This window comes from Podarcis vaucheri (genome assembly GCF_965113315.1).
Source record: "Podarcis vaucheri genome assembly, chromosome: 14".
NCBI classification, from domain to species: Eukaryota; Metazoa; Chordata; class Lepidosauria; order Squamata; family Lacertidae; genus Podarcis; species Podarcis vaucheri.
Genome location: NC_138752.1, coordinates 55,395,635 through 55,466,718, shown reverse-complemented (window position 1 = coordinate 55,466,718; position 71,084 = coordinate 55,395,635). Strand labels below are relative to the sequence as shown.

General features: G+C 50.4%; 1 protein-coding gene across 1 annotated transcript; it reads right to left on the bottom strand.

Moving 5' to 3' along the window:
* Window positions 1–50,865: 50,865 nt before the first annotated feature.
* Window positions 50,866–70,167, bottom strand: LOC309518175 (uncharacterized protein). The gene is made up of 7 exons (XM_082197988.1): window positions 70,021–70,167; window positions 57,076–57,099; window positions 56,714–56,748; window positions 56,279–56,464; window positions 56,054–56,182; window positions 54,540–54,779; window positions 50,866–51,286 (listed from the first exon to the last, which is right to left on the bottom strand). Exons 1-7 carry the CDS (start codon window positions 70,050–70,052, stop codon window positions 51,111–51,113), a joined length of 822 nt encoding a protein of 273 aa, XP_082054114.1. The 5' UTR covers window positions 70,053–70,167; the 3' UTR covers window positions 50,866–51,110.
* Window positions 70,168–71,084: the final 917 nt, after the last annotated feature.

The following is a 71,084-nucleotide window of genomic DNA, read 5'->3' as shown; positions in this document are numbered from 1 at the left end:
GAAAAATGTTGGTCGGAGGTTAAAAAGGATTTAGAAATATGGTCAAATCTGAAGCTTTCCTTGTTGGGTCGAATTGCTGTTATAAAGATGAATGTATTGCCAAGAATGTTGTTTCTGTTCCAATCATTACAAATTTTAGACAAGATGGACTGTTTCAAGAAGTGGCAGAGAGACATTTCTAGATTCGTCTGGCAGGGCAAAAAGCCCAGAATAAAATTTAAAATACTAACCGATGCAAATGAAAGAGGGGGATTTGCCCTGCCAGACCTTAAACTCTATTATGAATCAGCAGCTTTCTGCTGGTTGAAAGACTGGCTGCTTCTTGAGAACACAGACATTTTGGATTTAGAAGGTTTTAATAATGTTTTTGGGTGGCATGCATACTTGTGGTACGACAAGGTTAAAGCACATAAAGCATTTAAAAACCATATTGTCAGGAAAGCATTGTTTAATGTCTGGACAAGATATAAAGACTTACTTGAAAACAAAACCCCAAGGTGGTTGTCACCGATGGAGGCAAAGGCTCAGAAAAAGCTCAATATGGAGGCCAAGTGGCCGAAATATTGGGAAATTTTGGAGCAGGAAGGAGATAATCTGAAATTGCAGAGTTTTGAGAAACTAAAAGATAAAGTGCGAGACTGGCTTCACTATTGCCAGATAAGAGAGACCTTTAATCTAGATAAAAAAATTGGCTTCCAGGTGGAAAAATCAAAGTTGGAAACAGAACTGTTAGATCCTAAAACAAAGATACTTTCAAGAATGTATAACTTGCTGTTAAAATGGAACACTCAGGATGAGACGGTAAAATCTGCTATGATTAAATGGGCACAAGATGTTGGACATAACATTATGTTTGCTGACTGGGAACAGTTGTGGACCACAGGTATAAAATTTACGGCATGTAATGCCCTAAGAGAAAATATTATGAAAATGATTTATAGGTGGTACATGACCCCAGTCAAGCTTGCAAAAATCTATCATTTGCCCGATAATAAATGTTGGAAATGTAAAGAGACTGAAGGTACATTCTTTCACCTTTGGTGGGCGTGCCCAAAGATTAAGGCTTTCTGGGAAATGATATATAATGAAATGAAAAAGGTATTTAAATATACCTTCTTGAAGAAACCAGAGGCCTTTCTCCTGGGCATTGTCGGCCAATTGGTGTCAAAGAAGGACAGAATTTTTTTTATGTATGCAACAACAGCAGCAAGAATATTGATGGCAAAGTATTGGAAGACACAAGATTTACCCACACTGGAAGAATGGCAGATGAAGGTGATGGATTACATGGAATTGGCAGAAATGACCGGCAGAATCTGAGATCAGGGAGAAGAGGCGGTGGAAGAAGACTGGAAGAAATTTAAAGACTACTTGCAGAAATACTGTAAAATTAATGAATGTTAAAGGGATGTTGGATTGAAAATAAGCGGTATTGGTAAAAAGATTAACAAGAATATGTAAATATGGATTGACAATGATTGGAAATATATAGTTATAATAGGTTAAGATATTAAGTGAAGATAAATGATAGAGGGTAAGGATTTGCTGAATTAACCATATGAACTGGAATACAAAAAAGGGGTGTGTGAGGAGGTCAGGAAACAAGTAAATGAAATATAAGACATGAAAATATGGATTTTTCTCTAACTTTTTTTTCTTTTTTTCTTTTTATGTATTTTGTCTTTGTATTTTTGTATTTCTTTTTCTCTTATTATTGTTATTCTTTTTCTATTTCCTATTTTTAATTTTGTAACTTTATATTGTCTGTAAAATTTAATAAATATCTTTTTAAAAAAAAAAAAGGAAAAGCAACTCCTGTCAAAAAAACAAAACAAAAGATGACAGAATACATTTCTCTATATGCATTTCACTACATCTTTACATATAACTAGTCAGATTAAGCTGTTGGTTCATGCAAGAAGGATTTCCTGAAGTGTCCAGAAAGAATGCTCACCTGGTATTGGCATGGTGTATTTTTGGTCGGCTCCGTGGCTTCTCCCAGAGGTTGTGGTTTCCAATTTATTTCCGACTCATTTTCCTTTCTTCCCCCTTTTTGCCATCTTAATTTAATTCATTGCCTTGCCCTCTGGGAGATTAATTAATACCCAGAAGGGGTCTGCTTCATAAGGTATGTTGGGAGTTTAATCAGGGTCAATGCCAGAGGTCGAATTGCTAATTCTCACATGAGTGTGAGAAGTGTTTGGGATCACATCTTGAATATCATGCTTTTGGGGGGCTGGGGGTTCAGTTAGCATAATTTGTGGAACCCCCAGATTATTCCCCAATCAGGCAGCAGCAGGCAACCGTAAGTAATAGGTGTAACTCCCTGGCTACCCCCATTATACTCCCTTCCCTGAAGCTCCTCCTGGATAAATAGCCAAATATGAAGGCAGCTAAGGACCTTTGGGAGGGCTTCACCCAGGGGTTTAGGATACCAGTCTCCTATTCCTCTAATTCCAAGGATCCCCCCCCCATCAGAAGTCAGTTAGGGAAATGCCGCAAGTGTCTAGGAAGAAAATTGCAAAAGAGATAGTGGCAGGACATGTGGTGGGACCATTTTCTTCCCTGCCCACACCCAACTTGCACCTCTTCCTGCTAGGCATCATTCCCAAAAAAGCTCCAGAGGAATTTCATTTGATACACAATTTGTCATACCCCAAAGGAGGTTCAGTGAATGATGCCATCCCACCAGAATCGCGCTCCATTAAATACGCTTCCTTTGATCACTGCTTTAAACCCATTAGGAGCTTTGCCCCTGGGGCTTTGCTGGCAAAATGTGACATCAAATCCGCTTTTTGCTACTTCTGGTTCACGTTCATGATTCCTGATGGTTGGGATTCAAGTTTGAATGGGGTTGGTATGTGGAAAAGGCCATGCCTATAGGTTGCTCCCTCGCATGTGCAGCCTTTGAATCTTTTAGTACATTCATTGACTGGGCCCTTCGTTTCTGAACTGGTTTAACATGGGTCATACATTACCTTGATGCTTTTCTTTTGGTAGGGCCAGCAAACAACCCTTCCTGCACTACTCTTAAAGGGCTTAGTTCCTCTGTCGGCAGAACTGGGGGTTCCCTTGGCTGTGGGTAAAACAGAGGGTCCCTTAACAGCTATCACTTATCTGGGCATCGAGGGGGACATGGTGGCCCAGTCGTCCCTCCCTTAGCTCCCCTTAAGGATATCATCAACCAGCTGCTTCCTCTGGAAAAAGTTATTCTTCGGCAGGTTCAGTCACTCCTAGGGCATCAGAACTTTGCTTGCCATGTGGTTGCCCCCAGTCGGGCCTTCTGTGCCCGTTTAGCCAGACTCACAGCAGGATTGCAGTCTCCCCATCGTTGGGTGTGCCTTTCCAAATAAGTCGAAGCGGACCTGGCTGTCTGGCTCAGGTTCCTAGCCAATTATAATGGGGTCTCCCTTTGGCGTGATAATCTGAAGGTTTTAAATTATTTCCAGGTTCATTCTGACGCGGCAGGATCCCTGGGCTTCAGGGTCTACTTCAAAGGTCGTTGGTGCGCACAACGGTGGCAAATCAACTGGCGTGGAACTTCAATCACACGCAATTTAACTTTTCTGGAGTCCCCCCCCCCATAGTGGTTGCAGTTCACCTCCAGATCTATGACTTCAAGAACTGGCAAGTTTGCTTCTGGACTGACAATCAAGCTGTGGTCAACGTCCTTACCAGGCAATCTTCACACTCTGATAGGATGTTACGTCTGCTCCACTCCTTTGTCCTTTTGTGTCTAGAATCTAATATTGTTTTTTCAGCCAGATTTATCCCTGGGGTTAACAGCAGCATTGCTGATGCATTATCCAAGTTCCAGATGGATCATTTTCCATGGTTGGCACTGGAGGCCCAGCAGTTACCGGAGCCATTCCCGGAGCATCTCTGGAAATTTGGAAGCTTGATGTGACGCACAGAGTATTAACCTCGATAGCACCATCCACACTTAAATCTTACACAAAGGCATGGTCCGATTTCATTGTTTTTCCATGCAAAATCTCTTTCCATTGGCTAACCACCCTCCCATAGAGGATCAAGTGTTGCAATACTTTGTACACTTCTGGAGGTTGGGTCGCATGCCCAAAACCTTATCCATTCAAACAGCCTTTTTTTAGCAAATGCATTTATTCTGTTGATCCTTGCGTAGCATTCATGGTGTGTCGGGTGATTGAAGGTTGGTGTAGACTTCAAATACCTAACATGGACGGTAGGAAGCCAGTCACATTTGACCTCCTGTGTGGTATCCACAGAATATTAAGAACCACCTGCTGGTGAAAATATGAAGGCCACTTGTTCTCTGCTGCATTCTCCGTTGCATTTTTTGGGACCCTTAGGGTGGGCTAATTCATCAATGAGGGTGAGCCTGGTGCCCTCTCCAGAGGGCTTCTACTTGAGGACATAAACCTTTGCCCTGATGAATTGGTTGTCTGTATTTGTCACTCAAAAACTGATCAGTCAGGTAAAGGAACCCTCATCTGGCTCCCATCGTTGGAGCACCAGGGCCCCTGTCCAGTGAAGCTCCAGGAGATATCTTTACCTCAGGCCTCCTGGCCTGGGCCCCTTCCTTATTCACCAAGACCGTTCTTGCCTGGCCAGGCATCAATCTACTCACATTATGCACAGGGCCATACAGGCTTGCAGCCTACCACCCATGCATTTTGCGGCCCATTCCTTCAGGATGGCCACCGATTGGGGTCTGCCTCTGGATAGGATTAAAAGGTGGGTCGTCGGACTTCTAATGCATTTAGGAAATATGAGAACCCACAATAACAACACAGTGTCACTCCTTCATTTTCAGGCACTTCTGAGATTAACATCTGGATTGTTGGGCACATCATCCCCCACTGGGCCTGCATGCGCGCCATCGCTACTGGCATGGGAAGCAGCTTGGGGCTTCCTCTGAATGGCAGAGTCTCCTGGTTGTATGGAGTAGTATGAGTCCATGCCCATTATGACATCTACTGCTGTGCAACATGGTCCCCTGGTGTGTTGTTCATTCAGCTGGGCGAGAACGACTTGGTTCTAAGGAAGGGCATTGACCTGAACTGGAACATCAAGGAGGACTTTGATATCCTTTGGCCCAGTACCTGGATTTAACCATAATTCGGTCTCAGCCAATGGAGAGGCGTTGCTGGCATGATGGCCCTGACATGGTGGCCATCAATAGAAGCAGAAAGAAGGCTAACTATTGAATGGTTGTGTGATACGGCATTCCACCATCATTTTCAACCAGGAGGTCTTGTTCTGTAACAACTGTGCACATCTTTCTGACATGGAAGAAGAAGAAGAAGAGTTTGGATTTGATATCCCGCTTTATCACTACCCTAAGGAGTCTCAAAGCAGCTAACATTCTCCTTTCCCTTCCTCCCCCACAACAAACACTCTGTGAGGTGAGTGGGGCTGAGAGACTTCAGAGAAGTGTGACTGGCCCAAGGTCACCCAGCAGCTGCAGGTGGAGGAGCGAGGACGCGAACCCAGTTCCCCAGATTACGAGTCTATTGCTCTTAACCACTACACCACACTGGCTCACGAGAAACGATATTTGGCTCATGGGAAACGATATTTGGCTGAAAAGCATCGTAGGGGACATTAGAGGTTGGTTGCACATGTGAGGGTGTTGGCTGTGAGCTCTTTGGGCTTGAGTGGCAGCTGGCCATTGGGCAAGCATTTGTTTAAGGGAGGGAAGGCTGTAGCCTCCGCATGCCCCTCCTCAATAAGGCTATCCTGTTAAAGGGATCTGGCGTGTGGATCCTGTCCCAGGCGTTGGCTAGGGCCATGCCACGACCCCAACAGGGACTCCTTGGGGTGCCCCTATTTGATGTAAGTCATGGGGCTCCCCCTTCTGGTGGTTTACCCATAGTGCAACTCCCTGCAAAAGGCAGGAGTCAAGATACAGTGGTGCCTCGCAAGACGAAATTAATTCGTTCCGCAAGTTTTTTCTTCTTGCGAGTTTTTCGTCTTGCGAAGCACGGTTTCCCATAGGAATGCATTGAAAATCAATCAATGCGTTCCTATGGAAACCGCCTTCAGACCAGGTCCGGGGACAGTCTGTCCCCCGACCTCTTCTGAAGGCTGGGGACAAGGGCTTTTCTTCCCACTGCCAGCCTTCAGAAGGCTGTTCTGAAGGCTGGCGGTGGGAAGAAAAGCCCTTCTCCCCACCTCCCGCACCACAAGCTCCGGGGACAGGAGGGCTTTGCTGCCGACCGCCAGCATTTTAAAAGCCTCCGCTGTCCCGGGGAGATTTTAAAATGCTGGCGGGCCCGCCAGCATTTTAAGATCGCCCGGGACAGCGGAGAAGTCTCCACTGTCCCGGGAAGGCAGGCGGGGGAGGAGCAAAGACTTTTGCCCCCCGCCAGCCTTCAGAAGAGGTCCAGGACCTCTTCTGAAGGCCGGTGGTGGGCGAAAGTCTTTGCTCCCGACCGCCAGCATTTTAAAAGAGGTCCCCGGAGATTTCCCTATGGGCTTTCTTCTTGCGCAGCAAGCCCATAGGGGAATTCGTCTTGCGGAACGACTCAAAAACGGAAAACTCTTTCGTCTTGCGAGTTTTTCGTTTTGCGAGGCGTTCGTCTTGCGAGGCACCACTGTATAGCCTGGTGCAACCCACTGCCTTAGCCAAACTACTCACATTTGGAACCAATAAAGTTGTGGCCAGTTTTAGCCCATACTCGGGTTGTGGTGTTTATTAATCATTGGAACTGGGGTGTGTGGGACCTTGGCATGCAACACAAATGTCAGGCAAATATAAACCATTACTCTTTTTTGTGAGGAAATGTAACACCCTGTATTGCACCTGCAACTGGAGTCTGCACTATTTTAACTTTTTCTGCCTCTCCTTAACTGGTGTACAAGGATACACCAGTTGCTGCTGCTGCTCTTGTTGGTACACCCCTGAGGTCCAAAATCCTGAAAATCACGTCTCCATTGGTGACACTCCCTTCAGATTACCAGTTTGCAGATGGGCTGCTTGCTTTCCTGTGACTCGCCATTCCCAGTGCACCACTCAACAATAAATATGTATGATTATTTTGCTCTTATTATTTTGTCTCACAGAACACAATGCTCAAAGGAGATAACTTTGGAAACTGTAATTATCTCAAACTGATGGGTTTCATCATCCATCTTGCCAAATCCCATGTCAGACCAAGAACATAGTCAGAGGGTAAAAGCTTATATTAAATAAACCCTGTGATATTCAGAGCCCCAATGAGAAATTCTGAACACACAGGCACTTTCCCTTAATCAAAGTAATCCAGGGCTATTAAATTAAAGTTCTCGTAATGCAATTTATAATGGATGAGAGAGAAATCTGCCTTTCTGCATAAGTGTTGGCTAAGATGAGAGGAGCATTTCTGCTGCTGATTCTTCTCTTCCTGTGGCTCCAGATGCCTCCAACTGAGTGCAAGGAAGACTCTGAAAGATGCACCATGACAGATCCTTTCCAGCTTCCATTCCAGTATTATCAGAGAGGGGACCTAACCATTGGAGGAATTATTAATACTTTTGGCTATGCATCTGATGAATTCGATTTCCAGCACCACCCAAACACAAGATTTACAGATGAAGTTTTGTAAGGAAATCACTCTCTCCTTCATAGTGTACACTTCTATCTGCTACTATAGGCTACAATTACACCATTTACCTTTTTTCTTTACACCATACAAACCTTGGCATGATCAGAAAACATTTGACTTTTTTCCATGTATGAAGGTTTAAAATACAGTTTATTCTCTTTATATTGTGATAATATCATCTTCTCCTATGTTGCTTTATTCCTCATCTGGAGGTTTCTGTCTTCTGCCTCTTCTGCTTTCTCCTCACCTGATCTCATGTTTCTCACCTGATCTCATGCTTGATCCTCTTCCTCCCTCTGTGTTTCCTTCCACACCAAGGATGGATGGTTTTACTTTGCAGCAAAACTTGGTCCCCACATTCACAATCACCACCATTCAATCTGTAAGTCACAGATGCTGTGGGAGAGGAATATCATAGATTCTGGATTATATTCACACCTGGACCATTTAAACAATATTTTAAAATATTGGATAAAGATGACGGAAGTGTTGCAAATGGTTTTTTTTTTCTAAACAAAGTATGTAAGGTATATGCAGAGTAAACAAACTGAAATCAATACCTCTAAGTTTGTCTAATCTATTAATCATAAGTGTCAGAGCTGCTACCAGGTCCCAGCTCACATAGGACCACGCCACACAGCGTCCACTTTAAAAGAGTCTTTATTGAGTTACAGGTTTCATTTCCGAACTGCAGCGTGCAGCTCTACACCTTCTGCTCTAGGTCGGCGAAGACCCGTCTGAGTCCCCGCCTCTTGCACACCAGCTTAATACCCTAGCCTTGCTCCACCTCCTTCGCCTCTCCCTACGTCTCTGGGTCCTTCTGCCCCCCTGGGCCTCCTCCCTTCTACTCTCCTCTGACGCTGACCCCCCTGATCCTTCTGCCTCCTTGCGGCGGGCTTTAGGACCTGGCTCACTCTCCGGGCTGCTTACTGCTCCAGCTTCCGCTGCATTTGAACTTGGCGCGCGCGCCCAACTCTCTACTTTCCTCTTAACCGTTGCCTCGCTCTCTGAGGAGGGCGTGACCACCCCTGACTCGTGCCCTCCCTCCTGCTGACAGCCTCCGGAACCCGATGCCTGGCTACCTTCCTCCCTGCTGCTCTCAGTCTTGAGCGTGGGTCCCGACTTCCAGCTGCTGCCGCCCTCAGTTATGAGCGTGGGTCCCGACTTCCAGCTGCTGCTCTCTGAATCTCCTCTGTTCCCTTCCTCCTGGGGTGTCCCCCCGGATCCCCCCCTTGCTCTGCTCACTGGGGCTCCCTTTTGGGAGTCCTCTGACTCACTGCTTAGGCTTGGAGATCTCGGGTCGTCATCATCACTCATTCTCCCTTCGGCTTCCTCCCCCTCGCTCTCTGTTTCCACCCTTCTCTGCGTCTCTGCTTCTGAACCCCTGACATCCATCCCCCCCTCGAAGCCCCCCCTTCCCCCCTCCCCGCTGTCAGGTGTGGGTGCTGGGCGCTCCATCATCATGGGAGGGAATGCTGGATACAGGTCGCTCCCCGTGGGTGGCCGCCAACTGAAGACCTCCGAGTCTTCCCCCTCGCGGTCGTCGACGTTGACTTGTTGCTCTTCCATCTCTGTACCGCCGTGCTCGAACCCGAGGTCCTCCCCGAACACGTCCATGTCAGTCTCTGCGTCGGTCGCTCGACCTGGCATCTCCAGCCACTTCCTGCGCCATCGCTCCTCTGGTCGATCGTCCCACCAATACGAGTTGCCTGATGCCGAACCTGCCGGTGAACCTTCTGGGGAACGGGTGCTCCGTGCGGGTTCCCCTTCTGAGTCGAATCCATGGAACGTGCTGGAAGAAAGTGTGGGTGTGAACAACCAGTCGTCGAAGAAGCTCGCTGGCATGGGTTTGTGTGGGAAGAGGGCATGAAACTCGTCCTTGAGCAGGGGTTCCTCCAAAGCGTAGTCTGGTACCCAGCTATTGGCGCTGGCCCGGGTGCCCTCTCTGGCTAAGAGGTATTCGACTCCCTCTTCCCCCCATCTGGAGTCCAAAATCTCCGTGACCTCGTTGATGTGGTCCTGGTGCTTCACCTCCCGCGTCTCCGTCCGTTCCCGGAGCGGACTTGGCGTCGTCCCTGGCTCCTGGAACCTGTGAGGTGCCTTGTAGGGAGTGAGCACCGACCTGTGGAACACCGGATGCATTCTGGAACCCTCCGGCAGCGCCAGTCGGAAGGCTACCGGGTTGATCTGCGCTTCGACTTGGTACGGACCGATCTGCTTGTGCCCCAACTTCTTCTTGGCAAGCGACCTGGTCGGCACTGCGTGGGCTGCCAACCAGACCCAGTCTCCCACTTGGATCACTTCGCCAACCCGCCTGTGCTTGTCAGCTTGCACCTTGTAGGCGTGCTTAGCTAGCTCCAGCTGCCGTCTGAGTTGATCGTGGACCGCCTGCAGCTCTGACGCGAACGCGTCCGCCGTCTGTGGTTCTCCTTCCCCCACTCTCTCCAGTCCCGGGAAGGTTCTGGGATTCCTCCCATTGTTGGCAAAGAACGGCGTCACTCCTGTGGACACGTGCTTCGTGTTGTTGTAAGCGAACTCGGCTAGCGGCAGGTAATCCACCCACGTCGCAGGCTGTTGATTGGCATAGCATCTCAGGTACTGCTGCATGATGGCATTGACCCTCTCTGCTTGCCCGTTGGTCTGCGGGTGTCTTGCTGATGCCAGATTGACCTTGACATTTAGAAAACCCATCAGCTTCTGCCAGAAAGACGAGATGAACTGGCGTCCGCGGTCGGACAGGATAGACCGTGGCAGGCCATGCACTTTGAACACGTGATCTATGAACAGTTTGGCGGTTTGTTCCGCCGTGGCCACCTTCGCACACGGAATGAAATGTGCCATCTTGGTGAACAAGTCCACCACCACTAGCACAGCTGTCTTGCCTCTCGAGTTGGGTAAATCCGTCACAAAGTCCAGGGCCACCCTCTCCCACGGTTCAAACGGTGTTTGCAGCGGTTCTAACAGTCCCGCCGGTGGTCTGTGTACCGGCTTGGCCCTCTGGCAGGTGTCGCACCTCGCGACGTAGTCCGCGACCTCTCCTCTCAGCCTGGGCCACCAGAAGTCTCTCGCGACTAATTCCATCGTTTTCTCTGTGCCAAAGTGACCGGCCGTGGGTGCGTCGTGCAACTGTTGCAGTACCTTGGCGCGAAGGTCGTCTCCTGGTACATAGACAGCCCCTTTGCGTAGGAGCAAGCCGTCCCGCACCTGGAACTCGTCCGTGGTAGCCGTGCCTCTGAGCAGTTCCGCCATCTTGTCTTGCGCGAATGAGTCGTCCCGCAATGCACGTCGCACCGCATCCAGGTCTACTGTAGCTGAGGCACACGCCCACGCCGTCGGTGCGAAGATGTGCATGGCCGCCGCTGGCGTCACCTCTTCTAGGTATTGCGGTTTTCGGGACAGTGCATCCGCCATGATGTTGGTGTCGCCTGGGACGTACTCTATTCGGAAATTGAAGTCAGCAAAGAACTCCGCCCAACGTATCTGCCTCTGGTTCAGGAACTGAGCCGTGCGCCAGTGCTCCAGATTCTTGTGGTCCGTGCAGACCTGCACCGTGTGCTTGGCGCCGATTAGGAAGTGCCTCCACGCCTTGAAAGCTGCATGAATGGCCAGCAACTCCCTGTCCCAGATGGTGTAGTTCTGCTCCGACTTGCTGAGCTTTCTGGAGTAGAACGCTCCCGGCCGCCACACCCCCTGCGGGTCTCGCTGCAGCAGGACAGCTCCCACGGCTCTGTCTGACGCGTCTGTCTCTACCCTCAACGGTTTACTGGGGTCGATATGCAGCAGTTGCTTCTCCGATGCGAAGAGATGCTTGAGCGCTTGAAAGGACTGTTCCGCCTGCTCCGTCCAGATGAATTTCTTTTTTTTGGAGCTGAGCGTGTCCGTAATTGCTGCCGTCTGCATCGCGAACCCCTTGATAAACTTGCGATAGAAGTTGGCGAAGCCGACAAACCGCTGGACCTCCTTCCGGTTGCGCGGGCTTTTCCAATCCAATACCGCACGAACCTTGGTGCTGTCCATGGCTATCCCCTTGTCCGACAACTTGTATCCCAGGAAATCCACCTCCGTCGTGTCGAACTGGCACTTCTCCAGCTTGGCGTACAGTCTATGTTGTTGCAACCTGCTGAGCACCTCCCTCACGTCTCGGTCGTGAGCTTGCTGCGAGTCAGAGAAAATCAGGATGTCATCCAGGAAGCAGACGCATGTCTTGTAGAGGAGTCCCTCCAACACGTGATGCATAAAAGCTTGAAAACAGTGAGAGCCATTTTGTAATCCAAAGGGCATAACTCTGTATTCGTAGGTGCCCAGCGGTGTGAACATGGCCGTCTTCCACTCATCGCCCTCCCGCATGCGGATGAGATTGTACGCCCCTCTCAGGTCCAACTTGGTGAACACGCGTCCCTTGCGCACCGTCGCGAGGAGGTCGTCAATCCTGGGCATGGGGTAATCAGACGGTTTGGTCATCTGGTTCAAAAGGCGGTAGTCCACAACTAGTCTTTTTTGGGGCGTGTCTTTCTTTTTCACGAAGAAAACGGGACTGCCCCCCACTGCCTTGGACTCTCTGATGAAGCCACGCTCCAGATTATGCTCGATGAACTGTTTGAGTTCCCGCATTTCATCTTCAGACATGGAGTATAGCCGCCCCTTCGGCAGCGTCGCCCCCGGTAGGAGGTCAATCTTGCAGTCATATGGCCGGTGAGGGGGTAGCTTGTCCGCCTCCTTCTCGCAGAAGACCTCCAAAAAGCTCGCGTATTTGTGGGGGACCGCTTGCAACGTTCCCAACTGCAGTTGTGATTCCTCCTCCTCTCCCTCCCGTCGGGGCAGGATGCAGTGTTCTGCGCAATAAGAGGAGCCGAAGATCAGTTGTCTCTGGTACCAAGCCAGTGTCGGACTGTGCCTGTCCAGCCAACTCATGCCCAACACAATGGGCGTGTCCGACAGTTGGGTGACATTAAAACTGATGACTTCCCTGTGGTTGCCAAGGCGCATCACCATCGGTGGCGTCTGCTTCACCACCTGCCCCCCTAGCAACTCTCTGCCATCCACTGTGACGACTTGCAGGGGCAGAGTGGCCGGCAATAGCTGTATAGCGTGCTGCTCCACAAAGCTCTGCGCTATAAAGTCTGCGTTGCTTCCAGAATCCACAGAAAGCGGCACTTCGATAGTGACGCCGTCGGGTAGCTGGAGAGATGCTGTGAGCTGCACTACTGGTTTGGGTGGGAGGGGATCCGTGGGTTGCAAGATTGCTGGGGACTGCTTCACAGATGCGTCTGGCTGGGCCCCAGTGCCTCCGTCTCCAGCCAGACATCGTCGTTTCCCTGCTGTGGTTCTCCTTGCTGCGTTGCTGCAGTCACCATTGCTGAGGCTGCAGTGTGCTTGTGGAGCCTCCGGGGACACTCCTTCGCCAAATGGCCTGGATCCTCGCAGATGTAACACTTCCTGTTCCCTCTAGGAGGCTTCGCTTTCACTGCTGCCGGTGCTAGGGCTCTGGCTGCTGACTGAGCCCTTGCACCTCCAACCTCCATCGGTTCCCCTCCCCCTCCTGGCGGAGGTGTGGATTGCGCACGCGCTGCTTCCCTCGGAACGAAAGAGAAACTTCTCGCTGCTTCGCGCCCTCCACGTCCTTCATCTCTGCACCATGGACGTTCTTCCAGCCTCACCCCCACAGTCAGCGCCCTTTGGACCACCTCCTGCGTGCTTCGGGGCCTCTCCCCCCTTGCAATTTCATCCTTAACCGCTGAACTTAGACCCTCCCAGAAGAGGTCTCTGACAGGGGGCGAATCCCGATCCCATTCTAAAGCACTGACCAGCGCAAAAAATCGGGCGTGATACTGCCGGACGCTCGCCCTCCCTTGTTTTAGTCCATGAATCTCCCGTCTGGCAAGATCCACATCAATAGTAGACAAAAAACACGCATCCATCGCTTTGATAAAGGCATCTGCATTCTGAAGCGCCGGATCTTTATCCCTCCACAAATTGCGCAGCCAGGCTTTGGCATCCCCATGCAAATGGGACAATATGAACCCCACCTTCTCTTCCTCATCTCTAAAGTCTTTTGCCAGCAGTTGCAGTGCGCACATTACGTCTGCTCTAAAATTAGGGTACTGTTGCAAAGTCCCATCGAAGTGAGCCACAAGCCCTCCTGCTCTCCGTGCCAATCCCACGCCCTCCGGTCTGGGTCCCGGTTGCCCTTGCTTAACAAGCATTTCAAACCTGGCGTGTAGGTCTCTGTAGGCGGCTGTAGTCTCCTCCTCCCGTTTCTTGGAAGCCAATACCTCTGAGGACAACTGGGTCACTGCCTCTTGCAGCGCGGAGATCCTCTGTTCTTCCGTCATCTTGCTCGCTTACAGACACCCCTCTTCCTCCCCTAGCGGCTTCTGCTCCCGCTGCGAGGTTTCAGGTTTCTGAAGCTTTGATGAGACGGGTCTTACTGTCAGAGCTGCTACCAGGTCCCAGCTCACATAGGACCACGCCACACAGCGTCCACTTTAAAAGAGTCTTTATTGAGTTACAGGTTTCATTTCCGAACTGCAGCGTGCAGCTCTACACCTTCTGCTCTAGGTCGGCGAAGACCCGTCTGAGTCCCCGCCTCTTGCACACCAGCTTAATACCCTAGCCTTGCTCCACCTCCTTCGCCTCTCCCTACGTCTCTGGGTCCTTCTGCCCCCCTGGGCCTCCTCCCTTCTACTCTCCTCTGACGCTGACCCCCCTGATCCTTCTGCCTCCTTGCGGCGGGCTTTAGGACCTGGCTCACTCTCCGGGCTGCTTACTGCTCCAGCTTCCGCTGCATTTGAACTTGGCGCGCGCGCCCAACTCTCTACTTTCCTCTTAACCGTTGCCTCGCTCTCTGAGGAGGGCGTGACCACCCCTGACTCGTGCCCTCCCTCCTGCTGACAGCCTCCGGAACCCGATGCCTGGCTACCTTCCTCCCTGCTGCTCTCAGTCTTGAGCGTGGGTCCCGACTTCCAGCTGCTGCCGCCCTCAGTTATGAGCGTGGGTCCCGACTTCCAGCTGCTGCTCTCTGAATCTCCTCTGTTCCCTTCCTCCTGGGGTGTCCCCCCGGATCCCCCCCTTGCTCTGCTCACTGGGGCTCCCTTTTGGGAGTCCTCTGACTCACTGCTTAGGCTTGGAGATCTCGGGTCGTCATCATCACTCATTCTCCCTTCGGCTTCCTCCCCCTCGCTCTCTGTTTCCACCCTTCTCTGCGTCTCTGCTTCTGAACCCCTGACAATAAGAGATAAGCGAATAACGTTTATATGTGTGTATTGCAGGATGTGAATGTTCTGCACAAAATGAAATGCTTTTTACCGTCCATACTTTTTATTTATTTTCTTCCACAATAAAAATTATAAATACAAAACCCAAATTAGAAACCAAAATAAACATAAAAATACAAAAATCCTTAAACTAAAAGAAAGTTATATTACTTATGTTTCTTCTTAATTCGCAATACCTTAATTTTCTCCCTTAGACTTCCCTCCTCCTCATTGATGGTTTGTCTTTATTTTTCTTTTAGTACCACTGCTTCAAAACTCATTATCTTTATTATCTATAACCTGTATTCTTTTTTAGCTTATATTTTGCGAAGTTTAATCAAAGCAAGTCCAGGTTTTTACTTGTGGACAATGATTAATTAAATATTCCTTATAAATAGTCCTTATAAATTCCCCATTCTTTTTGTAGCTTTGCATTGATTGTCTCTGTCATTTTTGCTAGTTCTAAGTTTTCAAACAATTTCTCCTGCCATTCCTCTCTTGATGGTATCGATTCTCCCTTCCATCTTCTTGCGACCAGTATTCTGGCAGCTGCCATAGCATATAAGAATATTCTTTCTCCTTAGAAATTTATGGACCCAGTATTCCCAGGAGGAAGACTTCTGACTCTTGTAAACGTTTGTTTGAACATTTTTTTAAATTTCATTGTAAATCATATCCCCTTTTTTTCCCTTAAAACCCCACCACATGTGAATCATTGTCCTTTCAGCCTATTTACGCCTCCAGCATGTCTTGGAACCCATTCTATACATCCTTGCCAATTTGCTGGGGGTTATAGACACCTATAGAACATTTTCATGTAATTTTCCCTTAATGTATAACAGGTTGTAAATTTCCATTCTCTCTTCCATTGTCTTTCCCATGCCGACATTTGACCGTTTTTTCCAAAACCGATTCCCCATTTAGTCATAACTTCCTTGACCTCCTTGTCTTTAACTTCTCATTCTAATAGGAGTCTATACATTTTGGATATTACTTTTGTCTTACTTTGTGTTAGATTCTTAGCCAGTTTAGATTCTTCTGTTGCAAATGGTTTTTTCTTATCAACCTTAAACACCTCATTTTATTGATGGAATTGCAACCAATCCATTGCTCAATTTCTGATATCCTCAAATTTTTTTATTCTTAATTGATTATCTCCCATTTTTAATAATTCTTTGTAAGTAGCCCAATTTGTCTTCATATTCTTTCTTTTTACTGATATAACCTCCAGGGGGAGATCTGACATGGTGTTTTTGGCTGTAGAAGATCTTTGAAAATGGGTTTCCTTAGGATATGATTTAAGAAGCCTCTATGGACTTGAACCTTTTCATATCCCAAGTAAGCTTCTTCTTTGGTGATCCCTTGTAGCTGCATAAGATTTTCTTCCATAAACTCTGTCTTAGCAGTGAGTTTGTAAGTGTCTGTGGAGTCCAATTCTGGATCCACACATCCTTCCACTGTGGGGACATTGGTTTCCGGGCGAGAGTTGATCACGGTGAGGGTTTGCCAAGCGTGCCTTCCTCTTAGCACATTTCTCCCTTGCATCCTGAGTTCAAGTGTCTTCAAAGCCCACGACACCTTTGGTCAAGGCTGTTCTCCAATTGGAGCGCTGTCAGGCAAGTGAGTCCCAATTGTTGGTGTTTATACTACAGTTTTTTAAAATTTGCCTTGAGACAGTCTTTAAACCTCTTTTGTTGATGACCAGCATTACGCTTTCCATTTTTAAGTTCGGAATAGAGCAGTTGCTTTGGAGGGCGATAATCTGGCATCCGAACATGACCAGTCCAACGAAGTTGATGTTGAAGAATCATCGCTTCAACGCTGGTGATCTTTGCTTCTTCCAGTACACTGATATTAGTTTGCTTGTCTTCCCAAGTCATATGTAAAAATTTTCAGAGAAACCATTGATGGAATCTTTCGAGGAGTTGGAGATGGCGTTTATAAGTGATCCATGTTTCACAAGCATACAGTAAGGTTGGTAGTACAATAGCTTTGTAAACAAGCATTTTGGCTTGCCTGCCAATGTCCCGGTCCTCAAACACTCTGCACTTCAATTGGGAGAAAGCCGCACTTGCATAGCTCAGGCGATGCTGGATTTCGGCATCAGTGTCAGCCCTTGTAAAAAGATAACTGCCCATGTAGGAGAAGCGATCAACATTTTCCAATGTTACACCATTGAGTTGGATTTGTGGCACTGCAGAGGGGTTATTTTGTACTTGTTGGTGCAGCACTTTGGTTTTTTGGATGTTGAGCAATAGGCCCAATTTTCATAAGCTTCTGAGAAGATATTTACAATGGTTTGGAGGTCATCCTCTGAGCGTGCACACACTACGTTGTCATCTGCATACTGCCACCCATAACAATTGTCGAAACCCTCCAAATCTAGTAAATCAGAGTTCTACAATAACATCCATTCCATTAACCGACTTAAACAGGCAGCATCATTTCGGATCCAGCAATGCAAATCCCCCTCTTTCCTTACTATCTATTTTATCCTGGGTTTTTCGCATTGCAAGATAAATCTCAATAAATCTTTCTGCCACCTCTTAAAGCATTCTGTTCCCCTTACCACCGGTATCATTTGAAGGGAGAACATTTATCTTTACCATGGATATTCTTCCCCAGAGAGACAATTTTAGTCTGTTCCATATTTCCAGGTCTTTTTAAATTTCCTTCCAGGTTTTAGAGTAGTTGGCATTAAATAAATTGGCGTTATTATTTGTAATCCAAATTCCTAAATATTTAATCTTATTTACTATTGTTAATCCCAAAATTTTTTGAAGTTCTTTCTCTTGGATTTACATGTTTTTGGTCATCAGCTTTGTTTTATTTATATTCAATTTAAATCCTGCCACTTTCGCAAATTCATATATTCTTTCCAGAGGTTTTTTTTTAGGCTCTCTACCGGATTCTCTGTTGTTCTCATAAAATCATCGGCAAATGCCTTTATTTTAAAAGATTTACATCCCACTACTTTTTCTTTTATTTCTTGATCTTTCCTTATTGTGATTGCTAGTGTTTCTAACACCATAATAAACAAGAGTGGTGACAGAGGGCAGCCTTGCCTTGTCCCTTTACTTCTTCTACAGCCTTCAGTTATTTCATTATTTATACTGAGTCTCGCACTCTGATTCTGGTGTACTGTCTCTATACTCTGACTGAATAGCTTTCCAAATCCCATAATTTCTATATATATTTTCATATAACTCAATGATATGTTGTCAAAGGCTTTTTCTGCATCCACACACATAAAAACTGTCCTCTTATCTGTTCTTGTGTCCAAATATTCTAAGATGTCAATTATATTTCTTACGTTACTACACATCTGTCTTCCTGTTAGGAAGCCTGTCTGATCTTTGTTTATTGTGTCATTGAGAACTCTTCTTGCCATGTTTCTGGAATTTTCCTTTATTCAATATCTCATCGATTGTTGTTTTCTTTTCTTTTTTTAAATTTCTCTTTATTGATTTTCATACACACATATGTACAGAAAATAAATTCTTCACGGGGGAAAAAACAATAATAAGAACAACATAACTTAATTATAAGAAAACAAAAACAACAAAAAAACAAAACAAAGACAAACATGTAAATTATTGACTTCCCTCCACCTCAGTTTTGGGTTATGTAATACATTTCCCCCCGCAGTTTTTCTTTAAAACTTTTGTATGTCGAAGGGTTATATTAAGCCTACTGTGATCTTTGGATTTTTAAAATCTACTTCAATATAGGTTATTGTCAGGGTTGCTTCCAGATCCTAGCTCACAGAGGATCACGCCAGCCAGCGATCATTAAATAAAAGTCTTTATTGAGTTACAGTCTCCATTCTCAAGCTGCTGCGCGCAACTCTACGTCTTATGCTTAGATCGGCGAAGCTCCGTCTGAGTCTCCGCCCCTTGTGCACCAACTTAATATCCTAGCCCTGCTCCACCTTTTCCGCCTGACAGCTCTCCTCTGGGTCCCTCTGCCCCCCTGGATCTCTTCCTTCCGGGATTCTTCTGACGCTGACTCCCCGGACCCTCCTGTCTCCTTGCGCCGGGCTTTAGGACCTGGCTCCCTTTCCGGGCTGCCTATTACGCCACCTTCCTGTGCATTTGAACTTGGCGCGCGCGCTCAACCTTCCACCTTCCGTCTAACCGTCTCTTCGCTCCCCGATGGAGGTGTGGCCACTCCTGACTCGTGCCCTCCCTCCTGTTGTGAGCTGCCAGCGCTTGATCCCTGGCGCCCTTCCTCTTCCCTGCTCTCTGGCGGTGACGCTGGTCCCGATTTCCAACTGCTCCCCTCTGAGTCCCCTCTGGCTCTATCTTCCTGGGGTGTCCCCCTAGTCTCCCCCCTTGCCCTGACCACTGGTGCTCCCTTTTGTGAATCTTCTGATTCACTGGAAAGACTCGGAGATCTCGGGTCGTCGTCATCACTCATCTTTTCTTCTGCCTCCTCCCCCTCGCTCTCTGTTTCCTCCCTTGCCCTCGCCTCTGCTCCTGAACCCCTGACATCCATCCCCCCCTCGAAGCCCCCTCTTCCCCCCTCCCCTCCTTCCGGTGCGGGAGCTGGGTGCTGCCGTGTCAAGGGGACGAATGTCGGGTACAGTTCGCTTCCCGTGGCGGGCCTCCATCTGAATTTTTCCGGTTCTTCCTCCCTGCTCTCGTCGACTACGGTCACCTCTGCTTCCATCTCTGTGCCGCCGTGCTCGAAACCCGGGTCGTCCCCGAAAACGTCCATGTCCGTCTCTCCCTCGCTTCCTTCTGGAGACGTTGCTCGTCCTGGACCCTCCAGCCACTTTCTGCGCCACTGCTCCTCTAGTCGATCATCCCACCAATACGAGGGTTCTGAAGCAGATCCCGAGGGTGACCCCTCCGGGGAACGGGCGTCTCGTGGCAGTTCCTCATCCGAGTCGAACCCCCGGAACGTGCTGGCTGAAAGCGTGGGCGTGAAAAGCCAGTCGTCGAAAAAGTCCGCTGGCATCGGCCTATGTGGGAAGAGGGCATGAAACTCTTCCTTGAGCAGAGGTTCGTCTAAAGAGTAGCCCGGCACCCAGCTGTTGGCACTGGCCGGGGTGCCCTCCTTAGCGAGAAGGTATTCTACCCCCTCTTCCCCCCATCTGGAGTCCAAAATCTCCGTGACTTCGTTGATGCTCACCTCCTGTGCCACTCCCCTTTGCCCGGTTTCCTCTCGGAGCGGACTCGGCGCCGTTCCTGGTTCTTGAAACCTGTGTGGTGCCTTGTAGGGAGTGAGCACCGATCTGTGGAACACCGGATGCATCCTGGAACCTTCCGGAAGCGCCAGCCTGAAAGCCACCGGGTTGACCTGCTCGTCGACTTGGTAGGGCCCCAGTTGTTTATGCCCTAGTTTCTTCTTCGCCAACGACCTGGCCGGCACTGCTTGGGCTGCTAACCAGACCCAGTCTCCCACCTGGATCTCTTCGCCAACCCTTCTGTGTTTGTCCGCCTGTACCTTGTATGCGTGTTTAGCCAGCTCCAGGTGCCGCCGCAGCTGATCGTGGATCTCCTGCAACTCCGACGCGAACGCATCTGCTGTCTGCGGCTCCTCCTCCCCCCGTCTTTCCAGTCCCGGGAAGGTTCTGGGGTGCCTCCCGTTGTTGGCGAAGAACGGCGTGACCCCCGTGGACACGTGCTTCGTGTTGTTGTAGGCGAACTCGGCGAGAGGCAGGTAATCCACCCACGTCGCCGGCTGTTGATTTGCATAGCATCTCAGGTACTGCTGCATGATGGCATTGACGCGCTCCGCTTGCCCGTTGGTCTGCGGGTGTCTGGCCGACGCCAGGTTGATCTTGACGTTGAGGAAGCCCATCAGCTTCTGCCAGAAGTTCGAGATGAATTGCCGCCCTCGGTCGGACAGAATAGACCGCGGCAGACCGTGAACCTTGAACACGTGATCTATGAACAGTTTGGCGGTTTGTTCCGCCGTGGCCACCTTGGCACACGGAATGAAATGTGCCATCTTGGAGAACAAGTCCACCACCACCAGCACAGCCGTCTTGCCCCTCGAACTGGGCAGATCCGTGACAAAGTCCAGGGCCACTCTCTCCCATGGTTCGCACGGAGTTTGCAGCGGTTCCAGCAGTCCGGCCGGCGGTTTGTGTACTGGTTTGGCCCTCTGGCAGGTGTCACACCTCGCCACGTAGTCCGCGACTTCCCCTCTCATTCCGGGCCACCAGAAGTCCCTGGCGACTAATTCCACTGTCTTCTCCTTGCCAAAGTGCCCGGCAGTGGGCGCGTCGTGCAGCTGCTGCAGTACCTTGGCACGAAGTTCGTCTCCCGGCACGTAGACGGCCCCTTTATGGAGGAGCAATCCATCTCGCAGTTGGAACTCGTCGGTCGCTGCCGTGCCCCTGTGCACGTCTGCCATCTTAGCTTGCGCGAAAGAGTCATCCTGCAAAGCTCGTCGCACCGCCTCCAGGTCAACTGTCGCCGCAGCGCACGCCCACACTGTCGGTGCGAAGATGTGCATGGCGGTCGCTGGCGTTGCCTCCTCCAGATACTGTGGCTTCCGGGAGAGCGCATCCGCCATGACGTTGGTGTCCCCCGGGACATACTCAATTCGGAAGTCGAAGTTCGCAAAGAACTCAGCCCAACGTATCTGCCTCTGGTTCAGGAACTGTGCCGTGCGCCAGTGCTCCAGATTCTTGTGGTCTGTGCAGACCTGCACCGTGTGCTTGGCTCCGATCAGGAAGTGCCTCCATGCTTTGAATGCTGCATGAATAGCCAGCAACTCCCTGTCCCAGATGGTGTAGTTCTGTTCGGACTTGCTGAGCTTCCTGGAGTAAAACGCTCCCGGCCTCCAAACCCCCTGCGGGTCCTTCTGCAGCAGGACGGCTCCGACGGCCCTGTCTGAGGCGTCTGTTTCAACCCTCATCGGCCTGCTGGGGTTGACATGAAGCAGCTGTTCTTCCGACGCGAAGAGACGCTTGAGTGCCTGAAAGGACTGCTCCGCCTGCGCTGTCCAGATGAACTTCTTTTTCTTGGAGCTGAGCGTGTCCGTGATGGCCGCTGTCTGCATAGCAAAGCCTTTGATAAACTTGCGATAGAAGTTCGCGAAGCCGACAAACCGTTGGACCTCCTTCCGGTTGCGTGGGCTCTTCCAATCCAACACCGCTCGAACCTTGGCGCTGTCCATGGCGAGCCCCTTGTCAGACAACTTGTAGCCCAGGAAATCCACCTCCGTTACGTCGAATTGGCACTTCTCCAGCTTGGCGTACAGCCTATGTTGCTGCAGAATCCCGGAAGGAAGAGATCCAGGGGGGCAGAGGGACCCAGAGGAGAGCTGTCAGGCGGAAAAGGTGGAGCAGGGCTAGGATATTAAGTTGGTGCACAAGGGGCGGAGACTCAGACGGAGCTTCGCCGATCTAAGCATAAGACGTAGAGGCGGGGGGCAGTCCGGTATTCTTTGTTAAGAAGCGAGACACGCCCCAAAAAAGACTCGTAGTGGACTACCGCATTTTGAACAGTGTGACCAAGCCATCGGACTTCCCCATGCCCCGAATCGACGACCTCCTCGCGAAAGTACGCAAGGGCAGCGTGTTCACCAAGTTGGACCTGCGAGGGGCGTACAACCTCATTCGCATGCGGGAAGGAGATGAGTGGAAGACAGCCATGTTCACGCCCCTGGGCACCTACGAATATAGAGTTATGCCTTTTGGATTGCAAAATGGCTCCCACGTTTTTCAAGCTTTCATGCATCACGTGTTGGAGGGGCTCCTCTACAAGACGTGCGTCTGTTTCTTGGATGACATCCTGATCTTTTCGGAATCGCAGCAGGAGCATGACAGACACGTCAGGGAAGTGCTGAGCAGGCTGCAGCAACATAGGCTGTACGCCAAGCTGGAGAAGTGCCAATTCGACGTAACGGAGGTGGATTTCCTGGGCTACAAGTTGTCTGACAAGGGGCTCGCCATGGACAGCGCCAAGGTTCGAGCGGTGTTGGATTGGAAGAGCCCACGCAACCGGAAGGAGGTCCAACGGTTTGTCGGCTTCGCGAACTTCTATCGCAAGTTTATCAAAGGCTTTGCTATGCAGACAGCGGCCATCACGGACACGCTCAGCTCCAAGAAAAAGAAGTTCATCTGGACAGCGCAGGCGGAGCAGTCCTTTCAGGCACTCAAGCGTCTCTTCGCGTCGGAAGAACAGCTGCTTCATGTCAACCCCAGCAGGCCGATGAGGGTTGAAACAGACGCCTCAGATAGGGCCGTCGGAGCCGTCCTGCTGCAGAAGGACCCGCAGGGGGTTTGGAGGCCGGGAGCGTTTTACTCCAGGAAGCTCAGCAAGTTCGAACAGAACTACACCATCTGGGACAGGGAGTTGCTGGCTATTCATGCAGCATTCAAAGCATGGAGGCACTTCCTGATCGGAGCCAAGCACACGGTGCAGGTCTGCACAGACCACAAGAATCTGGAGCACTGGCGCACGGCACAGTTCCTGAACCAGAGGCAAATACGTTGGGCTGAGTTCTTTGCTAACTTCGACTTCCGAATTGAGTATGTCCCGGGGGACACCAACGTCATGGCGGATGCGCTCTCCCGGAAGCCACAGTATCTGGAGGAGGCAACGCCAGCGACCGCCATGCACATCTTTGCACCGACAGTGTGGGCGTGCGCTGCGGCGACAGTTGACCTGGAGGCGGTGCGACGAGCTTTGCAGGATGACTCTTTCGCGCAAGCTAAGATGGCAGACGTGCACAGGGGCACGGCAGCGACCGACGAGTTCCAACTGCGAGATGGATTGCTCCTCCATAAAGGGGCCGTCTACGTGCCGGGAGACGAACTTCGTGCCAAGGTACTGCAGCAGCTGCACGACGCGCCCACTGCCGGGCACTTTGGCAAGGAGAAGACAGTGGAATTAGTCGCCAGGGACTTCTGGTGGCCCGGAATGAGAGGGGAAGTCGCGGACTACGTGGCGAGGTGTGACACCTGCCAGAGGGCCAAACCAGTACACAAACCGCCGGCCGGACTGCTGGAACCGCTGCAAACTCCGTGCGAACCATGGGAGAGAGTGGCCCTGGACTTTGTCACGGATCTGCCCAGTTCGAGGGGCAAGACGGCTGTGCTGGTGGTGGTGGACTTGTTCTCCAAGATGGCACATTTCATTCCGTGTGCCAAGGTGGCCACGGCGGAACAAACCGCCAAACTGTTCATAGATCACGTGTTCAAGGTTCACGGTCTGCCGCGGTCTATTCTGTCCGACCGAGGGCGGCAGTTCATCTCGAACTTCTGGCAGAAGCTGATGGGCTTCCTCAACGTCAAGATCAACCTGGCGTCGGCCAGACACCCGCAGACCAACGGGCAAGAGGAGCGCGTCAATGCCATCATGCAGCAGTACCTGAGATGCTATGCAAATCAACAGCCGGCGACGTGGGTGGATTACCTGCCTCTCGCCGAGTTCGCCTACAACAACACGAAGCACGTGTCCACGGGGGTCACGCCGTTCTTCGCCAACAACGGGAGGCACCCCAGAACCTTCCCGGGACTGGAAAGACGGGGGGAGGAGGAGCCGCAGACAGCAGATGCGTTCGCGTCGGAGTTGCAGGAGATCCACGATCAGCTGCGGCGGCACCTGGAGCTGGCTAAACACGCATACAAGGTACAGGCGGACAAACACAGAAGGGTTGGCGAAGAGATCCAGGTGGGAGACTGGGTCTGGTTAGCAGCCCAAGCAGTGCCAGCCAGGTCGTTGGCGAAGAAGAAACTAGGGCATAAACAACTGGGGCCCTACCAAGTCGACGAGCAGGTCAACCCGGTGGCTTTCAGGCTGGCGCTTCCGGAAGGTTCCAGGATGCATCCGGTGTTCCACAGATCGGTGCTCACTCCCTACAAGGCACCGCACAGGTTTCAAGAACCAGGAACGGCGCCGAGTCCGCTCCGAGAGGAAACCGGGCAAAGGGGAGTGGCACAGGAGGTGAGCATCAACGAAGTCACGGAGATTTTGGACTCCAGATGGGGGGAAGAGGGGGTAGAATACCTTCTCGCTAAGGAGGGCACCCCGGCCAGTGCCAACAGCTGGGTGCCGGGCTACGCTTTAGATGAACCTCTGCTCAAGGAAGAGTTTCATGCCCTCTTCCCACATAGGCCGATGCCAGCGGACTTTTTCGACGACTGGCTTTTCACGCCCACGCTTTCAGCCAGCACGTTCCGGGGGTTCGACTCGGATGAGGAACCGCCACGAGACGCCCGTTCTTCTGATTCACTGGAAAGACTCGGAGATCTCGGGTCGTCGTCATCACTCATCTTTTCTTCTGCCTCCTCCCCCTCGCTCTCTGTTTCCTCCCTTGCCCTCGCCTCTGCTCCTGAACCCCTGACAGTTATGAATTTATTCCATTCTTTAATAAACTTTGTTTCTTTCTGGTCTCTAATTTTTTGTGTTAATTTTGCCAATTCTGAATATTCAAATAATTTACTTTGCCAATCTCTTACTGTTGGGATATTGATTGATTTCCAATTTTGGGCGAATAAAATTCTAGCAGCTGTTATTGCGTACTGGAATAAGGTCTGGTCCTCTTTCTTAATTTCATTGCCAATCATTCCCAGAAGAAAATTTTCAGGTTTTTTAACAAAAGTATATTCAAACATTTTTTTTAGTTCATTATAAATGAGCTTCCAGAAGTTCTTGATTTTTTCACAAGTCCACCGCATGTGGTAAAAATACCTTCCTTGTTTTTACACCTCCAGCACATTTTATCTCCATTCTTATAGATTTTTCCTAATTTTACAGGGGTGATGTACCATCTGTACATCATTTTTTCCACGTTTTCTCTTAAGGCAACATAAGCAGTGAACTTCATATCTTTATTCCAGAGCTTAATCCAACTATCGTATTCCAAAATATATCCCAGATCTATCGCCCATTTCACCATAACTTCTTTTATTTCCTCATCCTTAGTATCCCATTCTAACAGTTGATTATACATTTTTGATAAGAGTTTTGAATTTCCTTCCAGTATTTCTATCTGGAACCTTGATATTTTTTCATTTATCCCTATCTTTTTATCTTCTGTCCACAGTGCATTAATTTGATGGAATTGTAACCAACTTGTTAATTTATCTCCTAGTTCTTCATACGTTTTGATCTGCCAACCTTTTTCTGTTCTCACCAATAAATCTTCATATGTCCATCTCTTACCTTCTATGTTTGTTTTTTTAATTGTTAAGATATCTATTGGTGATAACCACCAGGGAGTTTTCCTTTCAAGAAGATTTTTATTTCTTTCCCAAACCTCTAGCAGAGGTCCTCTAATGATGTGACTGGAGAATTCTTTATGTACTTTTGCTTTATTATGCCACAAATATGCGTGCCAACCGAATCTGGTGTTAAAGCCTTCTAAATCTAGTAGGTCAGTGTTTTTTATTACAATCCATTCTTTAATCCAACAGAGGCATGAGGCCTCATAATACAATTTCAAATTTGGTACCGCAAAGCCTCCTCTTTCTCTTCTATCTGTAAGCAATTTAAATTTAATTCTAGGCCTTTTTCCCTGCCAAATGAATTTAGATAAAATTTTCTGCCAATCTTTAAATACTTTGTTTCCTCTTATCACCGGAATATTTTGAAATAGAAATAACAACTTTGGAAGTATATTCATCTTAATTGCAGCCATTCTTCCTGACCATGATAATTTTATTCTGTTCCATATGTCTAAATCTTTTAAAATTTCTTTCCAGGTTGTTTCATAATTGTCCGTCATTAAATTTATGTTCTTCATAGCCAAATTCCCAGGTATTTTACTTTTTTTACCGCTTTAATTCCAATTTTAGCCTCCACCTGGTTTTTCATAACTTCTTCCATGTTCTTCGTCATCATTTTAGTTTTTGATTTGTTTAACTTAAAACCCGATAACTTTCCAAATTCTTCTAACAATTCTATTACCTTATGGACACTTTTTTGTGGATCTTCTAATGATACCATCAGATCATCAGCGTATGCTTTCAGTTTGTATTATTTTTTCCAATTTTAATTCCACTCTTCTTGCCATGTTTCTGGAATTTTCCTTTATTCAATATCTCATTGATTGTTGTTTTCAATATGTTTGAAAGCACCTCTTCTAATTTCTTGTAGTAAACCGCACTCAAACCCTCTGGACCCGGTGACTTTCCTAGCTTTGCTTTGGAAATTGATTGCTGTCCTTCCATCATTGTTATAGGGAGATTTAGTTCTTCAAAATTTTCCTTTGCGATCTTTGGGAGTCTGTTTTGCATAATATAATTTTAAATTTCCTTTTGGTTCCCAATTTCTTCCTTATATAAATTCTTGAAGTAGTTTGTAGATTTTTGACTTATTTCCTTTGGGTCATCTAAGACTTTTCCTCCCTCTATTAGTTTTTCTATCACCTTTTCCTTTTGTTTTTTCTTTAGTTGCCACACTAGCATTCTTCCTGGATTGTTAGCAAATTCATAGCTCTTTTGTTTGAATGTCTTTATCTTTTATTTAATTTCATAATTTAAAATCATGGAAAATTGGGTTTGAAGTATTCTTATATTTTGTTTTGGTATTTCATTTTTTTGATTTATTTTTTTTTTTGGCTAACTTTTTCATTCATGCTTATCTCTTTCCTAATTAATTCCATTTTTCTTTCTCTCTCTCTTCTTTGAAATGCATTTTGTTGGACAAGGAAACCTTGCATGACTGCTTTGCTAGCATCCCATACACTATAATCTAACTTTTCCTCCTCTAATTTACAGTAAAATTCATCTTTCACAGTTGGATTTCTGCTTCTTTATATTTCAGAACAAACTAATTGATACCCAAAATGCATCAATTCCTCCCCCTGAATATTTTTTTTACTCCAAATAATGAGAAAATTATTTCCCATTCTGGTGTTTAGCTCTCCACATATCCTTTAGATTAAAATTTTCTACCATTTGGAAGAAGGTATATAGTAATCTTCCTCCTTTATTTTCCTTTTCTCTTGCTGTTCTCCTCTAATTTATTCTAAACTTCAGCTTTCCTTTCATTCGGTCCGTAGATTCCTATGATTACAATTTTTTCTAGTGATGTTAATTGCTTACAGTGATCTTTCAAATGCCATATATATTTCCTCCAGTCTTTTTGGAATACTTGATCTTGCTGGTTCCAGATTTTCCCTGTCAGCTTCATCAGTTCAGCAAAGTCCATCATTTTTGACTGCCACTCTTCTTTCATCGGTACTTCTCGTTGTTTCCATTTGGGGGCTAAAAGAATTCTTGCTGCAGTTGTTGCATACATCAAAAGTCTCTTATCTTCCCTCAGTTTCTTTTACCTACTATACCTAATAAAAAGGCTTCTGGTTTTTTAACAAAAGTACTTTTAAACATTTTCTTTAACTCATTATATATCATTTCCCAGAAAGCCTTTACCACTATACAAGTCCACCACATGTGGTGAAAAGTACCTTCCTTCTCTTTACATTTACAGCATCTATACATCATTTTCATAAAAATTGAATGCTTTTTAGATGCTATATTTCTAAAGCTAAATTAATACTGACCACGGATTTCCATTATCAAGTGTTAGGAAGCACAACGCATTTGAGTATTTTTGCTTATTTGTGGAATAAGACAGGAAATCACCAACAACTCTTTTAATAGTTCAACACTGAAGGACTACCAGAATACCCTCTCCCTGGTGTTTGCTGTGAAAGAAATCAATGAGAATCCTAACATCGTACCGAATATGAGCTTTGGGTTCAACCTCTTTGATAGCTTCGTAAATACAAGGATGACTTATCAGAATACTCTGAAACTTCTGTCCACCACAGAAAGGATTGTCCCCAACTTCAAATGTGACAAGAAAAGAAATATGATGGCTGTTATTGGAGCACTTGACTCTGACATCTCTCTTCACATGACTACAATCTTAGGCATCTACAAGATTCCACAGGTATGATGATGATGATGATAATGATGATATGCCATCCATCTGCCTGCATTTATCCAGCCACTCTGGGTAGCTTCAACCAAGTTATAAAAACCACAGTAAAGCATCAAACATTAGAAACTTCCCGATAAAGGGCTGCCTTCAGATGCCTTCTAAAAGTCAGATGGTTGTTTATTTGCTTGACAACTGATGGGAGGGCGTTTCACAGGAAGGGCGCCACCACTGAGAAGGCCCTCTGCCTGCTTTCCTGTAACCTCACTTTTTGCAGGGAGGGAACTGCCAGAAGGCCCTCGGAGCTGGACCTCAGTGTCTGGTCTGAATGATGGGGAAGGAGGCATCCCTTCAGGTCTACTGGGCCGAGGCTGTTTAGGGCTTTAAAGGTCAGCAACAACACTTGGAATTGTGCTCAGAAATGTACTAGCAGCCAGTGAAGAGGTCTGGTTTTATATGGTCTTGGCGGCCACTCCCTGTCACCAGGTTAGCTGCCGCATTCTGGATTAGTTGCAGTTTCCACACCACCTTCCAAGGTAGCCCCACGTAGAGTGTGTTGCAGTAGTCCAAGCAGGAGATACTGAGTGTGTAAGCTGTGAAGCTTTCCTGCCTCTGGTACAATAATTATCTTCTGGTTCTTCGTACTACTTTTTACCATTTGGGGCAGGGAGCTCTGTAGTCATTTTTGGAAGGGTTAGGGTTGCACAACTCCAGTTGCGAGAGGGCAGAGAAAGGATGCTAGCCAACTACTGCTGGAGATACGCACTAGGTTATGGTGAGATTGACATGCATCCATAAATGGATTCTTCCCTCTTTTTGCCTTTTTCTATTCCACAAGGATGTTGAAGGAATGACCATGGTGGTCCCTCCACACCAGCTGGTTTGATCTATACAGGCATTAATTAATCTGTGTAATTAATCTGTGAATGTCTGTTTCCCTCAGTTCCTCCTGTTTCCAATCTCAAGGAATGACCACAAAAATTTGTCCATTTCTCCCCTTTTTGCCTAATCCACATATTTTCCAGCAATTTATTCAAGGTAGTATATTTTTGGATTTTATTTTCACTAAGAATTGCCCTTTTATGACAAGTGTCGCTTAATAAAACCATTTATTTTGGGTTGGAGAAGGGAAATGCAAAATATAGAAAAGTACAAAGGTCAAAGGACAGTTGCATTTTGGTTCACAAATTCGTTTCTGGAATTCTGAGTAAGGTAAATTTGCATTAAAATGTGAACCCAACTGAATTTCTCTCCTGCTGCTTGTTGTGTCTCATCTGAAAGGGATGTTGCTTCTCCATCTATTGCCCACTAGCCCCAGCCTCTTTAAGTCAATGGTCAAGGATGACCACTTGGGGTCCAGGAGGTTCGGGGGGGAGGCATAGCTTCCTCACTCAGGAAGTGAACCATGATGTCCAGGTATAAAGGAGTTTCTGGGCAGGCAAGCCATCCACACTTTTGTTGAGCTTTACTTTTTTCCTTCCAAAGAAGCAGAACTTGTAGGAAAATGTCCAGAGCTTGCACAAGTTTAGAAGAAGAAGAAGAAGAGTTTGGATTTGATATCCCGCCTTTCACTCCCCTTCAGGAGTCTCAAAGCGGCTAACATTCTCCTTTCCCTTCCTCCCCCACAACAAACACTTTGTGAGTTGAGTGGGGCTGAGAGACTTCAGAGAAGTGTGACTGGCCCAAGGTCACCCAGCAGCTGCATGTGGAGGAGCGGAGACGCGAACCCGGTTCACCAGATTACGAGTCCACCGCTCTGAACCACTACACCACACTGGCTTTAGTGGTGTATTTCACCACAAACTATAGGAAAATGTGAAGTCTTTATTTTGTTGCCTTCCCAAGTGGTTGCAATCAAGCTAAACAAAATACTCTGTGGGGAGGGGGGATGCAAAATAATCCACCAATGAAGAAGAAAAATAAGAAAATAAATATCTAGTACCTTACTGCAAAACTGAAGTAGTTAATCAAAAACCTAATTCAGGGAAGAAAATGACAGTATTGTTGGCATTAGAGAACTAAAGATTTGAGCATTTCATCCTCATAGATCTAATATCACTTAAGAAATAGTTCACTTTCTACATACTTCATTGTAAACGATAAACCTGACCAAGATGTTGTGATTGATGAGTAATGGATTCAGGGTTTTATGTCCTAACACTTGCTTAGAAGACATCTGAGGAAGATTTTAATGTTTGATGTTTTACCATGTTCTTAATATTCTGTTGGGAAACACCCAGAGTGGGCAGGGTATAAATAATAAATATTTAATACTATTATTACTAATATTAATTCCCCCAATATATAAAACTAAAGAATATATCCTTACATTCAATGAATTCTCATAGGTTCCACTTCAGGCAGTTATGTGGGATGAATCCTAACCCTTTGCTATAACTCTCCCATTATTGTGAGATTGATTTCTTCCTTAGATTGCTTACTGTGCATTAGCTCCAGTGAGGAGGAGCGAGTTGCAGCTCCAAACCTTCTTCCGGACGGTGCCCAATGAGAAATATCAATATGCAGGGATTGTCAAGCTACTTCTTCATTTCCAATGGATGTGGGTCGGACTTGTTGCATCAAATGATGAAAATGGAGAGAGGTTTATACAAATCTTAGGGCCAATGCTTTCCCAGCATGGAGTCTGCACAGCCTTCATTAAAAAATTACGAGGCTTGTCTCAAGGGATGGGTAGTTTCAGACCAACGGAAGTCGATCGGATTATGGCCAATATAAAAATGGTCTCAAAAGTCAATATATTAGTTCTATATGCAGAACCTCAGACCATTTCAGCTGTGAGATGGATGGTTTATTTTGCTTCATTTTATGAAGATATTGCAAAGATTTCTATAGGCAAAGTGTGGATTTTGACAGCCCAATGGGCCTTCTCAGCAGAAATATTGCAAATGTATAGTGATATTCAACTCTTTGATGGTGCCCTATCTTTAGCAATTCACACAGAAGAAGTTCAGGGATTTAAAGAATTCCTTCAGACCCTAGACCCGAACTCTCCAAATGGAGATGGGTTCCTCCAGGCTTTTTGGGAAAAGACATTCAACTGCTTAGTTTCTGTTTCCAATGACCCCAATGAAGACAGAGACACATGCACTGGAAAAGAGAGTCTGGAGAGCCTTCCTGGGCCCATTTTTGAAATGACCATGACTGGTCAAAGTTACAGCACCTATAATGCGGTTTATGCCATTGCACATACTTTGCACAAGGTTCTCTCATCCAGACCAAAACTCAGAAGGATGGCAGGCAGAGGTGGACTCCATCCTCCCAAACTGCAACCTTGGCAGGTAAGATTTCATATTCGGAATAAATCTTTGCTTGGGGCTGATCTAATGGATGATGACACACAGTCCATAGAATGAATACACAGGGAAGGAAAACACCTCCTACAACATTTACCTCTCCTGCACAAAACAAATGTTCTTTTCGGTGCTTGCCAGCTTCCCTTGCCTTCAAGTTGGAGCCAGAATCAATATATTTCCTGTTCTTCCCCTTCAAGTTGCAGAGGTGGAAGTATCTCCTCCTGCTCTTCCCCACTCAGAAATGTCACCTCTTTGTAGAACTCAACAATGTTGTGGAAGGAGCTGCATGTTCTGCTGTCCTATGTGTTTGTGATGCTGATATGTCAGGAGTGGTGAAGAAGGAGGCAGGTTAAATTGGGCTACATGGTGTGTTAATATCAGAAAGATGGGAAGTTTTTATCCAAGAAGAACCTCTCCAGTACTTTCCTTGGGCAGCATTTAGGTTTGTTTCTACCCATGACTGCCAAACTATTAAGTCCAACAACAACAACGATCTTCTAGAGCCAGCACTTGTTTCTGCACCAATTAACTTATATGCTACCTTCAAAAGTCTGGTCAGTTTATTAACAAGCTCCGAGAATGTTCCTTATTTACAGGAGGCCCACAATTTACGCTCACTTTTCATAAGGGATTGCAACCTCATGTTTGTGGGGAAAAGTAAATAAAGAATGGAGAACAGGGAAAACTCACCATTACCTGCTCTCTATTTATTTACCCCCTTCCTCCTGCCCTCCCAGAAGATCTCCCTTTCTTACCAGGCTCTCAGAAGGCCCATGGAGGGCCCTGGGTGTGCAGCCCTCCCCCTCACTTGCTGGGCTCTGGGAAGGAGGCATGAGGGCGCTTCCCTCCCAAGGCCAGGTGAGCAAGGCAGTGCACTCCATACCAGCCTCAGGGAAGGAGGCACAAGGCCACTGGGTGCCTCCATGGGGCCAGGAAAGAAGGTGCCCCCTTGCTTCCCAGGCTGTGGGGAGGTCATGACAGGGCTCTGGGAGCATCCCTGGGTCCTCCTGCAACCTTCCCAGAGCCTAGGATGCCCCTCCCCACCTTGTGGAGGGCAGTTCCAGGGGTTGCTGACTTTGCATGATTTTGCCTTTGCTCATGGACCCCCAGAGCTGAAACCTCAAATACTTAAGTGCCTGGCCAAGTGTACTTCCCAGAAATCCATATGTGCTCCAGTGTCAGACCACACCATTTTTGACTCCTTTCCATTGTGTGACATAAATTGATTGATACTTTTTCCTTTATAAAACCAATTAAGCTTCTCCCTTCTTTACTTTTTAATCTATGCCTTGTTTTCTTCTGTCCAGCTTCCCTCTTTCCTGAGGAGCATCTCCTTCAACAACAGTGCTGGGGACTTTGTGTCTTTTGATGAGAATGGGGAATTGGCAGCTGGATTTGACGTTATTAACTGGGTTACTTTCCCCAACCAAACCTTCCTGCGAGTGAAAGTAGGAAAGACAGAACTTCAGGAATCGCACTATTCGGACTTCAGCATGGATGAAGAAGCCATCACATGGCACAAAGCATTCAATCAGGTGGGAGTGCACTCTTGTTTTTTTTTTAAGGGAGCACTTTTATTAATATTAAGACTAAAAATACAAGAATAAAGTCCAATATTCATAACATTCATAAGCCCAGTTAATGCATGAAGTTCTCCTGTCATGCTTAGCTAGGTCACATTAATGTTGGAGTACAGTGGTGCCCCGCAAGACGAATGCCTCGCCAGACAGAAAACTCGCTAGACGAAAGAGTTTTCCGTTCTGGAGGTGCTTCGCAAAACGAATTTCCTATGGGCTTGCTTCACAAGACGACAATGTCTTGTGAGTTCCTGCTGGTTTTTTCCCCCTCCCCCCCTTTTTCTAAGCCGCTAAGCCGCTTATCAGCTGATCCGATCAGCAGATAAGCCGCTAAAAGCCGCTAATAGCGCTAATCCGTCAATGGGCTTGCTTTGCAAGACGAAAAAACCGCTAGACGAAGAGAATCGCGGAACGGATTCTTTTCGTCTTGCGAGGCACCCCTGTAAAGGGAAAGGGAAGGTCAAGGACCCCTGGGCGGTTAGGTCCAGCCAAAGGTGACTATGGAGTGCAGCGCTCATCTCGCTTTTCAGGCTGAGGGAGCCACATTTATTCGCAGACAGCTTTCCAGGTCATGTGGCCAACAGGACTAAACTGCTACTGGCACAAAGGAACACCGTAACAGCAACTAGTGTGCACGAAACACCATTTACCATCCCACCATTTACCTAATTATCGACTTGCACTGGGATGCTTCCGAACTGCTAAGTTGGCAGAATCTGGGAGCTCACCCCATTGAGCCAAATCAAACCACCACCCCAATTTCTCAGAAGACAGGAGGAAGATCAGTTACCCATTGGTGCTGAAGGAAGAATTTTTGTCTTGTAGTGTTTCTCTGAGCCTAATGTATATGTTTCCTATTTTGCCTGCCCTGCCAACTCCCGTTATTTCAGAATTGGTGGTTTTTCACTGTCCTCTTTCTATTTCCCTTCTGCTTCACTCCCAATATTAATATTACAATTTATTCACACATACACCACCTTTCTGCAATAACATGAATCTGCCCAATGATCTCGTCTCCTTGGTTCAAACTGTGTTCTTTGTCAGTGTTTGTAAAAAGCAAAAAAAGAAGAAAAGGGTTCTGACCTCCCTTTGTCTCCTCAGCCTGGTCCTCGGACCCTTGTCGGCATAAAAGAGTCCACGAGAAAAGTCCTTGCAGAGTTTTATTCTTAAAAGTCTTTGTGCAAAACACGACTGAATAACTATACACACCAGCACTAACCAACCAACCAACCCAAACACCAGCCACAGCCCAAACTAACATTTCTCACTTATATGTACAACTTGGTGCAGACCGCTGAGTTATGCTGACCCAGCTTTATTCGCATTAAAGAAACAGCGGCCATTTTAGCCGTGACATTCTTTACCATGCAAAAGGGAGCTTCCTCTTCTCCTCTCTTTCTGTCTAGGTGCTGCCCCTTGGTTTGTGCAATGATCGGTGCCAGCCAGGCTACAGCTGGAAAAAGAAGGAGGGGCTGCCATTTTGTTGCTATGACTGTGCTTCATGTCCAGATGGGATGATTTCAAATCAAACGGGTAGGAGACATTGTCTGCTCTTTTATAAAATGCTTACTAAACTATTTCAACAGTTTCCCCTTATTAGCAGTTCAGTGCTCCTAAACAGAACAGCAGTTGCACTCAGATCTGGAAGAAAGAAGACGGACACAGAGAGTTGGGCAAACGAGAGCCACAACTTTAACCTTTCCAAAGTAGACCTGTGGAAATTGGCATGTTCTCTGCCTGCTCCCCACCTGTCACAGCTTGTGTAGTCAGGGCAGACTTGCCTAACCCTCCATCCCCATAGTTTTAGGGGTGAGAGCCAGAAACACAAAATCAAATTCTGCTGCTCCAAGATATCATAGCGGGCTTCTCACTTTTCAGAAGAGACTACAGTTTGTTCTTTCAATGGTGCCATATTAACAGTCTATATTAATATGACTATATTAACAGTCGTCAGTATGTTGCATCTGAGATTCCTGGTGATTTGATTGATACCACCTATATGGTTTATGAAGAAAAACTACCCGTTGCATTTTACTGGTTTTCACTTATCTCTAATTCTTGTTTCCAAATAATTAATGGCTTAGAATTGTGTGTTAGGAGCAGAAGCAATATTTCTTTCAAAGGAAAGTTGAAATGTCATTGGAGATGGAGGAATCTATTTCATTACAAAAAAAAAGGTTGACTTGTTTATTCAAACTCATATATCATTTATTTGACTTTTTTAGATTCGGATTATTGTTTCAAATGCCAAGAAGGTCAATTTCCAAACAAGGACAGAGATCACTGCATTCCCAAGAGCCACAATTTCCTTTCCTACTCAGAGCCTTTGGGAATCACATTAGCGGCCTTAGCTCTGCTCTTCGCTCTGGTCACAGCCTTGGTCCTTGGCGTCTTCTCTAAGAACGGGGACACTCCCATTGTCAAAGCCAACAACCGGGACCTCACCTACACTCTGCTCCTTGCCCTCTTGCTCTGCTTCCTCTGCTCCTTGCTCTTCATTGGCCAGCCTCACCCAGTCAGCTGCTCTTTACGACAAACGGCCTTTGGCATCATCTTCTCCATTGCGGTGTCTTGTGTCTTGGCCAAAACCATCACGGTGGTTCTGGCCTTCATGGCCACCAAACCAGGATCCAGGGTGAGGAAATGGGTGGGGAAATCTCTGGCCAACTCTGTTCTTCTGGGTTGCTGCTCACTTCAAGCCAGTATTTGTGCTGTTTGGCTCTGTACGGCTCCTCCCTTCCCAGATGTGGACATGAACTCTCTGGCAGAGGAAATCATCCTGGAATGCAACGAAGGCTCTGCCCCCATGTTTTATTGTGTCCTGGGGTACCTGGGATTCCTGGCCAGTGTCAGCTTCACGGTGGCTTTCCTGGCCAGGAAGTTGCCCGACAGTTTCAACGAAGCCAAGTTCATCACTTTCAGCATGTTGGTCTTCTGCAGCGTTTGGCTGTCCTTTGTTCCCTCTTATCTGAGCACCAAAGGAAAGCAGATGGTGGCTGTGGAGATCTTCTGCATCTTGGCCTCCAGTGCAGGCTTGCTTGCTTGCATCTTCTTCCCCAAATTGTATATAATCCTTCTGAGGCCAGACTTGAACAGCAAAGACCACTTGATTCTGAGGAGCAAATAAGAGTCAACCTTAATTGATGCATTTAATTGTTGCATTATTAGAAAATGCAGACATTTGTTGGAATAAAACCAGCCAAGGAAATCCCTTGTGTGTCCCAATTCTTATCTTTTCCATACTTATCATACATACATTATTTCCATTCTTATCTTTTTCACCCCCTCTCGTCATTGTCGATTTATATACAGCATTTTTCACAAACTCTGTTGAAAGTGGTTGACACAAGATCTAAGACTAAACACAGTAATACATAAGAACATTGGGAGAACTTGCTGGATCCGGCACAACAAGATGAACTAGATGCAGCAATGGAAAACCCACAAGCCCTCTCCTCTCCTGTGGGTGCAAAGCAACTGGTGTTTTCAGGCATTGCTGCCCTCCAACACAGCAGAGACATCATTTTTTGAAATATTTATATTTTATTAAGGTGATTTCAGTTAAATGAAATAAAGTGATACAGAAAAAAAGAAGCAAAAGTGAGAGGGAGAGGAACAACAACAAAGATACGTATAAAAGCAAGAATTTGCAAAATAAAAATTAAAAATACGATATTCCCATACGTTCTTCTATGAATCGGTATAGTGTTATGATCCTAGTGCTTATGCAATTGTTAATTTAGAATCATAGAATCCTAGAGTTGGAAGAGACCACAAGGGCCATCAAGTCCAACCCCCTGCCAAGCAGGAAACACCATCAGAGCACTCCTGACATATGGTTGTCAAGCCTCTGCTTAAAGACCTCCAAAGAAGGAGACTCCACCACACTCCTTGGCAGCAAATTCCACTGTCAAACAGCTCTTACTGTCAGGAAGTTCTTCCTAATGTTTAGGTGGAATCTTCTTTCTTGTAGTTTGGATCCATTGCTCCGTGTCCCCTTCTCTGGAGCAGCAGAAAACAACCTTTCTCCCTCCTCTATGTGACATCCTTTTATATGACTGCAGACAGGGAGCAGGAATCCGAACAAGTATATCGTCTGCAAATAAAACTAACTTATGTTCAACTGAATTATGAACTGTTCTGTGAATCTAGTCAGGTGCTCTTAAATATTTAAATAACAAAGGTGAAAGTAGACATCCATGTCTGGCAGCAGACATGCCATTCCCGTTGACTCTAGATGTGGGTGTCTCGTACACTACTTTGATCCATTTCATAAACTCCAAGGGAAATCCAAATTTAATCCAAAGCTAACTCCATATAGTTTTTATAATTGTTATCAAAGGCTTTTTCGGCATCTAATGATATGATTACAAACTGATCTTTATTTTTATTTCAGTCAGCCAAATCTACCACTGATCTTAATCTAATGTTATCTGCAGCCTGTCTTGTTTCTGGAAAGCCAGTCTGATCCCTCATGATTACTGCCACAATTAGCTGTTAGATTCTGTTTCCTGGTGTTTTTGGGGTGGCTGAAACTGCCAGGGTCCCAAGGGAAGAGACCGATCCCTAGGATCAGGGTGGGGGTTGCGGGAGAGGAGGACCACCTCCCACCTCTGCATTGGGCCATTGCAGTGAGACGAGCTGGATCCCACCGTAGGCCCTGGCCCCAGCGGAGAGGGCAGCTGCTGATGCAGAAGTCCTTTGGGTCCGGCTCAAGCAGCTGCTTCCCCTAGTGGAAACAGTGCCATCATGGGGGGGGGGGGCAAGAACATCTGAGGCCAAGCTGTGCCAAGCCAGGACATTGGGGGGGGGGTCAACCATGTGGGAGAGGGGAGAGCAGAATGGGAAGGAACTACCCCAGAACTGTGGAGACCAGGCATCGAAGGTTCGGTCCAGCTGGTCTGCTTTAGCAAGATGTTTCCTGCAGGACTGAACTCCCTGCTCTCTGCAGCAAGCTCAGGGGAAGGAGGGAAGGAGTTGCTGTGTTCCTCACACCTTCCCAGCAACAGGTAAAGGTAAAGGACCCCTGAATGGTTAAGTCCAGTCAAAGGCGGCTCTGGGGTTGCAGCGCTCATCTTGCTTTCAGGCCGGCATTTGTCCACAGACAGCTTTCCGGGTCATGTGGCCAGCATGACTAAACCGCTACTGGCACACAGAGGACAGTGACGAGTGCCAGAGTGCATGGAAACACTGTTTACCTTCCCGCCACAGCCGTACCTACCGTATTTTTCGCCCCATAGGACGCACCGCCCTATAGGACGCACCTAGTTTTTTTGGGGGGGAAATAAAGGGGGGGAAATTATTTTTCCCCCCCAGGCACAGGGCTGGCGCGGGGGAAGCCTGAGCTTCCCCCGACCCCAGCCCCCAGAACAGCCTGCTATCCGCAAGCCTAGGGAGCCGCGCCGGTCTCCCCAGGCTGGTGGACAGCTGCGCGAAGCCCGGGCACGCTGAAGAGGCTTTGTAATGCAGGCAGCTCTGCGCGACAGCCTGTATTCGCCCCATAGGACGCACACACATGTCCCCTTCATTTTTGGAGGGGGAAAAGTGCGTCCTATAGGGCGAAAAATACGGTATTTATCTACTTGCACTGGTGTGCTTTCGAACTGCTAGGTTGGCAGAAGCTGGGACAGAGCAATGGGAGCTCACCCCCAGATTCAAACCACCGACCTTCTGATTGGCAAGCCCAAGAGGCTCAGTGGTTTAGACCACAGCAATAAAAAAGTTTTAAAAGCCTAGAGTTAAACATTGGCTCCACGCCCCAAATAGATTTTGGAGCAGATCTGGGTCCGGTGTTCGCCGGAACGAATCCGTAGGCATGCCACCCGTAGGCATTCCCTCCATAACATGCACAGACATTTCCCCTTACTTTTTAGGAGGAAAAAAGTGAGTGTTATGGTGCAAAAAATATGGTATTTATCTACTTGCACTTTGACGTGCTTTTGAACTGCTAGGTGGGCAGGAGCTGGGACCGAACAACCAAGAGCCTCAGTGGTTTAGACCACAGCGCCACCTGTGTCCTGCCAACCAGAGAATATTGAGAAGCAAAGCTGCTAGTAAGCCTGATCTTTATTAAACTGTTGCAACAGGGTCCTCACTCACCACGCACAGGAGGGAGGGGGGAAACCCAGAACATTGGTGCACAAGCTCCTACATAGACATTTGAAATTGCCCCCCATAGCCCAAGACCACCCCCCAAAACATCATACATACATCGCAGAAGGGGGCATTTGCAGCAGAAATCCTATTGGCCAGGATAAGTGATAACGGCCACTTTTAGAAGACATCTGAAGGCAGCCCTGTTTAGGGAAGTTTAAAATGTTTGATAGTTTATTGTGCTCATGCAAAAACATGCTGATTCCCGGACTGCTGGATTTAGAAGGCAATTGGGCCGTATCCAGCCCTCGGGCCTTAGGTTGCCTACTCATGCATATGTATTTCTGAAATAGCACAGGAGAGCAATCCTGAAGCCCTTTTGACTCTTTCAGTCTTTCAGTGACCTCAAATATTTCTGTGCAGTAAGGGAGGCAAATGGGGAAAACCTCCCCATTGTCTCTTTGCACACAACTCCGAGTAGTAAAGCTTTTAATGTTTAATAGATTACTGTATTTTCATATTCTGTTGGAAGCCACCCAGAGTGGCCGGGGAAACCCAGTTAGATGGGCGGGGTATAAATAATAAATTATTATTATTATTATTATTATTATTATTATTATTATTATTATTATTATTATTGTCAGGGTTACTTCCAGATCCTAGCTCACAGAGGATCACGCTAGCCAGCGGTTGTTGATTAAAAGTCTTTATTGAGTTACAGTCTCCATTCTTGAGCTGCTGCGTGCAACCCTACGCCTTATGCTTAGGTCGGCGAAGCTCCTTCTGAGTCTCCGCCCCTTGCGCACCAACTTAATATCCTAGCCCTGCTCCACCTTTTCCGCCTGACAGTTCTCCTCTGGGTCCCTCTGCCCCCCTGGGTCTCTCCCTTCCGGGATTCTTCTGACGCTGACCCCCCTGACTCCCCTGTCTCCTTGCGCCGGGCTTTAGGACCTGGCTCTCTTTCCGGGCTGCCTACTGCGCCACCTTCCTGTGCATTTGAACTTGGCGCGCGCGCCCAACCTTCCACTTTCCGTCTAACCGTCACTTCGCTCCCCGATGAAGGTGTGGCCACTCCTGACTCGTGCCCTCCCTCCTGTTGTGAGCTGCCAGCGCTAGTTCCCAGGCACTCTTCCTCTTCCCTACTCTCTGGCGGTGACGTAGGTCCCGATCTCCAACTGCTCCCCTCTGAGTCCCCTCTGGCTCTTTCTTCCTGGGGTGTCCCCCTAGTCTCCCCCCTTGCCCTTGCCACTGGTGCTCCTCTTTGTGAATCTTCTGATTCACTGGACAGACTCGGAGATCTCGGGTCGTCGTCGTCACTCATCCTTTCTTCTGCCTCCTCCCCCTCGCTCTCTGTTTCCTCCCTTGCCCTCGCCTCTGCTCCTGAACCCCTGACATCCATCCCCCCCTCAAAGCCCCCCCTTCCCCCCTCCCCTCCCTCCGGTGCGGGAACTGGGTGCTGCAGTGCCAAAGGGACGAATGTCGGGTACAGTTCGCTTCCCGTGGCCGGCCTCCATCCGCAGACTCCCGGTTCTTCCTCCCTGCTCTCGTCAACGACGGTCACCTCTGCTTCCATCTCCGTGCCGCCGTGCTCGAGACCCTGGTTGTCCCCGAAAAAGTCCATGTCGGTCTCTCCCTCGCTTCCTTCTGTAGGCGTAGCTCGTCCTGGACCCTCCAGCCACTTCCTGCGCCACTGCTCCTCTGGTCGATCATCCCACCAATACGAGGGTTCTGAGGCAGATCCCGAGGGTGACCCCTCCGGGGAACGGGCGTCTCGTGTCGGTTCCTCATCCGAGTCGAACCCCCGGAACGTGCTGGCTGAAAGCGTGGGCGTGAAAAGCCAGTCGTCGAAAAAGTCCGCCGGCATTGGCCTATGGGGAAAGAGGGCATGAGCAGAGGTTCATCTAGAGCGTAGCCCGGCACCCAGCTGTTGGCATTGGCCGGGGTGCCCTCCTTAGCGAGAAGGTATTCTACCCCCTCTTCCCCCCATCTGGAGTCCAAAATCTCCGTGACTTCGTTGAGGCGCACCTCCTGTGCCACTCCCCGTTGCCTGGTTCCCTCTCGGAGCGGACTCGGCGCCGTGCCGGGTTCCTGAAACCTGTGCGGTGCCTTGTAGGGAGTGAGCACCGATCTGTGGAACACCGGATGCATTCTGGAACCCTCCGGAAGCGCCAGCCTGAAAGCCACCGGGTTGACCTGCTCTTCGACTTGGTAGGGCCCCAGTTGCTTATGCCCTAGTTTCTTCTTGGCCAACGACCTGGCCGGCACTGCGTGGGCTGCTAACCAGACCCAGTCTCCCACCTGGATCTCTTCGCCAACCCTTCTGTGTTTGTCTGCCTGCACCTTGTATGCGTGTTTGGCCAGCTCCAGGTGCCGCCGCAGCTGATCGTGAACCTCTTGCAACTCCGACGCGAACGCATCTGCTGTCTGCGGCTCCCCCTCCACCAGTCTTTCCAGTCCCGGGAAGGTTCTGGGGTGCCTCCCGTTGTTGGCGAAGAACGGCGTGACCCCCGTGGACACGTGCTTCGTGTTGTTGTAGGCGAACTCGGCGAGCGGCAGGTAATCCACCCACGTCGCAGGCTGTTGATTCGCATAGCATCTCAGGTACTGCTGCATGATGGCATTGACCCGCTCCGCTTGCCCGTTGGTCTGCGGGTGTCTCGCCGACGCCAGGTTGATCTTGACGTTTAGGAAGCCCATCAGCTTCTGCCAGAAGTTCGAGATGAACTGCCGCCCTCGGTCGGACAGAATAGACCGTGGCAGACCGTGAACCTTGAACACGTGGTCTATGAACAGTTTGGCGGTTTGTTCCGCCGTGGCCACCTTCGCACACGGGATGAAATGCGCCATCTTGGAGAACAAGTCCACCACCACCAGCACGGCCGTCTTGCCCCTCGAGCTGGGCAGATCCGTGACGAAGTCCAGGGCGACTCTCTCCCATGGCTCGACCGGAGTTTGCAGCGGTTCCAACAGTCCGGCCGGCGGTCTGTGCACTGGTTTGGCCCTCTGGCAGGTGTCGCACCTCGCCACGTAGTCCGCGACCTCCCCTCTCATTCCGGGCCACCAGAAATCCCTGGCGACTAATTCCACCGTCTTCTCCTTGCCAAAGTGCCCGGCAGTGGGCGCGTCGTGCAGCTGATGCAGTACCTTGGCGCGAAGTTCGTCTCCCGGCACGTAGATGGCCCCTTTGCGGATGAGCAATCCATCTCTCAGCTGGAACCCGTTGGTCGCTGCCGTGCCCCTTCGCATCTCAGCCATCTTTGCTTGCGCGAAAGAGTCATTCTGCAACGCTTGTCGCACCGCCTCCAGGTCCACTGTCGCCGCAGCGCACGCCCACACTGTTGGCGCGAAGATGTGCATGGCGGCCGCTGGCGTGGCGTCCTCCAGATACTGTGGCTTACGGGATAGCGCGTCCGCCATGATGTTGGTGTCCCCCGGGACATACTCTATTCGGAAGTCGAAATTCGCAAAGAACTCAGCCCAACGTATCTGCCTCTGGTTCAGGAACTGTGCCGTGCGCCAGTGCTCCAGATTCTTGTGGTCCGTGCAGACCTGCACCGTGTGCTTGGCTCCAATCAGGAAGTGCCTCCATGCTTTGAACGCTGCATGAATAGCCAGCAACTCCCTGTCCCAGATGGTGTAATTCTGTTCGGACTTGCTGAGCTTCCTGGAGTAAAACGCTCCGGGCCTCCAAACCCCCTGCGGGTCCTTCTGCAGCAGGACTGCTCCGACGGCCCTGTCCGAGGCGTCTGTTTCAACTCTCATCGGCCTGCTAGGATCGACATGAAGCAGCTGTTCCTCCGAGGCGAAAAGACGCTTGAGTGCCTGAAAGGACTGCTCCGCCTGCGCTGTCCAGATGAACTTCTTTTTCTTGGAACTGAGCGTGTCTGTAATGGCTGCAGTCTGCATAGCGAAGCCTTTGATGAACTTGCGATAGAAGTTCGCGAAGCCGACAAATCGTTGGACCTCCTTCCGGTTGCGTGGGCTTTTCCAATCCAACACCGCTCGAACCTTGGCGCTGTCCATGGCGAGCCCCTTGTCAGACAACCTGTATCCCAGGAAATCCACCTCCGTCACGTCGAATTGGCACTTCTCCAGCTTGGCGTAAAGCCTATGTTGCTGGAGCCTGCTCAGCACTTCCCTGACGTGTCTGTCATGCTCCTGCTGCGATTCCGAAAAGATCAGGATGTCATCCAAGAAACAGACGCACGTCTTGTAGAGGAGCCCCGCCAACACGTGATGCATGAAAGCTTGAAAAACGTGGGAGCCATTTTGCAATCCAAAAGGCATAACTCTATATTCGTAGGTGCCCAGGGGTGTGAACATGGCTGTCTTCCACTCATCTCCTTCCCGCATGCGAATCAGGTTGTACGCCCCTCGCAGGTCCAACTTGGTGAACACGCTGCCCTTGCGTACTTTCGCGAGGAGGTCGTCGATTCGGGGCATGGGGAAGTCCGACGGCTTGGTGACACTGTTCAAAATGCGGTAGTCCACCACGAGCCTTTTCTGGGGCGTGTCTCGCTTCTTCACAAAGAATACAGGACTGCCCCCCGCTGCCTGGGACTCTCGGATGAAACCGCGTTTCAAATTATGATCAATGAACTCCTTGAGTTCCTGCAGTTCGTCTTCAGACATGGAATACAGCTTCCCTTTGGGCAGCGCCGCCCCCGGCAGCAGGTCAATCTTGCAGTCATATGGTCTGTGGGGGGGTAGCTTGTCTGCCTCCTTCTCGCAGAAAACCTCCAAAAATTCTGCGTACTTGTGGGGAATCGCTTGCAGCGTGCCGAGCAGCAGCTGTGACTCCTCTTGCTCCCCTTCTTGCTGGGGCATGATGCAGTGTTCAGCACAAAAGGAAGAGCCGAAGGTCAGCTGCCTCTGGTACCAAGCCAGCGTCGGGCTGTGCTTGTCCAGCCAACTCATGCCCAATACGATAGGCGTGTCTGAGAGTTGAGTGACGTTGAAGCTGATAATCTCCTTGTGATTTCCAAGCCGCAGCACCATAGGTGGCGTCTGCTTCACCACTTGCCCCCCTAACAGCTCCCTGCCATCCACCGTGACAACCTGCAGGGGCAGCGTGGCAGGCAGCAACTGTATAGCGTGCCGGTCGACAAAGTCCTGCCCTATGAAGTCTGCATTGCTTCCCGAGTCGACGGTGATTGGCACGTCCATGGTGATTCCATTGGGTAGCTGGAGCGATGCGGTGAGCCTCACTACTGGCTTGGGCGGGAGGGGGTCCATGGGCGGTAAAATCTCTGGGGACTGCTTCACTGACACGTCTGGCTGGGCCCCAGTGCCTCCTCTTCCAGCCAGACATCGTCGTTTCCCTGCTGTGGTTCTCCTTGCTGCGTTGCTGCAGTCACCATTGCTGAGGCTGCAGTGTGCTTGTGGAGCCTCCGGGGACACTCTTTCGCCAAATGGCCTGGATCCTCGCAGATGTAACACTTCCTGTTCCCTCTAGGAGGCTTCGCTTTCACTGCTGCCGGTGCTAGGGCTCTGGCTGCTGACTGAGCCCTTGCACTCCCAACCTCCATCGGTTCCACCCCTCCCCCTGTTGGGGGCGTGGATTGCGCACGCGCTGCTTCTCTGGGAAGGAAGGAGGAGCCCCTGGCTGGTTCGCGCCCGCTGCGCCCTTCGTCCCTGCTCCACGGACGTTCTTCCAGCCGCACTCCCACCGCCAGCGCCCTCTGAACGATCTCCTGCGTGGTCCGGGGTCTCTCCCCCCTCGCAATCTCATCTTTCACCGAGCTGTTCAAGCCCTCCCAAAAAAGGTCTCTGACGGGAGCCGAATCTCTGTCCCATTCCAGGGCACTGACCAAAGCGAAAAAGCGGGCATGATATTGCCGTACGCTGGCCCTCCCTTGTCTTAGTCCGTGCACCTCCCTTCGGGCAAGATCCACGTCAATGCTTGATAAAAAACAGCCATCCATCGCTTTAATAAAGGCGTCCGCATTTTGGAGCGCAGGATCCTTATCCCTCCACAAATTGCGCAGCCATGCTTTAGCGTCTCCATGCAAATGGGACATGATGAACCCCACTTTCTCTTGTTCATCTCTAAAGTCTTTGTGCAGTAGTTGTAGTGCACACATTACGTCTGCTCTAAAATTGGGGTACTGTTGCAAATTCCCATCGAAGTGCGAGACCAGACTGCCTGTGCGTCTCCCCAACCCAATCCCCTCTGATTTGGGTGTCTGTTGCCCCTGCTTCGTAAGCACGTCCAACCTGACCTGGAGATCCCTGTAGGCGGCCGCTGCGTCCTCCTCTCTCTTCCTGGACGCCACCGCCTCGGCAGTCAGTCGTGAAACCGCGTCTCTGAGTTCCGTTATTTGCTGTTCGGCCGTCATATTGTCTACCGTTCGTGAGCTTTCTTGTAGGCACCCGCTTTCCCTCCTCTCCGCGAGGTCGTGGATGTCCACAATTTGAAGAGAAGGAGCTTACTGTCAGGGTTACTTCCAGATCCTAGCTCACAGAGGATCACGCTAGCCAGCGGTTGTTGATTAAAAGTCTTTATTGAGTTACAGTCTCCATTCTTGAGCTGCTGCGTGCAACCCTACGCCTTATGCTTAGGTCGGCGAAGCTCCTTCTGAGTCTCCGCCCCTTGCGCACCAACTTAATATCCTAGCCCTGCTCCACCTTTTCCGCCTGACAGTTCTCCTCTGGGTCCCTCTGCCCCCCTGGGTCTCTCCCTTCCGGGATTCTTCTGACGCTGACCCCCCTGACTCCCCTGTCTCCTTGCGCCGGGCTTTAGGACCTGGCTCTCTTTCCGGGCTGCCTACTGCGCCACCTTCCTGTGCATTTGAACTTGGCGCGCGCGCCCAACCTTCCACTTTCCGTCTAACCGTCACTTCGCTCCCCGATGAAGGTGTGGCCACTCCTGACTCGTGCCCTCCCTCCTGTTGTGAGCTGCCAGCGCTAGTTCCCAGGCACTCTTCCTCTTCCCTACTCTCTGGCGGTGACGTAGGTCCCGATCTCCAACTGCTCCCCTCTGAGTCCCCTCTGGCTCTTTCTTCCTGGGGTGTCCCCCTAGTCTCCCCCCTTGCCCTGGCCACTGGTGCTCCTCTTTGTGAATCTTCTGATTCACTGGACAGACTCGGAGATCTCGGGTCGTCGTCGTCACTCATCCTTTCTTCTGCCTCCTCCCCCTCGCTCTCTGTTTCCTCCCTTGCCCTCGCCTCTGCTCCTGAACCCCTGACAATTATTATTATTATTATTACTATTACTATTTCGTGACAGCGGCCACGAAATTAAAAGACGCCTGCTTCTTGGGAGAAAAGCAATGACAGCATCTTAAAAAGTAGAGACATCACCTTGCCAACAAAGGTCCGTATAGTAAAAGCTCTGGTTTTCCCAGTAGTGATGTATGGAAGTGAGAGCTGGACCATAAAGAAGGCTGATCGCCGAAGAACTGATTGATGCTTTTGAATTCTGGTGCTGGAGGAGACTCTTGAGAGTCCCATGGACTGCAAGAAGATCAAACGTATCCATTCTTAAGGAACTTAGCCCTGAGCGCTCACTGGAAGGACAGATCCTGAAGCTGAGGCTCCAAGACTTTGGCCACCTCCTGAGAAGAGAAGACTCCCTGGAAAAGACCCTGATGCTGGGAAAGATGGAGGGCGCAAGGAGAAGGGGACGACAGAGGACGAGATGGTGGGACAGTGTTCTCGAAGCGACCAGCATGAGTTTGACCAAACTGCGGGAGGCAGCAGTGGCGTAGCGTGGGGGGTGCCAGGGGTGCCGGCCGCACCGGGCGCAACATTGGGGGGGGCGCGAGTCCAGAGGGAAGGGACAAGCAATTGAGGCTTGGTTGGGGTGGGGGTCGTCGTCTCCGCCACTGCTTCTGTTTCCCACGCGCCGCGCTGAGGCAAGCTGGGCGCGGCCAGCCATGCAAGCGCGGCGCCTGGCCAAGCGCTCCAGCCTGGGGAGTCGGCGCCTTAGCGCCTCGCCGTCAGCCACGCAGCCGTTGCCCAAGCTCGACAACTCGTGGAGGCCGCCCTGGCGGGAGGGCTCGGCGGCCGCCCTGGAGGAGGAGGACGAAGAGGAAGACGTGGTAGTCGACGTGGAGGAGGACGACGACGCCGACGAGGCGGAGGCGGGCGGCGGAGGAGCGGGAGGCAGCGGTAGCCCGCCGCCGCCGGCGGAGCACGCCGGGCCGGGCAAGGGCCACGTGGCCGCCCGGGGGAGCCTCAAGGTGCGTCGGCATCGCTGGGCGGGAAAAGCGCCGTCGAAGCCGCCGCCTGCCTGGGCCGGTGGGGTCGTCGTTCGTTGCTCTAGTCTCCAGGCTGCATTCCGGAGGGGCTTCGTAGGGTGACCTCTTGGAAGTTTCGCGAGAGGCAGGCCTCGCTTGCGCCCCCACTTGCTTGCAACCCCGAATTCCAGCTCTGGGTAGGAAGAGAATGGGCGGTTAAGAAAGGGGAAGGGGGCATCGGGGCATACGCAGAGTGCCTTCCCAGCACGAGGCTGGAGGGACGGGGCACCGACTCCATTGCAAGGCAGGCTTGCACATCTGACTGCCCTGCCAAACTGGACGGGAGAACCGCCGCATAGCACCCCCGCTGCATAACTGTCCCCCCCCCACCTACCTACCCACCCACGTTTATTGCGAGGGAAATCTAGCTGTCTGCAGGGAAGGGGTTGGGTGCATGTAATGTGTGACAAAGGCATCAGGTGTACGTCTACCGTATTGGGTGGAAAGGGTATAAGGGTGGGGAGGTAGAGTGCATTTTAAAAAACCAAAACATTGTGGATTTAAACAAAGAAAATGTAGCATAATCTACTGTTTGTAAGGGCCCTTTGGGATTGGTTTTACCCATCTCAGACAGTTAGCTCATAGTGTAAATAAAGATGGCTGTTGTTTACATTTTTTTAATAAAAGCATCAACAACGATCCTTTTGCACGGTCTGTTGTGCTGTGTTGCAGAACTTTTTGCAGTTGCAGGATTAGGGATGGTGTTCTGTGCTACAGTGGCGTAGCGTGGGGGGTGCAGGGGGGGCGGCCACACCGGGCACAACATCTGGGAGGGGGCGCTCCACGGGTTAGGGGGCGCAAAATCCACAGGTTAGGGGGCGCAAATTACTTGCCTTGCCCCGGGTGCTGACAACCCACGCTACGCCACTGGGAGGCAGTGGAAGACAGGGGTGCCTGGTGTGCTCTGGTCCATGGGGTCACAAAGAGTCGGACACAACTAAACGACTAAACTACAACAACAACATTACTAGAACACTTCCATCGGGAGGAGCTCCACATAAGAACCTCAGGCGAGCCCAGCAGGATCAGGCCACAGGGGGGTCCCTACTGAATACAGTCTCCTCTTCTCATGGGGGTGGGGGCCACCAGGGGCCTCTTCTGTATGTAGGCTTTATTTTATTTGTGTTATATATATTCTTTAAAAAAATGGGGGGGCCAAGAGAGGGGGGGGCTAAGCTATAGCTTGTTTAGCTTATAGGTAAATCCAGCACTGCATTATTGCCTGGGTCAGGCTTTGGTTTTGTGTATACAGTATTTCATCGCAAAAGGACTTATTCCTCAATCTGAAGCGGGTTCCTTTGCGCGCCCCTTTCCCCTCCCCACAAGGCCGTCCTAGGCAAACGCAGCCCCCCCCCCAGATGCTTTGGGGACTACAACTCCCATGATCCCTAGCTAACAGGACCAGGCGTCACTGGGATGATGGGAATGGTAGTCCGAAAACATCTGGAGGGCCGAGTTGGCAGCTGGAGCCGTGAGCTGCAGAGAAAAAGGGGTGGGGGGCCCTCTGGGTTCTGCTTTGGGGGTCCCCCATGCAGGAACCGAGCAGCCCCCCCTGCAGCCCTGGGACTCCCCCTTCCCCCCTCTGGCACCCCGATCCCGGGACCTGGCTGCCAACGTTTCCCTTTTGCAAAGGGAAATCCCCTTATTCCGAAGAGGATTCCTCGCCGCCCCGCCCAGGCAGAAAGGGGCGGGGAGGAGGGCGGGGCTTTGGCTCTGGAGGACCCGCCCCCTCCCGGAGTCCAGCCCGGCTCCTGTGAACCCTTGACAAGCCAGGCGCGCCCCCTTCAGCCCCTCGGAGGCTCCCAAGCAGCCGGAGTCACGTGTCTCGCGCCCCCCAGAGAAGGTTGGGGGGGGGGACGACCCTCCCTTGCCCAAAAGCAGGAGTGGCAAAAGGGAGCCCCGTCCTAGAATCCCAGCAGGGTCCCCCCCCCGGGGCCATCTAGTCCAGCCCCCTCCTGGGAAGCATCGTAGGCAACCTTCCTCTGAGCATACGCAGAGCGCGCCTCGAGCCTCCTGGGCCGGAGGATGGCCGGCAGGCAGCCCGGCAGCCCTTCTCCCGCCCCAAGAGCGCGCCGGCGCCACTCCTCCGCTCGCCGAGATGCGCGTGCGCGGCGGGGATCGGCGCGCTCCCGACTCCGCCGCGGGCACACCAGGAGCGCCCCCCCCCGCCCCGTGGGAAGGGCGCCCCTTCGCCCCCCAGGACATGCCCGAGAGCCGAATTAGAACTCAGCGCCCGATCAGAACTCGGAAGGCATCCCGGTGGCCCCTCGCCGGCTGCAGCCTTCGCCTCGGCCAGGAATGGGTCTGCAGGGCCTGGCCAGCGGGGGCCCCTCGAGTCCAGCCTCCTGGTCCCACAGGGGTCAGCAGCACACACACACACACCCCGCCTCACGAGTGGGGGGAGCTGGAAAGAAGGCCCCTCTGCTTCACATCTGGCCACCCATGTGCCCCTTCACGGCCCTCTAGCGCAGGCGTGTCCAAAGTCCAGTAGCCTAATGCGGCCCACCAGTCGGTTTAATCTGGCCCCCGTGGCAGTTTCTTTCCTGGGGTAAAATCCTAAAAAAACCTAAACAACTTCAATCCTAAAAAAAGCTCAACACCTTTGGTCGGCCCCCATGGCCCTTCACTTCATCAAATCTGGCCCTCTTTGGACACCATTGCTCATTGGTGGCTCATTGACCAGAAGGAATGTATTGAGCGATAACCCTGGAAGTGTGGACTCCGTTCTGGCCACAGCCTCCTGGCGCATATTGTGCTCACAAGGGAGCCAAGAAAGTGCCTGGAGAGCTGGGTCAGTGCGCACAGCTTGCGCTGGAGGCTCTACTGGGCGGAGCGGCCTCTGGTTGTGGGAACAATCATAGAATGGTGGCGTTGGAAGGAGCCCAAAGGCCATCTAGTCCGACCCCCTTGCAAGCCAGGAAGCTCAACTCAAGCATCCATGGCCATGTCTATGAATAAGGACACACATAACATTCTGATGTTTCCTTTATTGCGTGCTGATTTGAAAATTTAATTTAAAACATCCTTAAATAGTGCCTAAGAAAACATTCAACAAAGGCCGTCCCACATTCCGTCATTAATCCTTGGTCTAAAATGTTGTCTGAAAAGATTAGTTACTTGTAAGGGGTGCGAAGAAGACAATAAACAGCAGATCCCTCGCCCAACATCTTCAGAGGAGGGAGGGAATTTGGCTGTTTGGGGGCGCCTGCGAGGGGCTCATTCTTCCTCCTCCTCCTCCTCCTCTTGCTCTCCCCCCTCCAGCTCCCTGGGGGGCACCCGGATGCCCAGGAGGGCCTCCACCCGCCAGAGTCTGCTCCGCACTTTCTGCAGCTGCGCCCTCAGCTCCCGGAGGGACCTCAGGCACTCCTGGCACGTCCGAACGTCCCTTTTCCCTGCAGGGGGAAAGAAAAAAAATGAAGGTCTTAGATATAGAAGAAATGTTCATCAATGTACCAAGCAAACATGTACGTAAATATATAAACCACATGTCTGAAGCAGCCCTGAAACCATTCTGACTCCCAAACTGACCGAGTGTTTTCTCTGGAAGGAGGGAGGGGGTCAGGGTGGCTTCCCATTGTCTCGGGAATTGGGAAAACACCATCTCAAAGGAATGGCCGGACTACCAGGAAAGGCAATCAGACAAGGCATTATCAGATAACCTGGCAGACAGGAAAAACAACAACGTTCAAATTTCTGTTGTAGACCACCTTTTCCTGTGATGTAGGTATGATGTTTGGGGGGGTCTTGGGTTACACCCCTTCTGTGATGTATGTATGATAGATGGAGGGGTGGTCTTGAGCTCCAGGGCAGGGAATTTAAAATGTCCATATAAGGGCAGGCACACCTTTGTTCTGGATCCTCCTCCTCCTCCTGCGTGTGAGGGGATCACCCTGTTGCAACAGATCAATAAAGATCAGGCTTACCAGCTGCTTTGCTTCTCAATATTCTCTGGTTGGCCTCCGACCGATGGAGAACCTGCAAAGGACTCTATAAGGGCTCTTGTGTCCGCCATAAGGGAATAAGGGCAGATTTTTCTTTATTACAAGGGGAAGGAGAAGGTGATGGGCTGGTGGATGAGGGCCCCTCCTTGTCCCGGGTGCTCCTGGCCCAGGTTGGGAGGCCAGTTGCTGTGCCTTTGCAATTGCTGTGGGTCGCTGTGATTTCAGTGGGTTTTGGGGAATCCGTGGGCATTGAACTTTGAATAACGGAATGTCTGGGAGGAGATGGGTTTCTGGGGGCTGCACCTCTGGCTGAAGGGGTGTCTGCATGCTCGAGGGAGGAAATCAGGCAGTTTGGGGACTGGCTCTGGAAAAGACACAGAGGCTGGACTTGCTCTTTGTGCAAATCCAAAACGAATCGTTTTGGTGATGCACCTGGAACCCGAAAGGGAGGAAGGCGGATCTGTTGGAGCAGGGGTAGGCAAACTAATGCCCAGGGGCCAGATGCAGCCCAATTGCCTTCTCAATCCAGCCCACGGACAAGTCCGGGAATCAGCGTGTTTTTACATGAGCAGAATGTGTCCTTTTATTTAAAATGCATCTCTGGGTTATTTGTGGGGCATAGGAATTTGTTCTTTTTTTCCAAAATATAGTGCCCCCCCCACAAGGTCTGAGGGACAGTGGAGCGGCCCCTGCTGAAAAAGTTTGCTGACCCCTGCGGAGTGTTAATGCTAACGTCTTCTTCTCAGCCTGAATATACATGCAAAATAAGCCTTAGACCACAGAACACACTGCCAGTTTCTAGTAGAACTTCATCCCAAGCAGGGCAGGATTTAGGTTTGATGAGGCCCTAAGCTACGGAAGGTAATGTGGCCCTTTATATGTCCAACTGTCCTTGCTCAACAACAAATTGTCACTGTTTTTTTGTGTTGAATATATGCTATATGGTAATTTATGGTCCCATCACCTCCTGCCAAATAGAAGGGGAAGAAATGGAGGCAGTGAGAGATTTTGCTTTCTTGGGCTCCATGATCACTGCAGATGGTGACAGCAGCCACGAAATTAAAAGACGCCTGCTTCTTGGGAGAAAAGCAGTGACAAACCTAGACAGCATCTTAAAAAGCAGAGACATCACCTTGCCAGCAAAGGTCCGTATAGTTAATGCCATGGTTTTCCCAGTAGTGATGTATGGAAGTGAGAGCTGGACCATCAAGAAGGCTGATCGCCGAAGAATTGATACTTTTGAATTATGGTGCTGGAGGAGACTCTTGAGAGTCCCATGGACTGCAAGAAGATCAAACGTATCCATTCTTAAGGAGATCAGCCCTGAGTGCTCAGTGGAAGGACAGATCGTGAAGCTGAGGCTCAAGTACTTTGGCCACCTCATGAGAAGAGAAGACTCCCTGGAAAAGACCCTGATGTTGGGAAAGATGGAGGGCACAAGGAGAAGGGGACAACAGAGGACGAGATGGTTGGACGGTGTTCTCAAAGCTACAAACATGAGTCTGACCAAACTGCGGGAGGCAGTGGAAGACAGGAGTGCCTGGCGTGCTCTGGTCCAGGGGGTCACGAGGAGTCGGACACGACTAAATGACTGAACAATTTATGGACCTCATAGGTATCTAAAACCATTTGCACATAACAAAATATGTATATCATAGGAGCCTATACAACACAAAACACTGTTGTTGTATGTAGGTTTTTTTTATTTTTTATCTTATATTTTGGAAATGTACAGTCAGGTGTGTGTTTTTTTCTTTAAATGTTTTTAGGGCCCCCAAGAGAGTAGGGCCCTAAGCTATAGCTTGTTTATCTTATACATAAATCTGGCACTGATCCCAAGGAAGCCCAAGAAATGCCCTGCTCAGAGACTGGGGTATTGGCAGTGACAGGATAGTTAGAAAAACGAGCTATGACAAAGCTATTAATGATAAATTAACATGTGCCATTAAGGTAAGGCGTGGAATATGCAGGAGAAATGATTTTCAGGCAATATGTAGGGTGTTTGTAGAATTTGTACTGTCAAAATGGAAAGGGGTCAAACCATCGCAAGAGGTGTTGAAATTTTGGGAGGTTGGATAGTTACAACGGAATGGCCTTGGCAGTGCGGTGCACATTTTTATTCTTATTTATGTATGATCATTACTTTGTCAAAGTAAAGAAAAAAGAAAAATGTGCTATAGGGACTATGAGTCTAGTGAGATAGCTTGCCAAGGAAGGTGTCAATGATCTGAAAGACCATCTCCATTACTAGGACCTCCTTGGGAGCAAAGTTCTGCAGGGGTGAGGCCGCCTTCCATGGTAGTTCCATTGACCCTCAGAAGTATGGGGGACTGTGGCCCAGAGGGCAAGAGAGAGTGGGGAGGCAGGGCCTTCTCTGTGGCAGCCCCCACATTGTGGGGCTCCCTCCCTATGGAGATGCACCTGGCACCTTCGTTGTGGGAGGTTTAATCTCTTTCACCTTAGCCTTTGCCATTTCTGTGGGACTCCTTTGGCTGAAATGTATGCTGTTCTCCACTGGGAACAGTTTGATCTGCATGGCAGGAGTTGGCCTGGATGAGCCTCTGGGTTCCTTTCTGACTCTATACCTGTTCTTTTATAACTTTATATTACGGGACTGTCACCGACCCTGGGGCTGGTTTATAAGGAATCTTGTACGCAGGACCAGAAGGAAGAGCCACGGAGGGAGCTTCTGTCTGGTACTTACGCTCCTGCAGCTGGTGGGCCTCAATTTCCAGCAAGGTCTCCAATGCTTCTTGCAGGACCCTGAGATCTGGCTGGAGGAGGGGCGGGGAGGGGGGAGGCGGGGAAAGCGGGTGGGGCGGGAGGGAGAAGCTGGAGGTGGTGGGGGTGATGGAGACCACCTCCCCAGAGCTGGAGGTGGATGTCGACTCCAAAGTGGGCTTCGAAGAAGACAGGCTTGGGCCTGGGGGGCTTTGGCAGACACCTGCAAGAAACGGGAGGGTGGGGGTGGAAAGCATAAATTTGGCAGGCATGGAAGGCCAGCAGCCCCCAGCATCCACCTGCTTAACCCCCCCCCCCCCCCCGTTTACCATTTTAAGCTGATTTCACGCCACAAGAGGAACTTGGAGGCCAGCAAGACAGAAAGGAATGGGGGCAGTTTGTCAGAGCCTGGCAACGGATGTGTTAAGTATTGTTTAATTGTACATTAAAATGGAAAATGGCTCTGTATGTGTATTGCTAAAGGTTTAACATTGGAAAATTCCATTCAAGGTCAACTAGAGCTCTCAGAATGTGTAACAGGTTAATGGTTAGCTGCTGATGTATCTCTGCTGCTCTGACATGAGGTGTTTAACATAGATCACCTGAGAAAGGCATTCAGTTACAAATCTCCATTTCAGGTGTGTGAGTTAGTCTTTGTTCTCAGGCCACCGGAGGAAAAGGGTGTGTTTCATTTCTCTCCAGGAACACAGCCTCCTGCTAAGGTAGTCCGTGTGTTGGAAACACAGAGCGTCGTTTTCAGTTCCAGGTGATTTCCTATTTCTAAGATGTTTTTCCTATGCTTGGACAAGCACATGATATTATGCAACTATCTGATGTAACATTATTTGCTTTTTTGTCTGTTTTGAACAAGTTCTGCTAGTAAAGCTTTGGAACCATATTTTTGGGACTGGACAGTTTTTATTTCAATAAGTCTGTTTTGTTCATCCTATTTATTTGAGGGACGCAGGTGGCGCTGTGGGTAAAACCTCAGCGCCTAGGACTTGCCGATCGCATGGTCGGTGGTTCGAATCCCCGCGGCGGGGTGCGCTCCCATCGTTCGGTCCCAGCGCCTGCCAACCTAGCAGTTCGAAAGCACCTCCGGGTGCAAGTAGATAAATAGGGACCGCTTACCAGCGGGAAGGTAAACGGCGTTCCGTGTGCTGCGCTGGCTCGCCAGATGCAGCTTCGTCACGTTGGCCACGTGACCCGGAAGTGTCTGCGGACAGCGCTGGCTCCCGGCCTCTAGAGTGAGATGAGCGCACAACCCTAGAGTCTGGCAAGACTGGCCCGTACGGACAGGGGTACCTTTACCTTTACCTATTTATTTGAGTGTCAAAATGTGTGCACCACTTGGATTGTAATAAACCTTCTAAGTGATTTGCAAAAAAAAAAAAAAGACCCCAAAAATGAAGTTACAATGTTAACATTATAAATCAAGATGGTTAAAATCCATTTGGCAGAAAATTGAAACCCGCAGCAACTTCCGAAGAGGCGCACCAGGGCTGCTGGCTTGACGCTGCAGGCGGACCTCCGTACGGATGAGCCTCCGCCGGGTGCGGCAGATCTGGAGGCTGGTGGCCCGCAGGGAGCGCGGGAACTGGTGGCAAGCGCTGCGGATCTTCACTTCTGAAATTGGGGAGCGGGAAGGAGAGGAAAGGGATCAGGCCCTGGCAAGAGGGTTCCCCGGCTGGAGGCCAGGAGGTGCCCCTCGCCAAGACTTACCTGCCTGAAGGTACTGGCTCTGCATCTCCTTGAGGACCTGCAGATGCTTCTGCAGAAGCAACATGGAACCCCCGGTGGGGTCCAGGAGGGTCTCCGCAGGGGGGCTGGCCAGGAGCGGCTTGACCTCCTGCTCTTGGGGCTCTGGATCTGGGGCAGGAGGAGTCGCAGGAGCAGCAGGGAGGGTTTCTGCAGGAGGCAAGAAAGGTGACTGGCAAGAAAGAGCAGGTGACAGCTCAGGCCCAGTTGGCTCAAGCCCTGCCCTGCCTCCGCTGCAGGAGGGGTCAGGCTGGTGAGGGACAGGGAGCAGGTTTCCTTGGCAGCCCCCCGTGGGGCAAACATCCCCAAGCAGAGTCCAGCATGCTGTTGGTGGGGTGGGGTATGAATTTGGGTAGTGACCTGGGTTGCTGGACTAGACACCCCCAGATCCCCACTCACCCCCTTCCTGTGGCTCCTCTTGCGTCTTAGGCAGCCTGGAAAGAGAGAGACGCAAGGAATGCTCTTTGCAGCAGGGGGGCACTGGGGATGCCCCCCAGGATGCCAAGGGGAACGAGGCACCCCCTTCCCAATTCCTTGTGGCTGCGGGACACACACAGCACCCTCCCCAAACGACCCCGGCGGCCCTGGCGAGCTGTGGGTGCCGGTCAGTCTGCCCTTGACCTTCCAAGCGTGGGCAAGATGAGCAGGATCTCTCTGCTGAAGAAACATCCGCCGCTTCCGTCCGGGGTCAAACCCTCCTAAATTGGAAGCTGATACTTTCTTATCAGAGGGACATTCAAGGGCACAAAAGAGCCACTCACTTTGTATTGTTTTCAGATCTGCTCCTGTGGAAGGAGAAAGAGGAGGAAAACATGGAGGCGAATTTCTTGGAAGTAACCGTAGGAAATTTAATGCCGACAGGCTAGCCAAAGTAGCCAAACTAACAGCAAAAATTAGACATCAGGGTGATGAAACATATCAGAAGGAATGGGGAAATTTTATGTTATATATACAGAACACGATGTGAAATAGGGAAACCAGTAGAACTGAAATAAACCTCATAACGAGAAAACACAAAAATGTATTGGATAATAATATCAAAATGAATTAAAAATGTATGTTAGGACTATTGTTGAACAATATTTGTAAATGAATATAGACAGACAATAAGAATTGTATATATAGAAAGATTTGTTTACAGACATTTTATGGGGAAAAAATTGAAGAACAATTATATATAAAATGGACAAAGACAATGCAAAAAGTTAAAGACGACATAAAAAAGCTGGAAGAAGGAAGGAGGGAAGTCAGCTCGGGAGAGCAAGAACAAACGTGAAATATAATGTATGTGTATGTAGAGTATGTAACTAAAAATTCAATGAAGATCATCTAAAAAAACAACAATGGAAATTTAATGCAGACAAATGCAACTGTGCATTGGCTCAGGGCCGGATTTTGGTTTGATGAGGCCCTCAGGTACCAAAGGTAAAGAGGCACTTTATATGTCCAGCTGTCCTTTGTCAGCAACAAATTGTCACTATTTTTTGTGTTGAATATATGCTGTCAGGGGTTCAGGAGCAGAGGCGAGGGCAAGGGAGGAAACAGAGAGCGAGGGGGAGGAGGCAGAAGAAAGGATGAGTGACGACGACGACCCGAGATCTCCGAGTCTGTCCAGTGAATCAGAAGATTCACAAAGAGGAGCACCAGTGGCAAGGGCAAGGGGGGAGACTAGGGGGACACCCCAGGAAGAAAGAGCCAGAGGGGACTCAGAGGGGAGCAGTTGGAGATCGGGACCTACGTCACCGCCAGAGAGTAGGGAAGAGGAAGAGCGCCTGGGAACTAGCGCTGGCAGCTCACAACAGGAGGGAGGGCACGAGTCAGGAGTGGCCACACCTTCATCGGGGAGCGAAGTGACGGTTAGACGGAAAGTGGAAGGTTGGGCGCGCGCGCCAAGTTCAAATGCACAGGAAGGTGGCGCAGTAGGCAGCCCGGAAAGAGAGCCAGGTCCTAAAGCCCGGCGCAAGGAGACAGGGGAGTCAGGGGGGTCAGCGTCAGAAGAATCCCGGAAGGGAGAGACCCAGGGGGGCAGAGGGACCCAGAGGAGAACTGTCAGGCGGAAAAGGTGGAGCAGGGCTAGGATATTAAGTTGGTGCGCAAGGGGCGGAGACTCAGAAGGAGCTTCGCCGACCTAAGCATAAGGCGTAGGGTTGCACGCAGCAGCTCAAGAATGGAGACTGTAACTCAATAAAGACTTTTAATCAACAACCGCTGGCTAGCGTGATCCTCTGTGAGCTAGGATCTGGAAGTAACCCTGACAGTAAGCTCCTTCTGCTCAAATTGTGGACATCCACGACCTCGCGGAGAGGAGGGAAAGCGGGTGCCTACAAGAAAGCTCACGAACGGTAGACAATATGACGGCCGAACAGCAAATAACGGAACTCAGAGACGCGGTTTCACGACTGACTGCCGAGGCGGTGGCGTCCAGGAAGAGAGAGGAGGACGCAGCGGCCGCCTACAGGGATCTCCAGGTCAGGTTGGACGTGCTTACGAAGCAGGGGCAACAGACACCCAAATCAGAGGGGATTGGGTTGGGGAGACGCACAGGCAGTCTGGTCTCGCACTTCGATGGGAATTTGCAACAGTACCCCAATTTTAGAGCAGACGTAATGTGTGCACTACAACTACTGCACAAAGACTTTAGAGATGAACAAGAGAAAGTGGGGTTCATCATGTCCCATTTGCATGGAGACGCTAAAGCATGGCTGCGCAATTTGTGGAGGGATAAGGATCCTGCGCTCCAAAATGCGGACGCCTTTATTAAAGCGATGGATGGCTGTTTTTTATCAAGCATTGACGTGGATCTTGCCCGAAGGGAGGTGCACGGACTAAGACAAGGGAGGGCCAGCGTACGGCAATATCATGCCCGCTTTTTCGCTTTGGTCAGTGCCCTGGAATGGGACAGAGATTCGGCTCCCGTCAGAGACCTTTTTTGGGAGGGCTTGAACAGCTCGGTGAAAGATGAGATTGCGAGGGGGGAGAGACCCCGGACCACGCAGGAGATCGTTCAGAGGGCGCTGGCGGTGGGAGTGCGGCTGGAAGAACGTCCGTGGAGCAGGGACGAAGGGCGCAGCGGGCGCGAACCAGCCAGGGGCTCCTCCTTCCTTCCCAGAGAAGCAGCGCGTGCGCAATCCACGCCCCCAACAGGGGGAGGGGTGGAACCGATGGAGGTTGGGAGTGCAAGGGCTCAGTCAGCAGCCAGAGCCCTAGCACCGGCAGCAGTGAAAGCGAAGCCTCCTAGAGGGAACAGGAAGTGTTACATCTGCGAGGATCCAGGCCATTTGGCGAAAGAGTGTCCCCGGAGGCTCCACAAGCACACTGCAGCCTCAGCAATGGTGACTGCAGCAACGCAGCAAGGAGAACCACAGCAGGGAAACGACGATGTCTGGCTGGAAGAGGAGGCACTGGGGCCCAGCCAGACGTGTCAGTGAAGCAGTCCCCAGAGATTTTACCGCCCATGGACCCCCTCCCGCCCAAGCCAGTAGTGAGGCTCACTGCATCGCTCCAGCTACCCAATGGAATCACCATGGACGTGCCAATCACCGTCGACTCGGGAAGCAATGCAGACTTCATAGGGCAGGACTTTGTCGACCGGCACGCTATACAGTTGCTACCTGCCACGCTGCCCCTGCAGGTTGTCACGGTGGATGGCAGGGAGCTGTTAGGGGGGCAAGTGGTGAAGCAGACGCCACCTATGGTGCTGCGGCTTGGAAATCACAAGGAGATTATCAGCTTCAACGTCACTCAACTGTCGGACACGCCTATTGTATTGGGCATGAGTTGGCTGGACAAGCACAGCCCGGCGCTGGCTTGGTACCAGAGGCAGCTGACCTTCGGCTCTTCCTTTTGTGCTGAACACTGCATCATGCCCCAGCAAGAAGGGGAGCAAGAGGAGTCACAGCTGCTGCTCGGCACGCTGCAAGCGATTCCCCACAAGTACGCAGAATTTTTGGAGGTTTTCTGCGAGAAGGAGGCAGACAAGCTACCCCCCCACAGACCATATGACTGCAAGATTGACCTGCTGCCGGGGGCGGCGCTGCCCAAAGGGAAGCTGGATTCCATGTCTGAAGACGAACTGCAGGAACTCAAGGAGTTCATTGATCATAATTTGAAACGCGGTTTCATCCGAGAGTCCCAGGCAGCGGGGGGCAGTCCTGTATTCTTTGTGAAGAAGCGAGACACGCCCCAGAAAAGGCTCGTGGTGGACTACCGCATTTTGAACAGTGTCACCAAGCCGTCGGACTTCCCCATGCCCCGAATCGACGACCTCCTCGCGAAAGTACGCAAGGGCAGCGTGTTCACCAAGTTGGACCTGCGAGGGGCGTACAACCTGATTCGCATGCGGGAAGGAGATGAGTGGAAGACAGCCATGTTCACACCCCTGGGCACCTACGAATATAGAGTTATGCCTTTTGGATTGCAAAATGGCTCCCACGTTTTTCAAGCTTTCATGCATCACGTGTTGGCGGGGCTCCTCTACAAGACGTGCGTCTGTTTCTTGGATGACATCCTGATCTTTTCGGAATCGCAGCAGGAGCATGACAGACACGTCAGGGAAGTGCTGAGCAGGCTCCAGCAACATAGGCTTTACGCCAAGCTGGAGAAGTGCCAATTCGACGTGACGGAGGTGGATTTCCTGGGATACAGGTTGTCTGACAAGGGGCTCGCCATGGACAGCGCCAAGGTTCGAGCGGTGTTGGATTGGAAAAGCCCACGCAACCGGAAGGAGGTCCAACGATTTGTCGGCTTCGCGAACTTCTATCGCAAGTTCATCAAAGGCTTCGCTATGCAGACTGCAGCCATTACAGACACGCTCAGTTCCAAGAAAAAGAAGTTCATCTGGACAGCGCAGGCGGAGCAGTCCTTTCAGGCACTCAAGCGTCTTTTCGCCTCGGAGGAACAGCTGCTTCATGTCGATCCTAGCAGGCCGATGAGAGTTGAAACAGACGCCTCGGACAGGGCCGTCGGAGCAGTCCTGCTGCAGAAGGACCCGCAGGGGGTTTGGAGGCCCGGAGCGTTTTACTCCAGGAAGCTCAGCAAGTCCGAACAGAATTACACCATCTGGGACAGGGAGTTGCTGGCTATTCATGCAGCGTTCAAAGCATGGAGGCACTTCCTGATTGGAGCCAAGCACACGGTGCAGGTCTGCACGGACCACAAGAATCTGGAGCACTGGCGCACGGCACAGTTCCTGAACCAGAGGCAGATACGTTGGGCTGAGTTCTTTGCGAATTTCGACTTCCGAATAGAGTATGTCCCGGGGGACACCAACATCATGGCGGACGCGCTATCCCGTAAGCCACAGTATCTGGAGGACGCCACGCCAGCGGCCGCCATGCACATCTTCGCGCCAACAGTGTGGGCGTGCGCTGCGGTGACAGTGGACCTGGAGGCGGTGCGACAAGCGTTGCAGAATGACTCTTTCGCGCAAGCAAAGATGGCTGAGATGCGAAGGGGCACGGCAGCGACCAACGGGTTCCAGCTGAGAGATGGATTGCTCATCCGCAAAGGGGCCATCTACGTGCCGGGAGACGAACTTCGCGCCAAGGTACTGCATCAGCTGCACGACGCGCCCACTGCCGGGCACTTTGGCAAGGAGAAGACGGTGGAATTAGTCGCCAGGGATTTCTGGTGGCCCGGAATGAGAGGGGAGGTCGCGGACTACGTGGCGAGGTGCGACACCTGCCAGAGGGCCAAACCAGTGCACAGACCGCCGGCCGGACTGTTGGAACCGCTGCAAACTCCGGTCGAGCCATGGGAGAGAGTCGCCCTGGACTTCGTCACGGATCTGCCCAGCTCGAGGGGCAAGACGGCCGTGCTGGTGGTGGTGGACTTGTTCTCCAAGATGGCGCATTTCATCCCGTGTGCGAAGGTGGCCACGGCGGAACAAACCGCCAAACTGTTCATAGACCACGTGTTCAAGGTTCACGGTCTGCCACGGTCTATTCTGTCCGACCGCGGGCGGCAGTTCATCTCGAACTTCTGGCAGAAGCTGATGGGCTTCCTAAACGTCAAGATCAACCTGGCGTCGGCGAGACACCCGCAGACCAACGGGCAAGCGGAGCGGGTCAATGCCATCATGCAGCAGTACCTGAGATGCTATGCGAATCAACAGCCTGCGACGTGGGTGGATTACCTGCCGCTCGCCGAGTTCGCCTACAACAACACGAAGCACGTGTCCACGGGGGTCACGCCGTTCTTCGCCAACAACGGGAGGCACCCCAGAACCTTCCCGGGACTGGAAAGACTGGTGGAGGGGGAGCCGCAGACAGCAGATGCGTTCGCGTCGGAGTTGCAAGAGGTTCACGATCAGCTGCGGCGGCACCTGGAGCTGGCCAAACACGCATACAAGGTGCAGGCAGACAAACACAGAAGGGTTGGCGAAGAGATCCAGGTGGGAGACTGGGTCTGGTTAGCAGCCCACGCAGTGCCGGCCAGGTCGTTGGCCAAGAAGAAACTAGGGCATAAGCAACTGGGGCCCTACCAAGTCGAAGAGCAGGTCAACCCGGTGGCTTTCAGGCTGGCGCTTCCGGAGGGTTCCAGAATGCATCCGGTGTTCCACAGATCGGTGCTCACTCCCTACAAGGCACCGCACAGGTTTCAGGAACCCGGCACGGCGCCGAGTCCGCTCCGAGAGGGAACCAGGCAACGGGGAGTGGCACAGGAGGTGCGCCTCAACGAAGTCACAGAGATTTTGGACTCCAGATGGGGGGAAGAGGGGGTAGAATACCTTCTCACTAAGGAGGGCACCCCGGCCAATGCCAACAGCTGGGTGCCGGGCTACGCTTTAGATGAACCTCTGCTCAAGGAAGAGTTTCATGCCCTTTTCCCCCATAGGCCAATGCCAGCGGACTTTTTCGACGACTGGCTTTTCACGCCCACGCTTTCAGCCAGCACGTTCCGGGGGTTCGACTCGGATGAGGAACCGACACGAGACGCCCGTTCCCCGGAGGGGTCACCCTCGGGATCTGCCTCAGAACCCTCGTATTGGTGGGATGATCGACCAGAGGAGCAGTGGCGCAGGAAGTGGCTGGAGGGTCCAGGACGAGCTACGCCTACAGAAGGAAGCGAGGGAGAGACCGACATGGACTTTTTCGGGGACAACCAGGGTCTCGAGCACGGCGGCACGGAGATGGAAGCAGAGGTGACCGTCGCTGACGAGAGCAGGGAGGAAGAACCGGGAGTCTGCGGATGGAGGCCGGCCACAGGAAGCGAACTGTACCCGACATTCGTCCCTTTGACACTGCAGCACCCAGTTCCCGCACCGGAGGGAGGGGAGGGGGGAAGGGGGGGCTTTGAGGGGGGGATGGATGTCAGGGGTTCAGGAGCAGAGGCGAGGGCAAGGGAGGAAACAGAGAGCGAGGGGGAGGAGGCAGAAGAAAGGATGAGTGACGACGACGACCCGAGATCTCCGAGTCTGTCCAGTGAATCAGAAGATTCACAAAGAGGAGCACCAGTGGCAAGGGCAAGGGGGGAGACTAGGGGGACACCCCAGGAAGAAAGAGCCAGAGGGGACTCAGAGGGGAGCAGTTGGAGATCGGGACCTACGTCACCGCCAGAGAGTAGGGAAGAGGAAGAGCGCCTGGGAACTAGCGCTGGCAGCTCACAACAGGAGGGAGGGCACGAGTCAGGAGTGGCCACACCTTCATCGGGGAGCGAAGTGACGGTTAGACGGAAAGTGGAAGGTTGGGCGCGCGCGCCAAGTTCAAATGCACAGGAAGGTGGCGCAGTAGGCAGCCCGGAAAGAGAGCCAGGTCCTAAAGCCCGGCGCAAGGAGACAGGGGAGTCAGGGGGGTCAGCGTCAGAAGAATCCCGGAAGGGAGAGACCCAGGGGGGCAGAGGGACCCAGAGGAGAACTGTCAGGCGGAAAAGGTGGAGCAGGGCTAGGATATTAAGTTGGTGCGCAAGGGGCGGAGACTCAGAAGGAGCTTCGCCGACCTAAGCATAAGGCGTAGGGTTGCACGCAGCAGCTCAAGAATGGAGACTGTAACTCAATAAAGACTTTTAATCAACAACCGCTGGCTAGCGTGATCCTCTGTGAGCTAGGATCTGGAAGTAACCCTGACATATGCTTAATAATAATAATAATAATAATTTATTATTTATACCCTGCCGATCTGGCTGGCTATTCCCAGCCACTCTGGGTGGCTTCCAACAAAAGATTAAAAATACATCAAATCATCAATCATTAAAAACTTCCCTAAACAGGGCTGCCTTCAGATGTCTTCTAAACGTCAGATAGTTCATTTCTTTGACATCTGGTGGGAGGGTGTTCCACAGGGCGGGCGCCACTATATATAGAAATGAGCAAACCAGGGATATTTTAGGGAGCAGGCTAGCAGGTGGGGCCAGTGGCGTAGCGTGGGGGGTGCAGGGGGGCCTTCCGCACTGGGCGCAAAATCTGGGGGTTAGGGTTAGGGGGCGCAAATCCACGGGTTAGGGGGCGCAAATTACTTGCCTTGCCCCGGGTGCTGACAACCTACGCTACGCCACAGGGCGGGGCCAATGACTTACATCATGGGTAGGCAAACTAAGGCCCGGGGGCAGTATCCGGCCCAATCGCCTTCTCAATCCAGCCCACGGATGGTCCGGGAATCAGCATGTTTTTACCTGAGTAGAATGTGTCCTTTTATTTAAAATGCATCTCTGGGTTATTTGTGGGGCATAGGAATTCGTTCATTATTTTTTTCAAAATATAGTCCGCCCCCCCCCACAAGGTCTGAGGGACAGTGGACCGGCCCCCGGCTGAAAGAGTTTGCTGTCCCCTGACTTACATCAAAGGAGCCTACACAACACAAAACACTGTTGCTGTAAGTAGGTTTTATTTTATTTGCTTTTTATCTTGCATTTTGCAAATGTACATCCAGTTGTTGTTTTTCCTTTAATTTTGGGGGGCGCCCCAAGAGAGCGGGGCCCGAAGCTAGAGCTAGTTTAGCTTATAGGTACAGTAAATCCAGCACGGGACGGGAGAGCAACCGGAGTCTTGAAATCCTCGAGAAAGCTGCCGGGCTCCGCGTGGTCGTGATCCCGCATCTCTCCAGCAGGAGGAGGAAAAGGGTCTGTTTGCCTTTTCCAAGCAGTGCCATTTCTCTCTCGCTGAGCTCTGGAACCGAAGGGATGCCTGGCGGCTGCAGACGCGCGCAAAGGACCTTCCTGCTCACACCTGTATTTGTGACTCTAAGTCGATCTCCTGTGCCTCTGGCTAGATCCATACTGCAGCGAAGGGCGCAAGTTCCCTGTAAGTAAACCTTTCCATTCTTACTCGAAAGGCTGGTCTGATTGTTGGGGAGCAAATCCCAAGCGCCCGGAGAAGATTCCCCCAAGAGGCTTCGCCGCCTGGTCCTGCTGGATCGCTGGGCAAACGAGGAAACTCGGCGGCGAGAGGCTTTCAGGGGAGAGCCAAGTCTCGTGGATTTGAACGCAGGTCCCAGGGGTTGTTGCAAATGCACGTGGGAGCAGCCGAGGTGGATTTAGGGGAGTGTGAGGGGCTCGGTCCCACGGGGCGCGGAGCCGGGGAGGGGGCGCCCCAACTATGCCCTAGAGAAGAAGGCAGCGCGAGAGGCGAAGGTGCTGAAATTGGAGACCCGGAGACCCGCCGCTGGTCGCAGGGATCACCAGGAAAGCTCTGTAAGGTCGGTCCATTTGCCACCTTGAGGAAGGTCTGCCGCGCAGTGGGGGGAGCGTCTGCTTTGCGTGCAGAAGGTCCCAGGATCAGGCCCCCCGGCGGGAAAGATGCCTCCTGGCCTGAGCCCCTGGACAGCGCCTGCCAGGCTGGCTTGAAAGGGCGGAGCCAGGGTCAAATCTATCCCAGATCTCTCAACATTTTTATTAAGTGCAGTGGACACTCGGGTGGCGAACGTGATCCGTGCAGGAAGCGCAGGAAGCGCAGGTTGCGATTTGGCGCTTCTGCGCAAAGCGTGATTTAGTGTTTCTGCGCATGCGTGAGCGCCGAAACCCAAAAGTAACTCGTTCCGGTACTTCTGGGTTTCGGTGCGTTCGTAACTCGAAAACGCGCAACCTGAAGCGTCTGTAACCCGAGGTATGACTGTACATTGTAATATTTATTTATATCTTGGAATACGTAGTTGAGGATCAATTTATTCTTGTTCTTTGTAAATTTTGAAAATGAAAGAAAGTGAAAGAAAGAAAGAAGAAAGAAAAAAAGAAAGAGGAGGCTGAGCTAGAGGAGCCTGAGGACACCAGGAGGCACTGTCCTGTTTTCATCAGCCAGTACTCAGAACCATGGAGGGGGTGGGAAAGGAGGGAAGCCCCAACCAAAGAAGAATGGTAACTGAAGTTGACAGAATACCGTATGCACAGTTTGCAGACTTAACATTTAGAATAAGAAAACAAGAAGATATGTTAGGAAACGTTTCTGGAATATATGGGGAATAATTGTGTACAGCTGGAAACACTGGCAGCATCAAGGTAAATTCAACGGCGTAAATAAGCTTTGATGGATGCAATAATGGAATACGGAATGGTATAGTTTTTGCAAAATAAGCTGGGACTTAGGAAAATGAACCATGGAAAGAGAAGCAGGGAGGGGAGGGCCTTCTCTGTGGTGGCGCCCGCCCTGTGCAATGCCCTCCCATCAGATGTCAAAGAAATAAACGACTATCTGACATTTAGAAGACATCTGAAGTCAGCCCTGTTTAGGGAAGTTTTTAATGACTGATGTTTTATTGTATTTATAAGCGTTTGTTGGAAGCTGCCCAGAGTGGCTGGGAAAACCCAGCCAGATGGGCAGGGTAGAAAAATTATTGTTATTGGTATTGGTGTCTTAAGGTTGTATAAATGAGCATTTCAAATTGTAAAGCAGAAAATTCAATTTCAGAAGTTATATATAGAACCATGGAGGGGGAGGGGGGAGCAGAAAATAATTCCAACGCATTTCATGTCTGGCAACCAATGCGCCCCTTTGGTTTCGGATAGTACATGGGTAGACGAGGTGAAAAAGCCCAGGGCACAGATTCTCTGGGGGCTCATTTACCCAAAGTATTTAGCATGAACCCTGGAAGTGTCTACTCGACTCTGACAATATGCACCAGGATGCTGAGCTTGGCCAGAATCAAGTAGACACTTCCAGGGTTCGTGCCAAATCCGTTCCCTCTGGCCAGGGGCGTGGTGGTATTTGCCAGCGCCTGGGAAGGCTGCATGCCCACACGTACCAGGCAGGGGCAGAGCGTACTTGCCCAGCCCTCGCCACCCACATCTCCAGGTGGGTGCTCATGCGCCAGCGGCAGCAAGGACTGGGGGATGTGGAGGCAGTGAGGGCTGGCCAAGCGCAGAGGGTGAAGATAATGTCCGCACTCACCCAGCCCTCACTACTGGAGCCTGGCAGGGTGGGCACAACAGCAATCTCTGAAGGGGGTGCCTGGTTCGCGCCCCGATTGTGCGCCCAGGGACCCCCACGCTAGGCCACTGCTTCTGGCAAATAAGCCACCCTACCCACCAGAGAGCTGTGGATATTTGTGTCCTGGGCTTTTGAAGACTCATCTACGGTAGACAAGGGACAGATTTACGTATCAGCTAAACAAGGTATAGATTAGGGCCCCACTCTCTTGGGGGCCCAAAAAAATTTAGAGGGCAAAAAAACTGGATGTACATTTCCAAAATATAAGATAGAAAACAAATAAAATAAAAGCGACCTACAGCAAGAGTGTTTTGTGTTGTGTAGGCTATGATGTACCTGTCGCCTGCTCCCTCAAATATCCCTGGTTTGCTCCTTTCTATATATAGGGTGCCTACATTCTGCATGGACTGGTTGAAGGGCAACATGGGCAAATGGCTTGAGATACCTATGAGGTCCATAAATTACCGTATAGCATATATTCTCTTCCCATCTTGGCTCAAATCTATGCTTCCAGGTGTCATAAGAAAGCTGCAGAGATAGTGCAGTATAGTAAACCCCCCCTCCCCGGAAATGATCTCTTTCAGCTTCTGCCTTCTGGAAGAAGGTACAGGGTTATAAAGACTAGGACTAGCCGCCTGAGAAACAGCTTTTATCCAAATGCGATTTTGGTTTTAAACGCAGTGTGGGGAGTCTCTGGGAGTATCTTGTATTTAATTATGGGGTATCAGAGTTTTTAGGGGGTTAACCGGCTTGTTGGTTTTTGAATGTGTGATGTAGATTTTTTTTCAATTTCGTTGTTCTGTATGGGACAATGACAATAAAGATTATCGTATCATATATTCAACACAAAAACCAGCGACAATTTGTTGTTGACAAAGGACAGCTGGACATAGAAAGGGCCCCATTACCTTCAGTAGCTGAGGGCCTCGTCAAACCTAAATGCGGCCCTGCGTCTACCCATGTGCTATCTGAAACCAAAGGGGGGCATTGGTTCACAGATGTGAATTCCCCCCCACCTCTCCACCCCACTAGTGAGGTCAGGAATCTTTCTTTTGAGGGAAGGACCATGCCTCGGTTCAGAATGCCCCAGGCTGCGCCCAAGGCATTGCCAGGTCGACTTGAGAAGGTCCTTCGCCTGACACTCCTGCCGCTCAGAATAACTGACAATACTCAGTGGCGTAGCGTGGGTTGTCAGCACCCGGGGCAAGGCAAGTAATTTGTGCCCCCTAACCCGTGGATTTGCGCCCCCTAACCCTAACCCCCAGATGTTGCGCCTGGTGCGGCCGGCCCCCCCTGCACCCCCCCACGCTACGCCACTGACAATACTGAGCTTGACGGATCTGAAAGGCTTGACTCCCCACCAGGCAACTTCCAGGGAACCAGTCAGGAGGGGGTGAGCCAGAGAGCAGGCGGATGCCAAGAGCCAAAACCGAAACTGCCTCAGCCCAGAAAGAGGGGGCGCGGGCGGGGCTGCCCCAGGTACCATCTTGGAGGGAGGTGACAAATTATCAAGGAACAATTACTGCCCTACCAGGGCAGTTCATTAAAAAAAAACTTTTTAAAAAAAAATGCCTGCTCCAAAGGTCTTATCTTACAACACTAGGGATTATATAGCTACACATGAAATTTCACGCATATCAGTTAATATATTGACCCTCCTCCACGAAAATAGCTGTTTACTTGGCCGTTTTCCTATGTCGCGAAGGCTGAAATTTCAACAAAGCATGTGCCTTTGCTAGACTCTTTTCAGGCACCTGCTAGAAGCATTCTTCTTTAGGCAAGCATACCTAGATGCTTAGGAAATTGAAGTAATTTTGATCTTAATATTTTAGCATTTGTATGTTTGAAAGTAGGATTGTTAATTTTTCTTGATTTTACTGCTGTGGTGTTTTTTGTTTTGTTTTGTTGTTGTTGTTGTTTTGGTAAACCACTTTGCAGGTTTTAAAAATAAATTTTATTAAATAAATAAGCAGTCAATATAAATAAAATAACATAAGCCAAAACACAATCCATCCTGTAGATTTAAGTATCTGTCCATAGTCGCCTACTTGTTATCAGAGGCTCAGAATCCATGTTCCTTTGTAAGAAAACCATTACGTAAAACCATTTTTGCAGGCAAAAAAAAAAAATCAATGTGAGGGGGGGGACACAAGAAATTTTCCGCACCGGGTACTACCTGACCTTCCTACGCCTCTGCCAGGGGGTGGCGGGTTCAAGCCATTGATTTGGCTTATTATTATTATTATTATTATTATTATTATTATTATTATTACCAAAGATTGTCTTTAAATTCTGGCCATGGGGGGGGGGGGACAAGGCTTCAGGAAGTCTCCCCTCTCCCCCCTGACTTTACCTTCTGTGGCAGCAGGTGAAACAGCCGGCCATGGTGCCACCACAGGGGAGGCAGAAACCCGTTCCCTCGGCGTTCAGTGGATCCAAAGAAGGCAGTTCTCCAGAGGAGTCAGGGGTCTGCGATGTCAGCTGATCCAAGGCTCCTTTCAAGCAACCCTCCTGGTCTCCTGGGAAACAGGGTTCCGCCGCCTATTGTAAGGTCAGAGCCTGGCCAGGGATTGGCCCCAAGGGACACGGGGCTCCCGGCCCGGGTCACCACTTGGTACCTTCAGGCCGGTGGACCTGGGCTCCCCTTTTAGCCGCCACCCCCCCCCAACGCCCCCAGCCCTGTGTCCCTCTGGGGCATCAAAGGAAATGAAGCAGACCTCGGCTGTTATCTGCTTCCCAGCACCTCCTTCAAACTCACCTGTTCACCCAGGAGTTGCCCGACTCATCATTCCACCCAGACACTGAGGTCCAGCTCTGAGGGCCTTCTGCTGGTTCCCTCCCTGCGAGAAGTGAGGTTGCAGGGAGCCAGGCAGAGGGCCTTCTCGGTGGTGGCGCCATCCCTGTGGAACACCCTCCTTTCAGATGTGAAGGAAATAAACCACTATCTGACTTTTAGAAGATATCTGAAGGCAGACCTGTTTGGGGAAGCTTTTCATGTTTGATGCATTACTGTATATTGATATTTTGTTGGAAGCTGCCCAGAGGGGCTGGGAAAACCCAGCCAGATGGGCAGGGTATAAATAATAATAAATTATTATTATTATTATTATTATTATTATTATTATTATTATTATTGTGTCAAAAACATGCCTCCCTTCATTGAGGGCATCGCACAAAAGGAGCTGCTGCTGAAAATCCTTCCCGTTCCAGCAATGGCATAGCGTGGGTTGTCAGCACCCGGGGCAAGGCAAGTAATTTGCGCCCCCTAACCCGTGGATTTTAGCACTCAAGTGTGAGCAAGCGCCCCCCCCAGATGTTGCGCCCGGCCCCCCTGCACCCCCCACCCTATGCCACTGGGGCTGGGGGCGAGCGAAGGAGCCAAGGACCCCCCCCCCAAGGCTCAGCAGGAATTTATTA

What these genes read in the sequence shown, in the direction of transcription:
- LOC309518175 (XM_082197988.1), bottom strand. Translation starts at nt 70,052, where the DNA reads ATGGCCGGCTGTTTCACCTGCTGCCACAGAAG. An exon ending in AGAGGAGCCACAGGAAGGGG is followed by an intron (nt 56,465 to 56,713) that starts GTGAGTGGGGAT and finishes TGCCTCCTGCAG; the next exon opens with AAACCCTCCCTGCTGCTCCT. An exon ending in GAGCCAGTACCTTCAGGCAG is followed by an intron (nt 56,183 to 56,278) that starts GTAAGTCTTGGC and finishes CCCCAATTTCAG; the next exon opens with AAGTGAAGATCCGCAGCGCT.